Source organism: Bos mutus, chromosome 7 (genome assembly GCF_027580195.1).
Source record: "Bos mutus isolate GX-2022 chromosome 7, NWIPB_WYAK_1.1, whole genome shotgun sequence".
Taxonomy (NCBI): Eukaryota; Metazoa; Chordata; class Mammalia; order Artiodactyla; family Bovidae; genus Bos; species Bos mutus.
Genome location: NC_091623.1, coordinates 53,465,488 through 53,537,576, shown reverse-complemented (window position 1 = coordinate 53,537,576; position 72,089 = coordinate 53,465,488). Strand labels below are relative to the sequence as shown.

The window sequence follows — 72,089 nt, the reverse complement described above, 5'->3', positions numbered from 1 at the left end:
ATTTGTGACCATCTGTCACCCGCTGAGGTACAAGGCCATCATGAATCCCAAGCTCTGTGGGCTGCTGGCTCTGGTCTCTTTCTCTATTAGTGTTCTCAACACCCTGCTCCACACTCTGATGGCCCTGCAGCTGTCCTTTTGCACAGACCTGAAAATTCACTTTTTCTGTGAACAGGCTCATATTCTCAAACTCACCTGTTCGACATCCTTGTCAATAACATCCTTGTGTATTTAGTGGGATCAGCCTGTTGGGTATTATTCCTCTCTCTGGGATAATTGTCTCTAATTGTCTCTTATATTCGAATTGTCTCTTCTGTCCTGAAAATCCCATCAACTGGTGGAAAGTATAGGCATTTTTCTATCTGTGAGTCACGATTAATAGTTGTTTCCTTGTTTTACGAGACAGGCTTTGGAGTGTACCTTAGTTCTGTACACTAGAACTTAGGGCTTCCCTGGTGGCTCAGAGGTTAAAGTGTCTGCCTCCAATGCAGGAGACCCAGGATTGATCCCTGGGTTCAATCCCTGGGTTGGGAAGTGCCCTTGGAGAAGGAAATGGCAACCTACTCCAGTATTCTTGCCTGGAAAATCCCATGGTCGGAGGAGCCTGGTAGGCTACAGTCAATCGGGTCGCAAAGAGTCAGACACAACTGAGCAACTTCACTTTCACTTTCTTTAGTTCTGTAGCCACTCATTCCTCCAGAAAGAGTGCAATAGTATCTGTGGTGTACACTATGATCACTCCTATGATGAACCCCTTTGTCTGTAGCCTGAAGAACAAGGACATGATGGGGGCTTTGAAGAAATTCATCTCTAGAATATCATGTTTCCATTGATGTTCAGTTGCTTTGTACTTATATTCCTAGAATATAGAGCTTCCCTGGTGGTTCAGATGGTAAAGAATCTGCCTGCAGTGAAGGAGACCCAGGTTCAATCCCTGGGTCAGGAAGATTCCCCAGAGAAGAAAATGGCAACCCACTTCAGTATTCTTGCCTGGAGAATCCCATGGACAGAGGAGCCAGGTGGACTACAATCCATGGGGCTGCAAAGACTTCAGGGCTGCAAAGAGGTGGACACACGACTGACTGACTTTAACTTCCTAGAATATAAAAGAGAGATAAATAATGAACAGTCCAGAAAGTCTGACCAACTTCTTGAAATACTTAATACCAGAGATCAAATGGATAAGGATGAGAATTTTTTTTAATTAAAAACCTAGGGTTTCTCTTTTTAAAATTTTATTTGACTTTATTTTTAAATATTTATTTATTTGGCTGCTCCAGGTCTTAGTTGCAGCATGTGGGATCTAGTTCCTTGACCAGGGATAGAACCCAGGTCCCCTGCATTGGGAGTGCAGAGTCTTAGCCACTGGACCAGGAAAGTTCTCATTTTTATATTTTTGGGGGGTAAGAATTTTGGAATCAGACCACCTGAATTTGAATCCTACTTCTACTAAACAATAGCTCTGTGACCTTTGACAGTTTACTTGAACTTTCTAAGCTCAGCTTCCTCATCTGCAAAATTGGCATAATGATATTATAATATTTACAATTTTGGAAGATTTTAATTACTTCAGCTCTGTCAGTGAGAATGCCCACTTTCATCAATAATAAGGTAAAAGTCTTGACTCCAACAGGTCAAATGATAAAAACAGTTATCATCTTTTCTAACAGTGACTTCAAAGGTCAGGTAGGTCTAGGCACAAAAGCACAGGACTCCATTTCATTCTTTTTGCCTTCCTCTTAAGGCATCCCCTGATGGTCACCAATGGCTATAGCTGGGCAGAGACATTTCAGACACAACACGTGTGCATGCTCAGTTGCTTGGTCGTGTCCATCTTTGTGACCCTGTGGACTGTAGCCCACCAGGCTCCTCTGCCCATGGGATTTCCCAGGCAAGAATACTGGAGTGGGTTGTCATTCCCTTCTCCAGGGGATCAAACTCAGGGATCAAACCCACATCTCCTGCATCCATTGTATCTCCTACATTGCAGGCAGATTCTTTACTACTGAGCCACCAGGTAAGCCCTTTCAGATACAGTCAGTTCAGTTCAGTTGCTCAGTCATGTCCAACTCTTTGCGATACCATGAACCGCAGCACGCCAGGCCTCCCTGTCCATCACCACCTCCCAGAGTTCACCCAAACGCATGTCCATCGAGTCAATGATGCCATCCAACCATCTATCCTCTGTCGTCCCCTTCTCATCCCACCTTCAAACTTTCCCAGAATCAGGATCTTTTCCAATGAGTTAGTTCTTCGCATCAAATGGCCAAAGTACTGGTTTCATCTTCAACATCAGTTCTTCCAATGAATATTCAGTAATGATTTCTTTTAGGATTGACTGGTTTGATCTCCTTGCAGTCCAAGAGACTACTCTCAAGAGTCTTCTCTAACACCACAGTTCAAAAGCATCAATTCTTCGGCGCTCAGTTTTCTTTATAGTCCAACTCTCACATCCATATATGACTACTGTAAAAAACATAGCTTTAACTAGACAGACCTTTGTTGGCAAAGTAATGTCTCTGCTTTTTAATAAGCTGTCTAGGTTGGTCATAACTTTTCTTCCAAGGAGTAAGCGTCTTTTAATTTCTTGACTGCAGTCACCATCTGCAGTGATTTTGGACACCCCCCCCCTCAAATAAAATTAATTCTGTCACTGTTTCCACAGTTTCCCCATCTATTTGCCATGAAGTGATGGGATCGGATGCCATGATCTTAGTTTTCTGAATGTTGAGTTTTAAGCCTACCTTTTCACTCTCCTCTTTCACTTTGATCAAGAGGCTCTTTAGTTCTTCTTTGCTTTCTGCCATAAGGGTGGTGTCATCTGCATATCTGAGGTTATTGACATTTTCCCCGGCAGTCTTGATTCCAACTTGTGCTTCATCCAGTCCAGCGTTTCTCATGATGTACTCTGCATATAAGTTAAATAAGCAGGGTGACAATATACAGTCTTGACACACTCCTTTCCCGATTTGGAACCAGTCTACTGTTCTATGTCCAGTTCTAACTGTTGCTTCTTGACCTACATACAGATTTAATATTGTCAGACACAGTAACTAGAAATAAAACTCTCTCCCTCTCCTTTGGTCTTTTTGCAATGCAAAAAGAATCTTGCCCAGGAAATGCCCCAAAGACATTGTTTTTATTATCAGCCTGAACTGGGACATGTTCTGCATTAGTTTCCTATTGTCACTGTAATGGACTTCCCTGGTGGTTAGTTGATAAAGAATCTGCCTACAGTGCAGAAGATCTGGGTTCAGTCCCTGGGTTGGGAAGATCCCCTGGAGAAGGAAATGGCAACCCACTCCAGGATTCTTGCCTGAAGAATTCTGTGGACAGAAGAGCCTGATGGGCTCCAGTCCATGGGGTTGCAAAGAGTCAGACATAACTGAGCAACTTTCACTCACTCACTGTCATTGTAACACATATCACAAGCTTAGTATCTTAAAACAACACAAATGTTTTCTTTTGCAGTCTTGGAAGTCAAAAGCCTGAAATCAGCTTCACTGGGCAAAAGTCAAAGTGTTGGGCTCCTTCTGAAAGTTCTGAGAAAAGAATGAAATGCCGAATTTGCAGGGAGTTTTTGTTGTTTTTGTTTTTTGCCATTCATCATGGCTTGTAGGATCTTAGTTCCTTGACCAGGAATTGAACCCTGGTTAGGGCTGTGAGAATGCCAGGAATTCCCTAATCACTGGAATTCCCGGGAATTTCTCAGAGTTATTATTTAATACATAAAGAATTTCTCTTCAGGGTGATGAAAATGATCAGGAAATGGATAATGTTAGTGGTCACACAACATTGTGGATGTTCTTAATGCCATGGAATTGTACACTTTAAATGGCTGAAATAATATTTTTCTCTTTTAAAAGGAGAACCACTTTATTTTGAGTAGTAAACAAAATTCCATTTATAACATAATAAACAAATATTCCATCAGTTTCTTCACAGTTAGTCCAAAGAACAAAGCCCCTGACTTAATTATAATTTACATTTAACCTTAAATATTTTAAAATCCTGAGAGGGCGCGTGAACGGCTCCCTGCAGACTGGTCATGGCGCTCCACGTCCCCAAGGCCCTGGGCTTTGCCCAGATGCTCAAGGAGGGAGCGAAGCATTTTTCAGGATTAGAAGAGGCTGTGTACAGGAACATACAGGCTTGCAAGGAGCTGGCCCAAACAACTCGTACAGCATATGGACCAAATGGAATGAACAAAATGGTTATCAACCACCTGGAGAAATTGCTTGTGACAAACGATGCAGCGACTATTTTAAGAGAGCTAGAAGTACAGCATCCTGCTGCAAAAATGATTGTAATGGCCTCTCATATGCAAGAGCAAGAGGTTGGAGATGGCACAAACTTTGTTCTGGTTTTTGCTGGAGCTCTTCTGGAATTAGCTGAAGAGCTTCTCAGACTTGGCCTGTCAGTTTCAGAGGTCATAGAAGGTTATGAAATAGCCTGCAAAAAAGCTCATGAGATTCCTCCTGACTTGGTATGTTGCTCTGCAAAAAATCTACAGGATGTTGATGAAGTGTCGTCTCTACTTCATACCTCTGTAATGAGTAAACAATATGGTAATGAAGTGTTTCTGGCCAAGCTTATAGCTCAGGCATGTGTATCCATTTTTCCTGACTCTGGCCATTTCAATGTTGATAACATCAGAGTTTGTAAGATTCTGGGCTCTGGTGTGCATTCCTCTTCAGTACTGCATGGCATGGTTTTTAAGAAGGAGACTGAAGGTGATGTAACATCTGTCAAAGATGCAAAAATAGCAGTGTACTCTTGTCCTTTTGATGGCATGATAACAGAAACTAAGGGAACGGTGTTGATAAAGAGTGCTGAAGAACTGATGAATTTTAGTAAGGGAGAAGAAAATCTCATGGATGCACAAGTCAAAGCTATTGCTGATACTGGTGCAAATGTCATAGTAACAGGTGGCAGAGTGGCAGACATGGCTCTTCACTATGCAAACAAATACAATATCATGTTGGTGAGGCTGAACTCAAAATGGGATCTCAGAAGATTATGCAAAACAGTTGGTGCTATAGCTCTTCCTAGATTGAATCCTCCTGTCCTTGAAGAAATGGGGCATTGTGACAGTGTTTACCTGTCAGAGGTGGGAGATACACAAGTGGTTGTGTTTAAGCATGAAAAGGAAGATGGTGCCATTTCTACCATAGTGCTTCGAGGCTCTACAGACAACCTGATGGATGATATAGAGAGGGCAGTAGATGATGGTGTTAATACTTTCAAAGTTCTCACAAGGGATAAACGTCTTGTACCTGGAGGTGGAGCAACAGAAATTGAATTAGCCAAACAGATCACATCGTATGGAGAGACGTGCCCTGGACTTGAACAGTATGCCATTAAGAAGTTTGCAGAGGCATTTGAAGCTATTCCCCGGGCACTGGCAGAAAACTCTGGAGTTAAGGCCAATGAAGTAATCTCTAAACTCTATGCAGTACATCAAGAAGGAAATAAAAACATTGGATTAGATATTGAGGCTGAAGTTCCTGCTGTAAAGGACATGTTGGAAGCTGGTGTCCTAGATACTTACCTGGGAAAACACTGGGCTATTAAACTGGCTACTAATGCTGCCGTCACTGTTCTCAGAGTGGATCAGATCATCATGGCAAAACCAGCGGGTGGGCCCAAGCCTCCAAGTGGGAAGAAAGACTGGGATGAAGACCAAAATGACTGAATGGTTTCATTTTACTGTAGGTGAAGGTTGTATTTGTAGTAGTACTATAGGAATTGCCTGATGTTTTCATATTCTCCTTAAATTAAGAAGTGTTTTGTGTTTGTATCTTGTATCCTTAAATGGATGATGCAATAAACATATTACTATCGAAAAAAAAAATTTTTTTTAATCCATCCAGGTCAACTTTGGAATTTTAATCTTGCCCGATACTATGAAAGAGGGCAAAACTTGATTGACAGTCAAATTCCTACTTTTTTTCTGTTAGCCACTTTTGAGATGATAAATTTTATATCTATTCAAAGTGATTAAAATTTTGGAAGGTAATATGCAAAGATATTTTTATGACCTTAGAGAAGTTAAATATTTGAAAGAATAGCACAATCCAAAAGGGAAAGACTGAGAAATTCAAGCACTTTAAAAATAAGCTACTAAAACAAATGATTCAAAAAATGAAAATTTAGAATTGTTCTTTCAGTATAGTGAAGAAAAAAGCAGGGCAAGTAAACTTCCAGTGAAATATCTCCACATGTGACATTGCTCACCACATCAATATCAACGTGCTTTTATTACTCAGTACAGAAATAAACAACTTTTAATATAGTCCAGCTCTCTTAAAAACCAATCCTTCTCCCCTTATCCTCTGCAACCACCATTCTACTTTCTGTCTTTACAAAGTTGCCTATTCTAGATACCTCATAACTTAAATCATATAATATTTGTCCTTTTCGGCTTGGTTTATTTCACATAGCATAAAGCTTTTAAGGTTGTAATGTGTAATGCTGTAATGTGTCAGAATTTCATTCCTTCTTATATGGCTGAAGTGAATGAATGAATGAGTTTCACATCTACAATTATAAACCATAACCAATTATAACCTGATATTATTGATTACATGGATATGTCATTGGTTGCATCTAAAAAAAGAATACTGTTGTCCAATTAGAGAAAAATGGTGTGTCCACATTTGCACTGGGTGTGAAATACATATGAGCAGAAAAGGGTGGAACAGTGACTGGTGAATACCTGGCCTCATAGCATCAGGGACTCCACCACCCTAAATTCTTCCATATCTTCTTGGTCTCTAAGGATTTGCACTGGCCTGGCATCAGCATGATGATGAAATTGTTTGACTAATGAGGAGCTTTGGGTATTGGTCCTCCAAAGGTACAGAGACTAAAAATTGTCGGTGACAGCCTCACTCAACAGCACTTCCTCGATACTATCAGCACACATGTGCCTCCTCCTGGAAGTGACCCTCCTCCCCCTCTGCTCAGGAGCCTAGTGCTTCTCTCAGTCCGTCTCCTCTTATTAAAACTTCAGCTTTCATTACTCAACATCTAGGAGACGCATCATTGCGTCTCGACAAGAGTCTGTCATTACCTAGTAAAGTCATTCAGGTAAACCTTCATTCCTGTTTGGCAATCAAGAGAGGTGTTTTACCACAAGTTTAACCAGGGGAAATTGTGAGAAGAGGACATGCATAAAATTATTAGAACCAAGGCATCCATTTGCCTCTTGCCTGTCTTCTCTTTTCTTGACATGTTCCTTTGTATCTTTCCTGTAATCTTCAAACAGCTCTTATTCTGCCAGTCTCCTACTGTCTCTCCATTCTCAAAGACTTTTTGCCTTGTCAGCAGGAATGTGCTTGTTTACAAACATGGTAATTGTTTTCCATGTTTTCCACTTTGCTGGCATTTAACTTCCTTTCTGTAGCGATTCAGGGAAGAGGCTTGGGCAGTTTGACCGTATCTTGTACTTCTGGGTTTTTGACACAGCTTTGTATTATCTCTGTTGCCAGGCTGTGAGGTCTCTGGGGAAGGAGGTGATGATTCAGATAGACTCATCAGCCCTGATTACCTGCTTCTCCTAATAAAGTTACCAAATGTTATTATAAAAATAATCAGAACAACATAGTGTGATTTTATCTTTTAAGATAATTTACAATTTATTTATTTATTTTTGGCTGTGCTGAGTCTTCGTTGCTGAGAGGGCTTTTCTCTAGTTGCTGAGCACAGGGGCTATTCTCTAGTTGCAGTGTGCAGGCTTCTCACTGCAGTGACTTCTCTTGTTGCAGAGCACAGGCGCTAGGGCACATGGGCTTCAGTAGTTGTAGTGTGTGGGCTCAGCCATTGCGGCTCCCACGGTCTAGAGCACAAGCTCAATAGCTGTAGTGCATGGGCTTAGTTGCCTCGGGGCATCTGGGATCTTCCTGGATCAGGGATCGAACCATGTTTCTTAAATTGGCAAATGGATTCTTTACCACTGAGTCACCAGGGAAGCCGGATAGTGTAATTTTTAAAACGGCTATTCTTCAACTCTTTCCATAATTAACAAATGTTGACACGCTGCTTTTAGTAATTTCAGGTCTTTATTCAAAATAACGAAATAATGTGTGTTCCTCTATTCCATTACATCCTTTCTCAAATTGGGGTTTGCCTCTGGTGATACACCTGCTGCTGGACTAGGGGCCACGTCTTTCCCATCAGATTTATCAACAATATGGAACCAAGAAACCAAACCGATGTTTCAGAATTCCTTCTCATGAGCCTGACAGAAGACCCAGAACTGAAGATCACCTTCTTCAAACTCTTCCTGTCCATGTACCTGGTTACTGTCCTGGGAAACCTGCTCATCATCCTGGCTGTCATCTCTGACTCCCACCTCCACACCCCCATGTACTACTTCCTCTCCCATCTGTCCTTTACAGACATCTGTTTAAGCACAACCATGATCCCAAAGATCCTAGTGAACATCCAAGGACAGAATCAGAGCATCACTTACACAGGCTGCATCACCCAGATCTGCTTTGTTCTGACTTTTGTTTGTTGGGAAAATTTTCTCCTTTTAGTAATGGCCTATGACCGCTATGTGGCTATTTGTCACCCACTGAGGTACACAGTCATCATGAACCCTCGCCTCTGTCTTCAGCTGATTCTACTCTCCTTGTTCATCAGCATTGCGGACGCTCTGCTCCACAGTCTGATGGTGTTGCGACTGTCCTTCTGCACAGACCTGGAAATCCCCCTCTTCTTCTGTGAAGTTGTTCAGGTCATCAAACTTGCATGTTCTGACACTCTCATCAATAACATCCTGATATATTTTGTGGCTAGCTTATTTGCTGGTGTTCCTCTTTTTGGAATCATTTTCTCTTATATCCAAATTGTTTCCTCCATTTTGAAAATGTCATCATCAGGCAGAAAGTATAAAGCTTTTTCTACCTGTGGGTCTCACCTCTCAGTTGTTACCTTGTTCTATGGGACAGCTTTTGGGGTGTATATTAGTTCTGCAGTTACTGATTCTTCCAGGAAGACTGCAGTGGCTTCGTTGATGTACACTGTGGTCACTCCGATGATGAACCCCTTCATCTACAGCCTGAGGAACAAAGACATGAAGGGAGCTTTGAGGAAACTCATTGGTAGGGTATCTTCTTTTCTGTGATGTGTCATTGGGTATGGGATGAGTTCACTACAATGAATCAAAGTAAAAGGAATGCTAATGAGATAGAAAGCCTGCCTTTTTCACCACCAGGTTCTTAAATAAATAGATAATATGATAAGCTAAGTGCATTTTAACTTAGGGTTAATACCTGACTTTATTTTTTTTTTTAGCACTGATTTTTTAAAATTTATTTTGTATTGCAGTATAGTCGATTAACAATGTTATGAGAGCTTACAGCAAAGGGACTCAGCCATACATATACATGTATCCATTCAACCCCATACTTCCTTCCCATCCAGGCTGCCACTTAATGTTAAGGAGAGTTCCATGTGCTATACAGTAGGTCCTTGTTGGTTACCCATTTTAAATATAGCAGAGTGTACATGTCCATCCCAAACTCCATAACTATCCCTTTTCCCCATCCTTTCCCCAGCAACCGTAAGTTTGTTCTCTAATTGTAGCACTGTGGTTTTTGACAAATGATTTCTATTCTCTAAGATAAATTTCTCCAGTTAGGGTACATGGAAGCTGAATCTGAGGCAGATATTTTTGGTATGGTCATTTCATGGGAAATGTTCTCAGCACAAAGAAAGTGGGGGGAAATATTAATTTATCTTTATTATAGAAAGTGGGAAAGGACTTAAATCTGTGGTCATGCAGAGATGTATCCTGCCTGATTCTATGGACCGCACCATATGAATTGAACCTTAGATGTAAGCCTACTGTGAGGCATAGTGGCTGATCTTTTATACCCCAGTTCAGGAGTTCCTGAGACTGTACTGGTATATTGGACATGTGTGATCCAATATTTACATCCAGAATATTCAGCTTCATCAGTTGTAAAAAATTGTTATGGTTAGATTATCTCAGTAGTTTGAAATGACAGTGAGGTTTTGAACTTGATTTGTGGGGAAGTCTTTCTTTAAATAAGGGAAAGAAATACTGACTCTAACATGCCCAAACTATAAAGATAGTTATCTCTCATGACAAAGATTTTACAGGCAGAAAATGTACACAGGCAGAAAATGTACAGGAGCAGAAAAGTAGAGATTCATTCATTCCTCCATGAAGTGGCTTCATGCTAGGGTTGATTCCCCTCATGGGCCCAGATGCCTGCATCAGATGCAGGTATCATATCTAGACATGGTTCCAAGAGGAAAAAACCCGACTGTCCTTCCGGAGTCTGTTGTTGACCGAGGCTTTATTTATAATATATACTTACATGGCATCATCCACAAGATTGTGCGTGCGTGCTAAGTTGCTTCAGTTGTGTCCGACTCTTGTTGCTTCAGTCGTGTCCGACTCTTGGTGACCCTATGGACTGTAGCCACCGAGCTCCTCTGTCCATGGGATTCTCCAGGGAAGGATACTGGAGTGGATTTCCATGCCCTCTTCCAGGGCATCTTCCCAACCAGGGATCAAATTCAAATCTTCTGTTCTCCTGCATTGCAGGCAGATTCTTTGCTGCTGAGCCACTGGGGAAACCCCCACAAGATATTACCTTCTATCTTATCACTGAGACTATGATCATAAGTCACGTCCTTAACTAATTCCTGATATGGGGAAAGTAATTCCATTGTATGTATATAATACATTTTGTTTATCTATTCATCCTTTGATGGACACTTGGATGGACACTGCTCCTACCCCTTGGTTATTGTAAATCATGCTACTATGAATAAAGGTATGTAAATATATCAGATGTTTTATTAAATTTGTTTTTAGAATTGTTATTATTATCATTATTTTTGGCTGCACTGCTTGGCTTGTAGGATCTTTGTTCCCTGACCAGGGATCAAATCCAGGCCCCCACAGTCAAAGCTCAGAGTCCTAACCACTGGACCATCAGGGAATTCCCTAGAATTGTTATTTTTTAACTACACACTTTCCTGCCTCTCTTTGAAAATGCTATCTATACTCACGATTTAATCTTTCAAAAATTTAGTTTTAAAATGATCATACAGCAAAATGCCCTTCTTGTGTGCGGCTCTCTGTATTTTAAGACATACATTGATTCTTACAACCACCACCACAGTCAATATACAGAGCAGTTACATCATCTGCCAACAAACTGCCCTGGACCAGACTAGGCACTTGGTCCTCCGTGTTTGTGAACCTCTCTGAGCCACTGATCTGCTTTTTAGCCTTACCTTTTCTGTGCTTTTCATGATATCATATAAATGAAATCATACATCACCTCAACCTGTGCATGAATACTTTGAGTTGTTCTACTCAAAATTGCCCAAGACAAAATCAACTCACATGTACTTCCGTGGATATGCATAAGTAAACTGCGGTTAAATCATCATAATAGAAACACACCAGTAAAGAAGAATGAATAACTGAGATAGGCAGCAACTTGAATGATTCTCAGTAGCATTATGCTGAGTGAAAGAAGCCCCATGCAAAAATCAAACCTTTATTTAAAAAATCTTATCCTGGAGCAAATTGATGATCTGATTCTTGGTTTGGTAGGTTAAACATTTTAGGATCATATTCTTCCTGGTGTTTAAAATTTGAATTGTAGATTCATTTTACTTGCTAGGTTTTTTCCTCCCTCTCCTTCCATTTTTGTATTCATACATTATCACCTAACAGATTCACAGTTGCCCTTGGCAATTACCAGTCCTCTAGCCTTGAATTCAGACTGATAACTAATCCCTGATACTCAGTGATTTTGAGAACATCACCAAATTCAGCTACCAAACCACTGACTAACTTGATTCAGTTCTGCCCTGGGGGCTTCTTTTGAAACTTTCTGCTGTTCTAAGTCCAAAGTTGTAGTCCTAGAAAGAGTCCCCAACTCTTGTGTTCACTCCCATTTCTCAGTAACAAACCTCCACAAATGCCTTTGGTTTTTTAAATTCTGTATTTCTAAGTCTTTTGTATTTTCTATTATTTTATGTGTTCAAAGCAAATGAGATTAAGATAGTAAGGGATGACAGTATAAGGCTCTCCTGTCTCATGTCGGTTCTAAAATATCAAGAAACTTGTATGTTCACAAGTTCATACAATAGCAGTGAACAGTGAAAGGAGTTAATTGACAAATAGATGAAAATATTTTTTTAATTTTTTATTTTGTATTGGGGTGTAGCACATTAACAATATTGTGATAGGTTCGGGTGAACAGTGAAGAAACTCAGCCATACATATACATGCATCCATTCTCCCCCAAACTCCCCTCCTATCCAGGCTGCAGCGTAACACTGAGCAGAGTTCCCTGAGCTATACAGTAGGTCCTTGTTGGTTATCCATTTTAAATATGGCATTAGACACATGGAACTCTTGAATTCCTTAAAGATGAAAATTATTTTAATTGATATTAATGTGGAGTACCATGCCAACCTGTTAGATAATGGATAAAATATAATTAAATGTACTGAGATTATGCTTGACCACTGTTGTCTTGGGATGACATTGTAACCCCTTACAGCTTTATGAAAAGTTAAGAGATGAACATGAGGCAGTACAGATGCAGAAAAGTCCACTTGGTCTCATGGGGTCAGAAAAGCAACCATCTTTAATTTCTCCCACGTAGAGTCTTGATCTTAAGGATTTGCACTTTCCTGGGATCACAGTGACAATGAATCGTCTGGTTAATGAGGAGCTTTGGAAATTGAAATCTCCAGGGTTCAAGACTGTGATTTGCCTGTGACTACCTCAATCAACTATACCTTTTCTAGGAAAGTAGTAGCACACCTGAGACTCTTCCCATAAATGATCCCTCCTGCCCAGGAGCTGGTGACTCACTCAGACCTTCTGTTCTTCCTAAGGACAGCTGTTCTGTATGGTACATCAGAGATGTCAAGCATCTTTCCACTGTGATACCAGCAAGGTGGCCTAAATTCCTTTAGTGAATATTTGGTGTTTTGGTACAGGTTCATATAGGGGAAGCTGTGAAAACAGTATATACATCAGATGATTAGAACCCAGTCTCTCTGCCTAACATGACATCTTTACCCTTTTTAAATTATATTTTACACCAATATTTGTAAGCATATTTAATTTACTAATATGAAACTCTCTATATGACCTTGTACTTCTTTCTGATTAGAAATCTTCCTGTTCAGATACAGGGTGACTTTTAAAGAATTGTCCAGTATTTCTTTGTGCATCTGTCATTGTAGGGGAGGGGAGAAAACTTGATAAGCTTCATCTTATCTTTCCATTTTTGGTTCTTGACATATCTATGTATTATTTCTTTTCCCTGGCCCTGAGGTCACTGGGGATCCAGACAAAATTTTCAGTGGCCTCCCTCATCTGTTTCTCTTTATAAAATTACTAATTTTTTTGATTTGGCTGCACCAGGTCTTAGTTATGGCATATGGGATCTAGTTCCCTGACCAGGGATCAAACCCAGGCTCTCTACATTGGGAACACAGTGTCTTAGCTACTGAACCATCAGGGAAGTCCCCTAATGTTTCAAATAATCAGAACAGTACAGATAGTTTATAAAAGAACCATGTCTTTATCCTTTCTAGCATTAATTGCTCATGCTCTGAAATACCAACTTTGGATATTTTAAGGACAGAAAAATATGCATGCAGAAGGCATTACTTTTCCCCTCCCTTCATTAATCTCCTTCCCTTTCCAAGATGGTGTGGATCTCTTGTGATACTCCTGATGCTCATCTAGGGACCACAGGTTTCCATGTCTTTTTTAACCACATCTTTTTCATCAGATCATCAACAACATGGAATCCAGAAATCACACAGATGTTTCAGAATTCCTTCTCATGAGACTGACAGAGGACCCAGAACTGAAGACCATTTTCTTCAGCCTGTTCCTGTCCATGTACCTGGTCACTGTCCTGGGAAACCTGCTCATCATCCTGGCTGTCATCTCTGACTCCCACCTCCACACCCCCATGTACTTCTTCCTCTCCAATCTGTCCTTTACTGATATCTGTTTAAGCACAACCATGATCCCAAAGATTCTAGTGAATGTCCAAACACAGAATCAGAGCATCACTTACACAGGCTGTCTCACCCAGATCTGCTTTGCCCTGATTTTTGTTAGTTGTGAAAATTTTCTCCTTGGAGCAATGGCCTATGACCGCTATGTGGCCATTTGTCACCCCCTGAGATACACTGTCATCATGAACCCCCACCTCTGTGCTGTGCTGATTCTCATCTCATTATCTGTCAGCATCGTGGACGCCCTGCTCCACAGTCTGTTGGTGTTGCGACTGTCCTTCTGCACCGACTTGGAAATCTCTCTCTTCTTCTGTGAAGCTGTTCAGGTCATCAAGCTTGCCTGCTCTGACACCCTCATTAATAATATTGTCTTGTATTTTGCAGTTAGCATATTAGGTGGCATTCCTCTTTCTGGAATCCTTTTCTCTTATACTCAAATTGTTTCCTCTATTTTGAGAATGCCATCATCAAGCAGAAAGTATAAAGCTTTTTCTACCTGTGGGTCTCACCTCTCAGTTGTTTCCTTGTTCTATGGAACAGGTTTTGGACTGTATATTTGTTCTGCCATTTCTGAGTTCTCTGGGAAAACTGCAGTGACTTCATTGATGTACACTGTGGTCACTCCCATGATGAACCCCTTCATCTATAGCCTGAGAAACAGAGACGTGAAAGGAGCTTTGAGGAAACTCATTGGTAGTGTAGCTTCTTTTCTGTGATGTGTCATTGAACTTGAGATAAGGCTACTAGAATAAGGCCAAATTAGAAGATTACTGATGAGCTAGAATGCCTGACTCTTTCATCACCAGGTTCTTAAATGAATATATAACATGATGGCTAAGTGCATTTTAACTTAAGATTTAAAACCAACTTATGCTTTGTCTAGCTCTGTGATGTTTGACACAAAATTTCAGTTCTCTAAGATAAGGTTTTTGGTTAGGGCCAAGAGAAGCTGAGTCTGAGGCAGAGGTTTGTGTATAGTAATTTTGCTGGGGAATGTTCTCAGCATAAAGGATATCAGAGAAGGTGAAGGAAAGGATTTAAACAAGTTTGTGGTCATACAAAGATAGAGTCTGCCTGATTCCCTGGATAACAGCATATGAACTGAACTCTAGAGTTAAGGCTATTGTGACACATGCTGGCTGATCTTTCACACCCCAGTTCAGGAGTTCCTGGGGTTGTTCATTGGTAAATGGGACATGTGTAAGCGAATATTTGCATCCACAATATTCAGCTTCATCATCTGTAAAGTTGCCATGATTAGCTTATCTCAGTCATTTGAAAAGATTGTGAGGTATTTGAACTTGATTAGTGAGGAAGACTTTCTAATGGCAGGCTACAGTCCATAGGGTCGCAGAGTCGGACATGACTGAAGTGACTTAGCACACAGCACATACATCCTTGCTCTAATATGTTCAAATGGTAAAGATAGTTATCCTCATTATAGGAATTTCAGAGGCAGAAAATGTGCAGGCACGAGAGAGTAGAGATTCATTCATTCCTCCATGGAGAGGCTTCATGCTACGGCTGATTCCCCTCATGGATTCATACGGCTGCATCAGATGGAGGCATCATACCTAGAGGGATTCCCAGAAACCAAGACAACTGTCCTTCTCTGGGTCTGTTGTTAACTGAGGGTCTATTTTTAGTCGCTATTTCCATGGTGTCATATTACCTTCAGTTGGAAAAGTTGGTACTGAAGTTCTATAAATGAAATAATATGCCTACTGTTTTCTCATTTTGCTTTTTAAAATTGTGGTAAAATGTAAAACATAAGAATTGCAATTGTAATGTGTTTAAGGTGTGCCATTTTGTGTCATATTAACATTCACACTGCTGGGCAGTCATCACCACATTCTGTTTCCACCTATTTTATTTTTTGGCTGTGCCGGGCTTTGTTGCTGTGTGGGCTTTCTCTAGTTGCGGTGAGTGGAGGCTACTTTTCCTTGTGCTGATCATGCTTCTCATTGCAGTGGCTTTTCTCTCTCTCTGTCTCTCCCCCCACCCCGCACTGGCATGTTTTATTTATTTATTTATTTTTTAATTGAAGGATAATTGCTCTACAGAATTTTGTTGCTTTCTCTCAAATATCAGCAAGAATCAGCCATAGGTACACCCATGTCCCCCGCTCCTGAACTCCTCCCCACCCCCACCCCCAGCTCCCTCCAGAGCCCCTGTTTGTGTTCCCTGAGTCATGCAGCCAATTCCCACTAGCTATCTACATTACATATGGTGGTGTAAGTTTCCACGTTACTCTCTCCATACATCTCACCCTCTCCCTCCTCCCCATCCCCGTGTCCATGGGTCTGTTCTCTATGTCTGTTTCTTCACTGTTGACAGTGGCTTCTCTTGTTGCAGAGCACAGGCTCCAGGCACGTGGGCTTCGTAATTGTGGCATGCAGGCTTAGTTGTTCCACGGCATGTGGGATCTGCCCAGACCAGGAATGGAACCTGTGTCCCCTGCATTGGTAGGCAGATTCCTAACCACTGCACAACCAAAGAAGTCCTCCAACTATTTTTCATCACCTTTGACTCTCCCCATGCTTCAGTCCCTGGCAATCTCTGTTCCTTTTTCTGTCTCTATAAATGTTTCTAATTTGAAAATTCTTATAATATATGTCATACAATTCATACAATACATGTCCTTTTTTCTTTTTCAAGTTTTGATTGTGAAAAACTAAAAATACAGCAAAAATTGAAAGAATGATATAATTAAAAACCATTTATGGACTGCTTATATTCAACAGTTACTATTTCACAATATTTGTTTTATCAGTCTACATATACTAATTTTCTTCTTTCTTGTGGTGTTAAAATACACATTGTATTAAATTATACCATCCTAATTATTTTTAAGTTCACAATTAAAAGTGTTCAGTATAGGAAATTTTTCATCTTATAAATCTGAAATTCAGTTTCCTTTAAGCAGTAACTCTCCTTTACCTCATCTTCCTAGCCCCTGTAACCATTTTACTTTCGTTTTCTATGAATTTCAGTATTTCAGATACTTCTTATAAGTGAAATTTGTCTTTTTCTGACTGGCTTGTTTCACTTAGTATAATGTTCTCAAGCTCCATGCATGTTGTAGCATGTGGCAGGCTTTCCTCCCTTGCTAAGGATGAATAATATTCCATCATATGTATATAACACATTTTGTTTATCAATTCATCCTCTGGTGGACACTTGGGAAGCTCCCACCTCTTGGCTAATATATATAGTTCTCTTTATGAATAAAGATATATATATATATATATATATATATTTCATTTTAATTTCTAATGCACAGGTTCCTTTCTGTCTTTAAGAGTACTATCTGTGTGTGTGTGTATGTTTGTGTGTGTGTGTGTGCACACGCATGCATGTGTGTGTGTGTGCTCAGTCATGTCCTACTCTTTGTGACCCCAAGGACTGTAAACTGCCAGGCTCCTCTACCCATGGGATTTTCCAGGCAGGAAGGCTGGAGTGGGTATATATATTCAGTTGCTTATACCCGACTGAATACAGAGTTTCAGAGTTTCCTACTCCAGAGGATCTTCCTGACCCAAGGATCAAACCTGTGTCTCTTGCATCTCCTGCATTCTTTACCACTGCTCCACTATCTACTTAAACTTTACCACTGCTCCACTATCTATACTTATGTTTTAGTCTTTCCAAAATTTATTTTTAAAATATCATACAATTTAATGCATTTTTGTGTACTGTTCTTTGTTTTTTTAATTAATAACTTAATTTTTTATTTAGAAATTTTTTTTTGTGGAAAGCTTTTCACTGTTAGTTGAAGAGATCTTTAAAAAATATTTATTTATTTACTTGGCTGTGTCGGATGTTAGTTGCATCATGTGGAATCTTTTGTTGTGGCACACAGACTTTCCAGTTGTGGTACATGGACTTACGAGCTCTGAGGCATCTGGAATCATAGTTTCCCAAACAGGGATCAAGGCTTTGTCCCCTGCATTACAAGGTAGACTGGTCACTACCTAACCACTGGACCACAAGGGAAATGCCTATTTTTAATTTTTATTTTAAAAAATTATCCATTTATTTGGCTGGACCAGGTCTTAGTTGGGGCATGTGGGATCTAGTTCCCTGACCAGGGACCGAACCTGGGCCCCCTGCATTGGGAGTATGGAGTCTTAGCTACCGGACCACCAGGGAAGTCCCTGTACTGCTCTTTATATTTCAACTCATGTATCAATTCTTAGAACCACCACTGCACTCAGGATACAAGGCAGTTACATCATTCATGGATAACTGCCTTGTGTTGCACTGTAATCACACATTCCTTTGTCTTTGTGAATCACTATGAGCCACTGATAGCCACAGAACAGAACTGATCTGTTCTGCATCCTTACAGCTTTGTGTTTCTCATAATACCACATAAATGAAATCACATATCACCACACTGTTCATAAATACAATGGCTCTTTTCATAACTGGCCTAAACAAAAATATCCACGTGGACTTCTCCGGACAATGCATAAATAATGTGCTGTATTATAATAGCAGCAATAAAAAGGAGTTAGGTATTGATACTCTCAATAACTTGTATAATTCTCAAAGGTATGCCGAGTGAAAGAAGTCCCCTGTAAAAAGCAAACATTTATTTAAAAATTCTTATCCTGTACAGCCCTTATAGAAAACAGTATGGAGATTCCTTTAAAAACTAGGAGTGAATCGACCATATGACTCAGCAATCCCACAACTGGGCATATACCCTGAGAAAACCACAATTCTAAAAGGTACATGTACCCCAATGCTCATTGTAGCAATATTTACAATGGCCAGGACATGGAACCAACCTAGATGTCCATCAACTGATGAATGGATAAAGAAGTTGTGGTATATTTACATAGTGGAATAGTACTCAGCCATAAAGCAGAATGAATTTGAGTCAGCTGTAGAAAAGTGGATGAACCTGCTGCTGCTAAGTCGCGTCAGTCGTGTCCGACTCTGTGCGACCCCATAGACGGCAGCCCACCAGGCTCCCCCGTCCCTGGGATTCTCCAGGCAAGAACACTGGAGTGGGTTGCCATTTCCTTCTCCAATGCATGAAAGTGAAAAGTGAAAGTGAAGTCGCTCAGTTGTGTCCGACTCTTAGCGACCCCATGGACTGCAGCCCACCAGGCTCCGCCGTCCATGGGATTTTCCAGGCAAGAGTACTGGAGTGGGGTGCCATTGCCTTCTCCGGTGGATGAACCTAGAACCTGTCAAATAGAGTGAAGTAAGTCAGATAAAGAAATACAAATACCGTATATGAACACATATATACGGAATCTAGAAAAATGGTACTGATGAACCTAGTAGAGAACAAGCTTGTAGACACAGCGGGGGAAGGTGAGGGCGGGATGAATTTAGAAAGTAGCATTGACATATATACACTATTGTGTACAAAATAGTTAGGAGGAAGCTGCTAAACAACACAGGGAGCCCAGCCTGGCGCTCTGTGATGACCTAGAAGGGTGGGATGAGGGGAGGGGAGGGAGGGTCCGAGGGAAGGGATATATATAATTATGACTGATTCGCATTGTTGTATGGCAGAAAGCAACACAAAACTGTAAAGCCATTTTTCACCAATTAAAAAATAAAAAATTTAAAATCTCACCCTAGAGTGGATTGATGATCTGATTCTTGGTTTGATAGGTTGAGCTTTTTGGCATCAAGTTATTCCAGGCTATTTTGAAGTTTGAACTGTGGATTCATTTTTTTTTAACTTTATTTTATTTTTAAGCTTTACAATATTGTATTGGTTCTGCCATATATCGAAATGAATCCACCACAGGCATACATGTATTCCCCATCCTGAACCCTCCTCCCTCCTCCCTCCCCATACCATCCCTCTGGGTTGTCCATGTGGATTCATTTTAATTGCTATGTTTTTTCCCTTCCTCCGTTTCTCATGTTTTATCATGCAATAGCTTCACAGCTGCCCTTACCAAAAACTAGCCTTGAATTCACTCTAATAACTAATTTCTGCTGCCCACTGATTTTGAGAGTATAAAAAATCCAGCCATCAGACCATCAGGTAGCTCTATTTGGTTTTGCCTTTGAGGCTTCTTTTGAAATTTTCTACTGTTTTAAGTCTAGAGGTAAGGTCCCAGGCAGTGTCCAAGACTTCATGTTCACTCTAATTTCTCAATAACAAACCTCCACTGAGCCCTTGGCTTTTAACTTTTTATACCTCTATGTCTTTTATACTTTTCTATTATTTTATGTGTTTGAAGCAAAAGATGCTAAGATGGTAAGGAGTGACTTTACAATGCCGTCTTGTCTCCTGTTGGTTTTACTATATCATGACAGTTGTAGGTTAACAAAATTCATACAGTAGCAGTGAAAAATAGAGGGAAGAAATGGATAGGCACATGAAAACATTGATCTCCGTAAAGATGAAAAATATTTCAATTAATATTAATGTGGAATACCATCTCCAATTATTGGGTAAAATCTAAATATACTGAGATTAAATCTGCACACTAGCATTTTGCCATGACATTGGAACCTCTTACAATTCCATGAAAAAATTAAGAGATGGGTGTGAGCCTGCACAGACGCAGAAAAGTGAATGGTATCCACTTGGCCTCATAGAGTCAGAAAATCAGCCATCTTGAATTTCTCTCATGTAGTCTTCACCTTAAGATTTTGCACTGTCCTGGGATCACAGTGACAATGAATTGGCTGATTAATGAGGAACTTTGGAAATTGAATCTCCAGGGTTCAAGACAGTAATATGCTTGTGACCACCTCAGTCAGCAGTCTCTCTCAGGAAGGAAGAAGTGCAACTGAGACTCCTCTCGTAAAGGATTCCTCCTGCCCAGGATATGGTGACTCATTCAGATCTTTTGTTCTTCCTAAGAACAGCTCTTCTCTATGGTACCTCAGAGGTGTCAAGCCTCTTCCTATTGTGATCCCAGCTAGGTATCACAGGTGATATCCCTTTGCGAATGTTTGGAAATGCGGGCAAATATTTTGGTACAGGTTTATCCAGGAAAGGCTGTGAAGACAGTACCTACATCAGATAGAACCCAGTCTCTGCCTAACTTATGTCATCTTCACACTTTTTTTTTTCTTTTTTTGCATTTTGTACCAATACTTGTAAACATCTGTTTTACTAATACCATATTCTTTGCTGTGACCTTGAGCTTTTCTTCCTGAGTAGAAATCTGCTTGTTCTACAACAGGGTGACTTTTTTTAGATTTTTTTAAGCTGAAGTGCAATTTTATTTTTGTATTAATTTTTATTGGAGTATAGTTGTCTTACCATGTTGTGTTAGTTTCTGCCATTCGGCAAAGCAAATCAGTTATAGATATACCCATGAAAAAGTGACCCCCTCTTTTTTAGATTTTCTTTCCATTTAGGTCACCACAGAGCATTAAGTAGAGTTCTTTGTTCTATATAGTAGGTTCTTATTAGTTATCTATCTTATACATAGTGGTGTATATATGTCAATCCTTATCTCCAAATTAATCCCATTCCCTTTTCCCCCTTGGTGTCCATAGGTTTATCCCCTATATCAAATAAGGTGACTTTTTTTTTCTGACGTTTCTCTGTGTTCCTGTGATGGTATGGATGGGCAGAAAGGTTGGTAAGTTTACCTTAGCTTTCCTGTTTCTTGATATATCTTTATATTATTTCTGACACATGGTACTGAAGTTGCTGGTTACATAGAATCTTCACTGCCTCCCTAGCCCACTGTTTCTCTTTACAAAGTCACCAAATGTTTTTAATAATCAGAAGAACACAGCTAGTATAACTTAAAAAGACAACCAAGTCTTAAAACTTTCTAGAATTCATTGTTTGTACTCTGAAATCTCCACATCATTTTTTTTAAAGGAACCCAGGAATAAAAATGCATAAAGAAGGCATTCCTTTTTTGTTCCCTCAGTTTGTCTCCTTCCATTCCCCAAGTGGCATTTACCTCTTTCGATACCCCTGCTTCTTCTTCAAGGACTACATGTTTCATTGTATCCTGACCACATCTTTTTAAAAGAATATTTATTTGGCTGTGCTGGGTCTTAGTTGTGGCACTCAGAATCTTTTAGTTGTGGGATCTAGTTCCCTGACAAGGATTGAACCCAAGCCCCTTGCATTGGGAGTGTGGGGGGTTTTAGCCACTGGATCACCAGGGAAGTTTCCTGGTTATCACATATTTTTAATCAGACTCATCAACAGCATGGAACCCAGAAACCACACAGATGTTTCAGAATTCCATCTTATGAGACTGTCAGAGGACCCAGAATTGAAGACCATCTTCTTCAACCTGTTCCTGTCCGTGTACCTGGTCACTGTCCTGGGAAATCTGCTCATCGTCCTGGCTGTCATCTCTGACTCCCACCTCCACACCCCCATGTACTACTTCCTCTCCCATCTGTCCTTTACAGACATCTGTTTAAGCACAACCATGATCCCAAAGATCCTAGTGAACATCCAAGCACAGAGCCAGAGCATCACTTACACAGGCTGCATCACCCAGATCTGCTTTGCCCTGACTTTTGTTTTGTGGGAAAATTTTCTCCTTTTAGTAATGGCCTATGACCGCTATGTGGCTATTTGTCACCCACTGAGGTACACAGTCATCATGAACCCTTGCCTCTGTGTTCAGCTGATTCTACTCTCTTTGTTCACCAGCACTGCAGACGCCCTGCTCCATGGTCTGATGGTGTTACGACTGTCCTTTTGCACAGACCTGGAAATCCCCCTCTTCTTCTGTGAAGTTGTTCAGGTCATCAAACTCGCATGTTCTGACACCCTCATCAATAACATCCTGATATATTTAGCAGCTGGTGTATTTGGTGGCATTCCTCTTTTTGGAATCATTTTCTCTTATATTCAAATTGTTTCTTCCATTCTGAGAATGCCATCATCAAGCAGAAAGTATAAAGCTTTTTCCACTTGTGGGTCTCACCTCTCAGTCGTGTCCTTGTTCTATGGGACAGCTTTTGGGGTGTATATTAGTTCTGCAGTTACTGAATCTTCTAGGAAGATTGCAGTGGCTTCCATGATGTACACTGTGGTCACTCCCGTGATGAACCCCTTCATCTACAGCCTGAGGAACAAAGACATGAAGGGAGCCTTGGGGAAGCTCTTTAGAAGAATATCTTTGCTGTGATTGTATCACCTGATTTTGGCTGGGTACTCTAGAATGAATCAAAATTAAAATAATATGAATGAACTACTCTGCCTGACACTTTCATCACCAAGTTATTTTTTTTTTAATTTGATTGAAGTGTAGTTGATTTGCAATGTTGTGATACCAAATTCTTAAGTGAATAGATAACATGATGGCCAACTACATTTCAACTTAGCATTGAAAACCAACTTGTTTTTCTAGCTCTGTGGTTTCTTTATTTTTTTTTTTTTTTCAATTTAATTATTTGGCTGGGCAACGTCTTAGTTGTGGCATGCAAGGTCTTTAGCTGCAACATGTGAACTCTTAGTTGCAGAATGTGGGAGCCAGTTCCCTGACCAGGGATCAAACTTGGGTCCCTTGCCTTGGGAGCATGGAGTAACCACTGGACCACCAGGGAAGTCTCTAGATCTGTGATGTTTACCACAAATTACCTTTCTCTAAGGTTTTTTGTTACAGCAAACAGAAGCTGAATCTGAGGCAGATCTTCTCGGTATGATAATTTTGAGTGGAATGTTCTCAGCACAAGAGAAGTGGGAAAAGTTGGATAGGTCAAGGTTTAAAGAAGTCTGTAGTCATACAGAGGTAGAAACGTGGATTGCACCATGTGAACTGCACCCCAGAGTTAAGCCTGCTATGAGACATGGCTGCCGATCTTTCTTACCACAGTTCAGGAATTCTTAAGACTGGTCACTCACTGGTAAATCAGACACATGTGGGGCAACATTGACATTCACAACACTCAGCTTCATCATCTATAAAAAATTGTGATTAGATTATCACCGTGGTTTGAAATGATTGCATGATATTTGAAATTGGTTAATGAGGAATCCTTTCTAATAAGATAAAGATATCCTTCCTCTAATATGCTCAAACAATGAAGATAGTTATCCTCATTACAAGGATTTCAGAGGTACAAAATGCGCGGGAGTGGGAGAGCAGAGATTCATTCATTCCTCTGTGAAGTAGCTTCAACCCAGGACTGACTCCCCTCATGGACTCAGATGGCTGAATCAGATGCAGGCGTCATATCTAGACATGAATCCCAGAGGCCAGTACAATCGACTGTCCTTCTCTGGGTCTGTTGTTAATTGAGGGTCTATTAACAATAGATGTTTCCATTGCATCATCCATAAGATATTACCTTCAATTCTATCACTGAGAATAGGATCATATGCCACTGACTTAATCCAGTTCCGGATAAAGAACAAATGATTACTGTGAAAGCCTTATACTTATCATGTGTGTGGGCTCAGTCACTCAGTGGTGTCCAACTCTATAACCTGCCAGACTCCTCTGTCCATGGAATTTTCCAGGCAAGAAAACTGGTGCCAGTTGTTATCTCTTACTCCAGGCGATCTTCCCAACCCAGGGATCTAACCTTGAGTCTCCTGTGTCTCCTGCATTGGCAGGTGGATTCTTTACTACTGAGCCACCTGAGTGCAATTATTGCTGCAAAGTTAATCTCCATATAGGCGATAAATACTTAGACCAATGCCCTAGTAAAATTTAATAGTATTATCATGTTCCACAAATTTCCTCTAACCTTGAGTCTTATAATGTTATTGATCCCATATATTTCTCTACTTGCTTTAACAATTTGATGTTTTCTTTTATTGTTATATTTATCAGCCTTTTCCTTCTAGTCTGAGTAATATAATAAAATACATAATAAAAATAAATAATTATTAGTCAGGCAAGGCAAATGTTGGTAATTTTCCTCTGGCATCTTATTTGCTTTGAAACTTTCTTTCTCATTGACTTATTTACAAGAATGTACCTGAATTTTCATTTCTTTCCTTAGTCATCTTATATCATTGTATTTCTTACACATTTCTGGTGAAGTCCACACAGAAACACTGTGAAATAAAATCAATTGTATCATGAACATCTTAGCAATTGGGTGTAATCTTAGGCCTGTAGTGGAAAACTTTAATTTTTTTTTTTTTTGGCTGTGCTGGGTCTTTGTTGAGGGGTGCAGGCTGTTCATTGTAGTGTATGGGCTTTTCTCTAGTTGTGGTGCATGGGGGCTTCTCTAGTTGCAGTGGGGAGGTTTAGTTGCCCAAGACATGTGGAATCTATTTTCCCAACTAGGGATTGAACCTGAGTTCCCTGAATTGGGAGGTAGATCCAGGGAAGTCCCTCATGAAAAACTTTTTAATGTGTCTTTGTGAAGAGAGCTGTTCTATGGAGAACTACTTTCATTTGACAGAGAAGTGCTGAGAGTAAGACAAGGAAAAAGGGAAGTGGACAAGATTAGGTGGATCCGTTTCCCCAGAAGCACAAAAATGTATGGTCATCAGTCAGAATCACCTCTGTGGTGAGTTGGTGAAAACAGTGGAGCTGTCAAGGGAGAATCAAGGGTGTGGATGAAGAACCTTCTATTCACTGAGAAGTGAGAGGTGGTCTTATTTTAAGCACCAAATCTAGGGAACAGCTCCCCGGCTGGCACTCCTGTTCACTCTAGTGCAGAGGTTCCTCCATTGTTGTCATTAGAACAGCTGCAGAGATTAATTACCTGAGACCTTTGTTCATACTGAGGTATCCCTGACCTCCAACAAGAACCACTGATTTTGAACTTCAGAGGTGGGGGGTATGTGCATGCCTGCTAAATTTCTTCAGTCGTGTCCAACTCTTTGTTGGACAAATCCTATCCATATGATTCTCCAGGCAAGAATACTGGAGTGGGTTGCCATTCCCTTCTCCAGGGTATCTTCCCTACCCAGGGATTGAACCCGCATCTCCTGTGTCTTCTGCATTGCAAGCAGACTCTTTACCAGCCACCAGGAAAACCCCAGGGGGGCATGTGCTGGTCTGCAAAAGTAGTAACATAATAAAATGCATGTAACTGACCTGAAATTTAAATAAATAGTTTTTCTCATATTGCACTTTGGAGATTTCATTGTGCTTTGGGGTATGACAGTAACTGATTAATTTCCAATATTCTGTATATCTACATTATGTTTGATGACTACAAAATAGATATCCTTTACGAAACTGAGGGAAATTTTGTTTGCTTTTCTTGTTATATTTATCAGCCTTTTTCTTCTGATCTGAATAACATAATAAAATAAATAACTATTAGTTTTTGTAGCTAAGTTTCTGCCATTATGAGTAAATCTGAGGGTTTTTTTTTTTAATATTTCTTGGTAGAGTGAGAGAGGAGATCCATATCATCATCAACACTTTTCATTTATAGTAACAACTTACTGAGTGTAAAAATTATTTCATCAAGTGGCATACCTCTTATTAATATATGGTTCAGAGTCTTTTGATCTTCCTTTCTGTTAAATATCTAATTGTGATATATCTACTGAGTTGTTTATCCTTTTCTCACTCATTCATATGAGTTATTTACATATTCAAAACATTAGTGCTAGTCATACACATTGCAGATTTCTTCAAGTATATGACTTCTATTTGGATATCCTCTCAGTTTTGCTTCAGATGAATACAAGTACTTCGTTTTAATTATGTAGTTGTAATTTGTCAATACTTTCCATAATGGCCTGTACCCAATACGTCTTGTTTATGAAATCCATAGGTCTTGCATTTATGTATTTTAAATGTAAATATGTAATAGTTCGTTTATTTCCAACTGTTACCTCCCTATTATGATATTTCAATTTCAAATCTTCTCTATTCTCTTCATTTATGAAACTCACATTTCTATGAACATCTTAATTAGACCTCAAGTGATATAGATTACTAATCTGATAAAAAAGAAAATTGTTTGAATAGATTAGTACCATGTTCATTTTTCATTTGTTTTGTTTTTTGCTTTATATCTTATTTGTTTTTTGTTGTTTATATATCTTATTGTAATATAGTTGATTTACAATATTGTGTTAGTCTCAGGTGTATAGCAGAATAATTCAAGTTATACATATACATGTATTCATGATTAGATTTTTTTCTCATACAGGTTGCCACAGAGATTTGAGTAGACATGCCTGTGCTATACAGTAGGTCATTGTTGGTTGTCTGTCTTATATATAGCAGTAGTGTGTGTACATCCCTATCTCCTGATTTGTCCTTCACCCCCGTGTTTTCCCTTTGGTAACCATAAATTTGTTTTCAATATTGAAAGTCTGTTTGTAAAACTATTGTTAAGTCTGTTTCTGTTTTGCAAATAAGTTATTTTGTATCTTTTAAAGAATTATATTCCATATATGAGTGATACCATGATATTTGTCTTTGACTTACTTCACTTAGTGTGATAATCTCTAGATCCATCCAGGTTGCTACAAATTGCATTATTTTATTCTTTTTTATGACTGACTAATAGTCCTTTGTATATATGTACCAAGTCTTCTTTTTAAAAACAAATTTTTGGAGTATAGTTGATTTTTAATGTTGCATTGGTTTCAGGTATACAGAAAAGTGTATCAATTATACATATACATATGTTCATCCTTTTTTAATGATTTTTTTCCCATATAGACTGTTACAGAGTATTGAGTAGAGTTCCTTGGGTTATAAAGTAGGCTCTTGTTAGTTATCTATGAACCACATCTTCATCCACTTCTCAGTCAACGGACATTTCGGTTGCTTCCATGTCCTGGCTATTAGAAACAGTGCTGCAGTGAGCACTGTGGTGCATGTATTTTCCCAGATTACAGTTGCCTCCAGATATACGCCCAGGAGTGGGATTGCTGAATCATACAATAGTTCTGTTTTTAGTTTTTTAAGGAACCTCTATATGCAGTGTTTGTACCAATAGGCATTCCTACCAACAGTGTAAGAGGGTTCTCTTTTCTCCATACCCTATCCAGCAGCTATTGCTTGTAGATTTTTTTTGATAATGATGACCTTTTTTTTTTTGGCTAATAGCTTAAAAATTTTTTTTAATTTAATTTTTATTGGAGTACAGTTGCTTTACAATGTTGTGTTAGTTTCTGCTGTACATCAAATGAATCAGCTATACATATACATATATCCCTTCTTTTTTGGATTTCCTTTCCATTTAGGTCATCACAGAGCATGAATAGAGTTCCCTGAGCTATACAGTAGGTTCTCATTAGGTACCTATTCTATACATATTGTCAATAGTGGATATATGTCAATCCCTTCCCCTTTCCCACCCCACTGTGTCCATATGTTTGTTCTCTATGTCTGTGTCTTATTTCTGTCTTGCAAATAAGACCATCTATACCATTTTTCTAGATTCCACACATACGCATTAATATACAATACTTTTTTTTCTTTCTGACTTACTTCACTCTGTATGATAGTCTGTAGGTGCATCCATATCTCTACAAATGACTCAATTTCATTTCTTTTTATGGTTGAGTAATATTCCAGTGTATCCATGTACCACATCTTCTCTAGTCACTCATCTGTCAATGGACACTTAGACGGCTTCCATGTTCTGGCTATTGTATATAGTGCTGCAATGAACATTGGGCTGCACATGTCTTTTTAAAATATTTTTTAAATTTTATTTATATTTTTAATTGAAGGATAATTGCTTTACAGAATTTTGTTGTTTTCTGTCAAACAGTTTTCGCTGGGTATAAACCCAGTAGTAGGATTTCAGGGTCTTTTGGTAGTTCTATTTTTAGTTTTTTAAGGAACTTCCATACTGAACTTCATAGTGGCTGTATTAATTTACATTCCCACCACAGTGCATGTAGGTTTCCTTTTATCCACACCCTATCCAGCATTTATTGTTTGTAGATTATTTGATGATGGCCATTGAGGTGATATTTCATTGGGGTTTTGATTTGCATTTCCTTAATAATTAGTATTGTTAAGCATCTTTTCATGTGCTTTTTGGCCATTTGCTTGTCTTCCTTGGAGAAATGTCTATTTAGATCTTCTGCCCATTTTTTTTTGTGGAGAAGGCAATGAATGGCAACCCACTCCAGTACTCTTGCCTGGAAAATCCCATGGACGGAGGAGCCTGGTAGGCTGCAGTTCATGGGGTCACTAAGAGTCGGACACAACTGAGCGACTTCACTTTCACTTTTCACTTCCATGCATTGGAGAAGGAAATGGCAACCCACTCTAGTGTTCTTGCCTGGAGAATCCCAGGGACGGGGGTAACCCCAGTGGGCTGCCATCTATGGGGTCACACAGAGTCGGACATGACTGAAGCGACTTAATTATTGAATGTGAGGAAGTTCCTGATTTGTATAAGTAAGGGTGGTACTGGAAATCCTTGAACTTTTAGCTGGTGTCTGAAGTGAAGGCAATCTCATGAGGAGTGCTCCCTTAAGCTTTGTGGCTTGGCAAACTCTTTGCAGCAAGGCAGGGGGTGAAAAAAATCTAGCCAAGTTGAAGCCCCTCAAAGGTCTCTGAAAACTACCAGAGAGCTCTGGGGCTAGAATGATCCCTTAGAGTCGGCTGGAGTTGGGACAAAATCATACAGTCATTGGCTGTGGGCTGCCTGCTGGCTCTCTGTAGCTGAGGCAGATTGCTTTAGGAGTTGATTGCAGAGAGCTGAGTAACACCCAACATTGGAGAAATATGTCCCTCATTCCAACAGTAGATATTTTTTTTTTATTGTGGTAAAATAACATAACATAAAATAATATAAAATTTACTGTCTTCATGATTTCCAAGTAAACTTCACATGGTTTTGCAACCATCACCACCATCCATCTGCAGAACTTTTCATCTTCCCCATCTGAAACTCTGTCCCCACTAAACACTAACTCCCCATTTCTCCTCCCAAAGCCTCTGGTAACCAACGTTCTAATCTCCGTCTACATGTGTCTGACTACTTTAGGTACCTTATATAAGTGGAATCTTTCAATTTTTGTTCTTTGTATCTGGATACATAATATGATACATAATACATAAAATTTTGTTCTTTGTATCTGGATATGGTGGTTGGAATTGGAAGAATTATCAGAAAAGTTGGTAATTGACTTTGGTAGACACTCTTTCATCTGCTCCTTGGGAAACATACATGTGAGGTTTCCTAGGAAAGTTCCAGTTGAAACTCAGTATTAATCATATCTCATTTCAATTTCAAAATACCCTAGTTTGAACAGGAAATTAGTCATCCTATTTGCTCAAAAATATGGCCAAGACCATTAAGAAACAAAAATGCACTAAATATTTTGGTCCTTAAGGTAGAGTCTAGATCCTCAAATCAAGGCGTAGGCAAAAAAATCATAGGAAAAGTTTAGAAACAATAAATAAGAAGCAAGTGAGAGCTATGATTATTTTACAGTGCTAGAAATAAGACTCCCTGTGAACAGAGGTCCTGGATAATGTATAAAGAGAGTGAGAAGGGTATACTGATGTGCTTCACAAAGTCCAGGAGAGCTATGACTTGTGTGGGGAGTCCAAAATAACTTATTGTTTCCATTAAAGCTATTCTAAGAGGAAAAATGGGGCTTCCCTGGTGGCTCAGTGGTAAAGAATCCACCTACCAATGCAGGAGATGCCAGTTTGATCCCTGGGTCAGGAAGAAACCCTGGAGTAGGAAATGGCAACCCATTCCAGCATTCTTGCCTGGGAAATCCCATGGACAGAGGAACCTGGCAGGCTCCAGTCCACAGGGTCACAAAGAGTCAGACATGACTGAGCGACTAAATAACAACAATTTCAACAACAAGAGGAAAAATTGTGTAAACAGAAAGCAGAGTGCCAAATAGGTACAAATCACTATGGGACTGCAGATTCAGAATTTCTTGTTGCACATATTTGAATTTACTGCCTTTCCCAGTATTATGAACCAAAAGAAAAAAAAATGTTGACACAGGTATTAAAATTAGGCTATTCTGATGATAATCCCCCACAGGGCACTCTTGATGTCCTTGTTCCTTAGACTGTAGATGAAGGGGTTCAGCATAGGGGTGACCACAGTGTACATCACCGAGACCACTGCACTCTTCCTGTGGGAAGATGAGACAGTGGAGCTGAGATACACCCCAAGGGCTGCTCCATAAAATAAGCAAACAACTGACAGATGAGAACCACAGGTAGAGAAGGCTTTGTACTTCCCATCTGAAGATGAGACTTTTAGAATGGAGGATATAATTCGAATATAAGAGTAAAAGATCCCTGAGAGTGGAACTCCAGCCAAGATGGTACCAATGAAATAGATTAATATGTTACTGGTGGAGATGTCTGAACAGGCAAGGTTGAGAAGTTGAGAAAGTTCACAAAAGAAATGAGGGATTTCCACATCTGCACAGAAGGTAAGCTGTGACATCATCAAGTAGTGAAGTTGAGAGTTCAAAAGGCTGATGGAAAATGACACCAGGACCAACAAGCCACAGAGGTGGGGGTTCATGATGGCCAGGTAATGCAGAGGGTGACAAATGGCCACCAATCGATCATAAGCCATCACCGTCAGAAGGAGACTCTCCAAGCATGCAAAAAGAGAAAAGACAGTCACCTGAGCTAGGCATCCTGCATAAGGGATGGATTTGCTCTGTGTGTGGAGGTTCACTAGCATGTTGGGGACAGTGGTGGTGCTTATACCAATGTCAGCCAAGGACAGATTGGAGAGGAAGAAGTACATGGGGGTGTGGAGGTGAGAATCGGAGCTGACAGCCAGGATGAGGAGCAGGTTCCCAAGCACAGTGGCCAGGTACGTGGACAGGAAGAGTCCAAAGAGGAGGGGCTGCAGGTCTGGATCATCTGAGAGCCTCAGGAGGAAGAATTGTGAGACACGTGTACGATTGTGTGGTTCCATGAAGAAGGGACACCTTTTTAAAGAGAAGAGAATGTTGAATAAACAATACAAATATAGAGGCACAGACATAAGTGTCCAGAGTTTGGATTTGAACAATTCAAAATTCAGAAATAAAGTATGCATGCTTGAGGACCATACAGCACAATTCATTGAGCAGTATTTTTCAGTGTGAACACATCTTTACTAATGCTGAAGACATTCATTTTTTCCTTCATACATCTATTTTAGAGGCATGGGGCCAAAGAGTATTAGAGAAGAACATTTTGAGATCACAATCCATGAACACGGTCATATATCTGTCCCCTACCTTTGAGAGAAAAATATAGGATAAAAAGTATTCTTCTTTTTTAAAAGATTATTATAATTAAAGCACAAGAAATAGCAGTCAAAAGTACTATATCTTATTCAAATGCAGTACAAGAAATTCCCTTGATTTGCACTGTAGTCCCAGAAAGCTAAAAAGCACTGTCTCTGGATTCTAAATTAAAATCAAATGTTCACAATCAGATAGCATTTGTATAGGTTAAGTAATTTCAAGGGTTTTTTCATCTTTATTTATGTTTATTTATTTCATCTTTATGATATTCATCTTCCATGGAGGTAACTGCTTATTCAAATATGTGGGTTGTCTGGTCACTGTCTCTTTAAATATAACTCAAATATAAATATTTGACCTTGATGGACTCCACATTTTGATAAGTATATTTTTGTTAAAAGAGTAAAATCATATGGCATCCACGATCCTGAAGATAGCATTAATGTATGATGCAGCAATTATTAAATAATAATTAAATTTTAATACTTTGAAGTTTTTTTCATTTTTGTAGAGTTTTTCTCAGTGCTATATACTGTTGGAGAAAGATTTGAGGTTGAGTTTGCATTTTACTGTTTTTGTTTGTAAGGCTAGGAAAACTTCTTAATTGTGTCTTTACTCCTAAACATTTGTAAAGTGTTGCTGCTGCTGCTGCTGCTGCTGCTAAGTCGCTTCAGTCATGTCCGACTCTGTGTGACCCCATAGACGGCATCTCACCAGGCACCCCCGTCCCTGGGATTCTCCAGGCAAGAACACTGGAGTGGGTTGCCATTTCCTTCTCCAACTCATGAAAGTGAAAAGTGAAAGTAAAGTCACTCAGTTGGGTCCAACTCTTAGCGAACCCATGGACTGCAGCCCACCAGGCTCCTCCATCCATGGAATTTTCCAGGCAAGAGTACTGGAGTGGGGTGCCATTGCCTTCTCAGTGTAAAGTGTTGACTCCTCATCAAATCCAGTCCTCTTAAGAATAGTTGAAAAATTTAAGAACAAAGCCCAGTCTCAAACCCTAAATTGGTCTTCTTATGCCAGATTAAGAGCTGTTCAGGTAGTTCTTTTTTATTGAGGAATCAAGTTTCAATCAACATTGAACTCCCTGAAGGCAACTCAAGTCTTCATTTCTCCTGACAAGTCAAAATATGAATGTAATTGGGAAAAATCAAAACGGGAAAAAAAATAGTAATATCACAAACAGTTGGGTAGTTTGTACATCTGTAAAATAGGTACATTAATTGAACTGAACTTACAGGTTTGCTATAAGCAATTAAAGTACTCACACTTACAAGCAACTGGTCACCATAGTCTAGCCTAGTTAACATATAAAATTAGCTTTCACATGCCCTTTTAACTTCCCAACTTCTGTCAGTTATACTTCGAAGGCTTGTTTTAATATCCAGATAAGTTGAATTTAAAAATTGAAAAACCAAAAACTATGTATGTATCTTAATTTAATTGAACTTACAGTCATTATAATGTTGATGTAGCTATCACAAAAAGGAATCTGTGCCCTATTTGTCTATTAAAAGTCAAAAAAAAAAAAAAAAACTAGAGGGAATTTTGCTCTCCCTGCATGATCTTATTCCCTTGCACTTCAGTGTTTCCCCATGTTAAACACATCATGAGTTGGGTAAGCATGTTTTCTTTCAGTGTTTCCATAACATTCGTATTGATTTATGTATTCATAAGAAGTTTTCTTGAAAACTTTACTAGATACTACCTACCATAGATGAGTCCCTATTTACCACTTTATGAAATACTTCTATTTCAACACATAATATGATGTATGATATTACCTGAGGGATAAATTTTATTTTCCTTTTCAATTTTTTATTATGACACAGCTCAGAAAATTCTTGGGCCCCTATCTATATTACACAAATAAAAGTCCCAAAAGACATATGCATCTAAGACTATTGTTTGAGTTTTAAAAATTGAAGCATGTGCAATTTTCCTATTCCTATCTTCTTGTGTGATAAAAAAGATCACACAAAAGCAAGTGCATGCTCTGATTGTCAAGGTATAAAATTAGAAAGATCTCTGAAATCTCACTGGCGATAGGCTTTTCATGATAAAATCACAGGAAAATTCCCGTCTTGTACAGGGAATGACATTTCTGTAACTCAAATGTTTTAGATGGGCTGGAAAATGCATTCTTATTCACAGAAAACCCTATCATCCATAATAGTCATACAATAAAAGCGCCTGAAAACCACTTAGTCTATTTGTTAATTCACAGATAAATTCACCAAATCCCCAGCAGAAGAAACCCACAGTTCTACTTCCATTTGATCATCTGGGACTAAAGCAGGTTTCAGAAGAAAACAAGCAATCCACTCTGGTGGGACAGAGTCCTAGGACTGGAACTGGGAGGTGCTTGTCTGAGGCCCACACCTTTCATATACTAAATATGGAGTGTGTGTAAATCTCTGCAAAATATCTCTGCAAAGATATTCCTCACATTGAAATCAGGCCAATAACACCCATTTGTAGGACATGTAGGGTGTCAGGGAAGGGGAAATTACCCCTTCTACCCTTCTGGAGTTCTTGTGGCTGGATTAATAATAAAATCAACACAGGGCACGTTAACAGGAGAAAAAGGAATCGAATATTAATTTGTGCACTTGAAGGTCACATAAAAATGGAACCTAAGAAGTGGCCAAAGCAGGTAGCTTTTATCCTCTTTAGATAAAGAAACAAAATATTTGTAAGAAATTGACAGGACAAAGAAACTTAGGCTTTGAGTGCTTCATTAGTGAAGAATCTAAACAGTTTGAGCTTGAGGTAGTGTATTGAAGAAATAATGAGTTTTGTTTAAACAGATTTCTGGGCCCTAAATTCCCTATGTCTGACAATAAGGATGTCCTTCTTCCCCTAGATAAAGCTTCCCAGGTGGATAGGTGGTGAAGAATCCATCTGCCAAAGCAGAAGATGCAGGAGACATGGGTTTGATCCCTGAGTTGAGAAGACCCCCTGGTGAAAGAAACAGCAACTCACTCCGATATTCTTGCCTGGGAAATCTCTGATGGGCTACAGTCCGTGGAGTTACAGAGTCAGATGCGACTGAATTCACATCTCCCTCTAGATACAGGGAGTGCCCCTTTCATATGAGAGATTTTCCTCCTTCTCAGGGGGACAGAGGAGGATCAGAATTTCCTTCTTGCATTGGCTGCTTCAGAAGCAACTTCATTTCAAACTGATCAATAGATCATTGCAGTATGCTTTGTGGCAACCCATCCTGATCCCCAGTAGAGATATCTGAAGAGGTCAGCACAATAAATATTCTGTCATAGGTTTTGAATCAGAAGTTGAATTATTACTGGAGTAGTTGGATATTGATGAAACACAATCCTAATAAAATTTAATGATCTTATATTCTATTTTATATAGGAGAGGTAGAAGCCTATTGAAGGAAAGTTTCACGGCTCAAAATAGCCTGGAGTTAAAACTCCCCTACAGGTCCTCCCCACCATTCTATGCAAAACAAAGAACTCGCTCAGCTGAAGAAAAATATGGACATTAATTAAGGTTGATTACACCCAGCTCCCAGCTGGTTCAGCCTCTGATCTCCAAAATTCCATGCCCCAGCCGTTTAAGAGATAACTACTCCGAAAAACCTTGGAGAAGAGCAGGCTCCCTTAAGACAGTAACTTTCCACATATGTGCCTATATATACTTACTCTTTTCTTGGATAAGGGCCGCAGCTCACTAGTCTGACTGCTGCCCCTTCTCGCCTCATTAAAGGTGATCTGTTCTTGCAGCGTGCCAGTCTCGTTCTTTTTCTGAACCTCACCTTCTCTAACTCCCTTACCCTACATTTTTGGTGCCAAAACCCAGGAGTTTGAAGTTCCTTCTCGTTCTCCACAGCCAGCTCTTCGCAGCGTGGAAGACTGCCAAGCTCACTTTCCCACCCGGGCTTTCAAGACCTCCTCAAAAGGACGCCCTGTGCCTTCTTGAGCGGTACAAGTCCTGTGTAAGGGCTTTATTGGTTTTCCACATAACCCGAGGAATATTGGTCTCTCTCTCTTTCTCTCTCTTCCTCTTTTCTCTACACTTTCTTTTCCACAAGACCGACCAACTCCAGGACAGAGGCCTTTTGCCATTCTTGACCATGCTACATGCAACACTCCACTCAAGCTGGCCCCTAGATTAAGGTAAGATCCAGACGGTGTTCTAGAGGTGCCCTAGAACTCAGTCCTCTCAGGGTCCCAGCGACCCCCAGCCCAGGGCCACTCTGTAGGTGATGGTGGAGGATGCTCCACCTCGACATAGAGCTCTCTTCTCAACTCCTATTGTGACTACAGGTGATGACTCAAGCTCCCAAGAAGAGCCTCTGCTTGCCTTTCAATTATGGGGTCTGGCCAATTTGTCCCCAAAAATTCCCCTCTGGCCTATGTTCTCAAAAATCTCAGACCACTCTCACTCACTGAACTCAAAGCTAATCACTTAAAACAACTCTGTATACAGATCTGGCCTCAATACCAATTAGACAACCAAAACCTCTGGTCTGAGTTCGGGACTTTCGATTTCAGTATTTTATCAGATCTCACTAACTTCCTCAAAAGGAATGGCAAATGGTCGAAGCTCCCCTATATTCGAGCCTTCTGAGACCTTAGAAGCCGTCCTTCTCTCTGCAAAGATTGTTCTACCTATCAAATCCTCCTCTGCTCTCTCTCCCCCTCCATTACAAAAGAATCCAAATCTAAAGCCCCGAAAAGGCCCCCTAAACCCTCAGCCCCCAGTTTTGACCAGACAGATGAGCCTCCTCCCTACTGCCCTGGAGAAAAAGCTTCTGGAGACGAGACCCCATCCTCTAGCCCTTCCTCCTCCAAAACAGAAGGCGATGACTCCAGAACCCCCAAAGAGATTTCCAGCCCCCTCCATTGGCCAGGACCCGAAGCAAACACATTTCCTCTCAGAGAGGCAGTGGGACCGGAGGGCCCTACATGGGTTCATGTGTCTTTCTCAATTTCTGATATGAGCCAAATTGAAGAAAAATTTGGATCCTTTTCAAAAAATCCTACTAGATACAGAAAAAATTCCTCTGCCTTGCACAAACATATCATTTAACCTAAAATGATCTTTATTACATCCTAAATGCCACTTTAACCCCTGATGAAAAGAAACGGATATGACAGACAGCCCAGACTCATGCTGATCAGCTCCATAACCAAGATAAAACTAATCCGGTGGTTAATGATACAGTCCCTCTAACTGAGCCACGGTGGACATATCAAACATATGATGCCTGCATCATATGATCACCTGTTTACTAGAAAAAAAATATGAAAAAGTATTTTATTACTTATTACACATTCATATTAACTACGATAAGATTAGAGAAGTGACTCGAGAAAAATCCTGCCCTTTTTCTTTCACGGCTTACTAAGGCAGTCCAAAATCACACTAATCTAGATATTTCCACCCCCGCCGGACTTCTGTACCTACATGTCCAGTTCATAAGCCAGTCAGCCCCCAATATTCACCGAAAACTACGCCAGCTAGAAAAGGGCCCTGAGACCCCCCAAAGAGACCTTCTAGAAATAGCCTTCAAGGTGTTCAATAATAGAGAGAAAGAGGCTAAGAGAAAAAACAACTGTGAGAGAAAAGCTAAATATGCCTTTTTGGCAGCAACAATCAAGATCAGCCCAGGCCAAGTCATCCCAGACTGGAACTTAAGACTCCCTCCCAGACCCTGCTTCCGATGCAACCAGTCAGGACACTGGACAAAAACATGCCCGAACCCGCGCCCCCCCAACAAAAACATGCCCAACCTGTGGTCAGTGGGGACACTGAGAGGTAGACTGTCCCCAAGGACGCCCTGACACCCCTGGGGAGGTCCACACCTCCCAGACCTGGAGAGTGAAATGTCCACAGGGATGCCCTGGCACCCCTGGAGACATCCCCACTTCTCCCCAAACCCCAGCCCAACCCTACGAGAGTTGTTCCAATGACGGGGCCCTGGTTCCAGCCCCCTGGTCCGTGTCCTGAACACGAGCTCAGATCTTAGGGTAGATGGGGTAGTGGCCAAAAAAAGACCTACTTTATAGTAGACACTAGAGCCACTTTCTCTCTCTTAACTTCCTACTCTGGCCCAACTCAAGACTCAGAACTCACAATCAAGGGGGTGTCTGGCCTTAAGGCCAAAAATCAGCCCTCCATTACTGTCAATTTAAAAGATCCACCCTCATACACTCATTCCTCATAATGCCTCAGTGCCCAATGACAATCCTGGAGAGAGATTTGTTATCCAAATTGGAAGTCTTTATTACCATAGCCCCCCTCAATACAGTCTCTATATTCTGCATGCAGATGACACCTAGACCATTTCTATCCCTCACCCCTGACCTTCCCTTGGATCTACCCAGCTTAGACCCCCAAGTCTGGGACACTGATCACCCATCCATAGCCAAACATCATCCCCCAGTTCACATTACCCTAAAAGACCCCTCAACTATAATCACCCAACAACAGTAATCTCTCACCCTAGAGGCCCACAAGAGACTTAAGCCTATCATAGACCACCTTCTTCAAGCCTCTATCTTAATTCCTACCCATTCACCACACAACACCCCTATTCTGGCAGTAAAGAAGAGACCAAACTCTTGGAGACTGGTCCAGGATCTGCAAAAAATCAATGAGGCTATCACGCTGACATTCCCAGTAGTCCCTAAGCCTCACACCCTTCTGTCTGCCATACCCCCCGACTGCAACCCACTTCACGGTATTAGATCTCAAAGACGCCTTTTTCACCATCCCCCTCCACCCCCTCTCCCAACCCCTTTTTGCCTTCACCTGGCAAGACCTCAAGACTCATGTTTCCCAACAATTAACATGAACAGTTCTCCCCCAGGGGTTCAGAGACAGCCCCCACTTTTTTGGACAGGCTTTACAAAAGGACTTACAGACACTCGACCTAGCCCCGAGTCATCTCCTCCATTATGTAGATGACCTCCTCCTTTGTAACCCAACCCCAAAACTCTGCCTCCAACATACTGCCAAACTCCCCAGGGCCCTGGGATCCTGCGGTTATCAGGTGTCCCAATCCAAGGCCCAAGTAGTACAGACAAACGTCACCTACTTGGGGCTCTCCATATCCCACCAACAAAGAACTATTCCCCCAGATAGAACCCAGGCCTTGATTAACTGTCCGCTTAAAAAAAAATGAAAAGGGAATTCCTGTCTATCCTCAGTCTCCTAAACTTTTTCCGTATCTGGATCCCTAACTTCCCCCTCATTACAAAGCCACTTTGTGAGACAACTAAAGGATGTCTGGGTGAGCCCCTTTTTAACCTTTCCTTGCTGGCTAATCCAATTCGCCAGTTCACCCAAAGCCTCCTCTGAGTGCCAACTCTCCACCTGCCAGATCACACCATACCATTCTTTCTCTTTGCCCATTCCAACCAAGGACAGGCCCTGAGACTTCTATGTCAGCGGGCCGAAGACACCTGGGCTCCCATAGCCTATCTGTCAAAACAGATTGACATGGTGACCAAGGGGTGGCCTCCCTACATACAGGCCACAGCTGCAATCGCAGCCCTCGTACCCGAAGCAAATGAACTCTCTAGACATGCCCCTTTAACAGTCTGTTCTCCACACACCTTCTGAGACTTACTATCACATTGGGCTTTCCTCTCCCTTCCCCCTTCCAGGGTACAGGTCCTACATGCCTTTCTCCTCGACCCTTGGCTCTCATTCTGCCCCCGCTCTCCCCTTAAGCCCACCAGCCTATTACCCACGTCTGCTACAACAGACCCTCTCTTACATAGCTGCAACCACCCTCTTAATACCTGAAGCCCAAAAACTAACCCAAAATGCTCCTCTAAATGTATGCTCACTTCATTCCTTCAAAGATTTACTCTCTCATCGGGCTTTCCTTTCTCTGCCCCCTGCTCGACTACAAATCCTCCACACACACCTCCTCGGCCCATCCCTTTCTTTTATGCCTTGTAAACCTCTTAATCCTGCTAGCTTACTCCCTGCACCAGATCCAGAAACAAAACACCTATTTCATGACTGTGTTCAGACCTTAGTTACGACACTTAATCCCTTTAAACACATAACTGGTCAACCCCTTACTGACCCCAAAGTCCCATCCTGGTTCACAGATGACACTGCCCAAAAACAAGCCCCATTTGGGGCTCAATACTCCTTGGAAGAAAAGTTATGACCAACCTAGATAGCATATTGAAAAGCAGAGACATTACTTGGCCAACAAAGCTCCATTTAGTCAAGGCTATGGTTTTCCAGTGGTCATGTATGGATGCGAGAGTTGGACTGTGAAGAAAGCTGAGTGTCGAAGAATTGATGCTTTTGAACTGTGGTGTTGGAGAAGACTCTTGAGAGTCCCTTGGACTGCAAGGAGATCCAACCAGTCCATTCTAAAGGAGATCAGCCCTGGATGTTCTTTGGAAGGAATGATGCTAAAGCTGAAACTCCAGTACTTCATGTGAAGAGTTGACTCATTGGAAAAGACTCTGAAGCTGGGAGGGATTGCGGGCAGGAGGAAAGGGGGACGACAGAGGATGAGATGGCTGGATGGCATCACTGACTTGATGGACATGAATTTGAGTGAATTCCGGGAGATGGTGATGGACAGGGAGGCCTGGCATGCTGCGATTCATGGGGTCGCAGAGAGTCGGACACGACTGAGCGACTGAACTGAACTGAACTGAACGCTATAGTTCAGGGACAACCCAACAAAGTTATCCCCCCTCACCTCATCAAGTCAGCCACATTTCCAACTCACACATCCTCACAAGAGGCTGAACTGATAACTCTTACACAAGCCTTGACCCTAGCCAAAGACCAAAAGATAAACATTTACACTGACTCCAAATATGTCTATAACATATTACATTCTAACATTGTAATTTAGAGGGAGACGAAATTCCTCACTTAAGAAAACACACATATTCTCAATGATTCTTTTATTTCTAAACTCCTCCATGTGGCTCAACTCCCAAAACAAGCTGCTGTAATACATTGCCAGAGACATCAGCAACACAGTCCTATCTCCTTTTATAACAATATAGCAAATCATGAAACAAAACAACAAGCCACTTCTGTTAGTCCTGTCTTTACTATAGCCCAAATTGATGAGCCTAACATCCACACGTTACTTTCATATTTACATTTGCTTTTCCACCCCTCTGTAAAAGTACTTAAGGCTTTCCTTCAGAACTTTATTAAACTAAGGACAACGTGACTTATTTAAATAATTTGACCCAAACTTGTACCATTTGTCAGCAGACAAATCTTAACATTCACCCCTCTCCTTTCCCCACCCACCAAATTCACAGACATCTTCCTGCTGAAAGATAGATTTCACCCACATGCCACCAGTAAAAAGGGTTAAATTTTGCCTAGTCTTTGTAGATACATTTTCTAGACAGATTGAAACTTTCCTGACTACTAACAAAGGAGCCCCTACTGTGGCTCAGCTTATTCTTAGTGAAATCCTCCCAAGGTTTGGAATGCCTTCCTCCCTCCAGTTTGACAATGGGCCCAAGTTCACATCCCAAATCACCCAAAATATTGCACGAGCCCTTCAAGTTCCTTAGAGATTTCACATTCCTTATCATACCCGGTCTTCCCATAAGGTTGAGAGAGCCAACCGAGTCCTAAAAGAAACAATGACCAAATTAACGATCGAACTTCATCAAGACTGAAGTAAACTCCTCCCTTTAGCCCTCTTAAAGGTCCGGGCCTTACTGAAAAAAAAAAAAAAAAACCCTTAAATATCAGTCCATTTGAGGCCATGTATGGGAGGCCCATAATACCTTTAGATCTTCCCCCTCCCAAGACAGTCCCAAACTGCCTTCCCACCTTTTCCTTTACTTGCCCAGATACGAGATGCCCTTTGACAACATATAGATAACTTACTCCCTCGACCACACCCCAATCTTCCACACCCATCCCTTCAAATAGGAAACAAAGTCTATATGACAGTTCAGTCCCACTCAGATCTAACCCCAAAATGGCAAAGACCCTAAACGGTAATTCTGCTGACCCCTACCACTGTAACATTAAAAGAAATCACCCCTTGGATACACGTCACCCAGTTTAAAAAGGTTATGCAGCCCAATGATAAAAATGCTTGCCAGACTAATACTTATCAAGTCTCTCACACAGGCCCTACAACTCTAAAGTTCTCACAATTTCCACTGGCCCCACTGGTGATGGATGAGCCCGTCGGTTTCATGGCTACAATTATTCCTGGAACAACTTCTGACAGATATCTAGGTCTTGAGTCCTCAAACATCCACGCTCGAACACATTGAAGATTACACCTCCACCCTGTGACTACAAAAAACCTTCTATAACTTTTAACCCCTTCTCAGACCATTCATTTTTATCATCCTCCTATACCTACCTTTGGGCCTTTTTTGTTTAATCTTTTCCAGAGATTCCTCCAAGACCGAATTCAAGCCATTTCCTGAGACCAAGTCAAGACTGTTCTTTTGCTTGAGACCCTAACAGCTAAAATAAAAAATCAACACTACGAGCCTTAGACTTCCTTCCTCCCAGACCACAAACCCCTGACCCTCATTTATCAGCGCGAAGAAGCCCTAAACATTAACGGCGTCCACCTCTCTTTCTTTTTTCTATATATTCCTTAGGGTCTGGAGTGAAAGAAAGCTACAAGGCTCAAAATAGCCTGGGGTTAAAACTCCCCTCCAGGTCCTCCCCATCATTCTATGCAAAACAAAGAACTCTCTCACCCAAAGAAAAAAATGGACATTAAGGATGATTACGCCCAGCTCCCAGCTGGTCCACCCTTTGTCAGATCTCCAAAATTCCTTGCCCCAGCCTTTTAAAAGATAACTACTCCGAAAAACCTTGGAAAAGAACAGGCTCCCTTGAGACAGTAACTTACCACATACATGCATATATATACTTACTCTTTTCTTGGATAAGTGCAGCAGCTCACTAATCTGACTGCTGCCCCTTCTCACCTCGTTAAAGGTGATCTGTTCCTGTAAAGTGCCAGTCTCATTCTTTTTCTGAACCTCACCTTCTCTAACTCCCTTACCTTACACCTGTTATATCCCAAGAAATTCATTTGCAGAATGAATGGAAATCCAAAATGTGTCTTAGTCCACATGATAAGATTGACTTCCCTCCTTTCTTTCTTTTTAAATGTTTATTTATTTATTTATTCTTGGCTGTGCTAGGTCTTGGTTGCTGTGGACAGGCTTTCTTCAATTGGGATAGGCAGGGCCTACTGTCTATTGGGGAAGACAATTTCTCATTGTGGTGGCTTCTCTTGTGTCAGAGCATGGCTCTAGGGTACGTGGGACTCAGTGGCTGCAGCACATGGGCTCAGCAGTTGTGTCATGGGCACGTGGGATCCTCCCGGACCAGGGATCAAACGCGTGTCCCCTGCACTGGCAAGCAGACTCTGGTCCACTACATCACCAGGAAAGTCTTCTTTCTTTCTTTCATTCTCTCTCTCTCCCTCTCTCTCTTTTTAATTTTTGTGAGTGACTGTTTTTTTTTTTTTAATAATTGAGTGTTGTAGATTCTATTTAATGGAAACTGATGAGTCCCTTAGAAAGTGACACAGAGGCATACAAGCACTGTTTCATCTTTTGTCTAGTCCAGCAAAACATTGCTGGAAGGAATGAAAAAACAATCAGGAAAATGCCCAGTGCATGGAAGTTTTATTGCCCACACTGCTTCTGAGAACTAAAGAAGGGTCTATCAGTATCCAACTGAGATTTTTGTTCTTGTAGCCTATTCTGTGTAAGGAAGAAAAGGCTCTGAGGAACGGAAAATAGATAAGTCTCAGTTGTTTTCCTATAGGCAGTCAGAATCCACTAACATAAAAAAAAAAAAAAAAAGTAAAACGTTGTCTCTGGCTTCCCTGGTTGCTCACTGGTAAAGAATCTGCCTGCAACACTGGAGACATTTGATCCCTGAGTTGGGAAGATCCCCTGAAGGATGAAATGGCAACCCATTCCAGTATTCTTGCCTGGAGAATTCCATGGACAGTGGAGCCTGGTGGCTACAGTCCATAGGGTTGGAAAAGTCAGACAAGACTGAGCAACTAAATAATAACAAAAGGTTCTCTCAGGATCTAGGGAAAGCTAAACCTCAGATCACCCATTATTTTAGTTAAGTAACTGGTACTTAGCCTTAAGGATAATATTAATAATAAAACTAACTAAAATTTACTTTGCTTTAACTGTAATGCCTCCATCACACATCTAGGCATGTGTTAGAATACATTTTCTTTCATTCTTTGTCAACACAGTGTATCAACTGGATATCAACTTAGATGGCAACATTGAGGATCAGAGATGTTAAGGACTTGCTCAGTGTCATTCAGATAATAAATAGACAAGATTCAAACTCAGATGGTGGGTCTCTGAGGTGCATGCACTGAGCTTGTTTACTGTTTCCCCACACTTCAGAGAGTTTAAGCAGAGGATCAGAAGTCTCTTCCAAGCTTTCTAAAGTACACATTTCTTGTTTCCTGCCTCAGAATACAAACCAACGCCCTGACGCCACACTCCCTTAGAGATCAAGAAGGTATTAATTACAAGAATAAAAGAGCAAGTGGACAGGGAAGCAAAATCCAAGAACAGGGACAAGAGAGAGAACTGCCTTGAACTGCATGAACTCATTCTTCCTGGAATCCCCACCTCCACCTTCCTTCCGGTAGTTGTTAAGCAGGTACCACCACTGCTTTCCACTGTGTCTACCATGAACGCCTAAAGGGAAGAGCCCAGTAAGCAGGACGTCTCTGCCTGAGATGAAAAGGAAGAGAGTTTGCTTTTTGTTCTTTTTGTTTATAGTGGCTAGGAAAAGCATCTTAAAGATGTCTCCAATCCTAAAACATTTTAAAAAGTTGATTTCTCATCAAATCCAACCCTCTTAAGAACAACTGATAAATTTAGGACCAAAGTCAAGTATCAAACTCTAAGCTGACCTTCTTATGCCTGTTTAGGAGTTTTTCAAGTCAGCATTTCTTTATAGAGAGTTTGCATTTCTCCTACATTCAGTCCTGGAATCCAGGCTATATTAGCAGAGGAGGATATTTTGTAGGTGCCTTATGTATAGCATTTCACTGTCCTCATTCAAATCCGAATTTACCCCCTTTTCCACTCCATGGCCTGATAAATATTTCATAAAAATATTGTGTTCCTATCCTCAACTGTAAAGTGATGCTCATGCATGTTGTGGGAGAGGTAATGCAGATAAAAGGAAACAAGCAATAGAAAAATTTAGCTTGGCTCCTGGCAGTTGGAATCCAAAGTAAAGGTTTGTGATACTATGGTTCCTGATATCATTTTCTTCACTATCATCTGCATGATCCTCTGGAGTGCTTAAGCACAGTTTGCTGCTGCTGCTGCTGCTGCTAAGTCGCTTCAGTTGTGTCCGACTCTGTGCGACCCATAGACAGCAGCCCACCAGGCTTCCCGTCCCTGGGATTCTCCAGGCAAGAACACTGGAGTGGGTTGCCATTTCCTTCTCCAATACATGAAAGTGAAAAGTGAAAGTGAAGTCGCTCAGTCTTCACTTAAGCACAGTTTAGAGGGACCTATTTCTTTGTCAGTTAGAAAAGATGGGAATGGAAGGACAGTAAGTGTGGGATGAAATAGAATTTTAAATAAACAATATTGTAGAGCGATTGTCCTTTAATTAAAAAAATAGACATTAAAAAAAAGAATTTTAAACAAGAGTTCTATGATCCCCAACACTCACAACAAATCAACTTCATAAGCCTTTGACCTTATCTATGTAATGGTTCCCTCTCACTGGCTATCTCAACTGTCCCACTGCCTTGACAGTGATCAAACATGGCTCCCCCATCCTGCATTCAGTGTCTCCCACTGCACTTGGCACTCTCTGGGCTGTGCTATGTCTCTGCTGGACCAGGACTGAGGATTACAGATTGGCTGCCCCTCTCCTACCTGCTGTTGGATGAGGGCTGAAGCTGTGTCCTCAGGCCTGGCAGCAAGGCAGACTCAGGAATGGAACTTCTGGGGCAGACCACAACTCTGGGAAGCTGAGATACACAGGTATGGGACTCACTGGAATAGAGCTGGCTATTTGAAGGGCTGGGAAGCACAGGCTAATTATTTACAGTGGTGCAGCCTCGAGGTCTCCGTGCACATAACAGGTAATTAGACAAATTGGTCCATGGTCTTTCAAACTCTAAGGATTTGCTAATTTAATGGAAGATGAAAATTTCAAAAGTAAGTATTAGTAAGGATCTAGATCCTTCCTTTTTTCACAAGGAGACTGACCTCTCTCCTTATCTCTGATGTTCAAGTTGTTTATCAAAAATTTCAACATTTCCCTTTTAAATATATATATAATATTTCAGATTCTTTTTCATAATAGATTTTTATAAGACATTGAATATAGCTCCTATGCTATACAGTACGTTCTTGTTTATTTTACATACAATAGTGTGTATATGTTAATCCCAAACTTCCAACGTATCTCCCCTTCCTTACCCGTTTAGTAACCATCACTTTGTTTTCTGTGTCTGTGAGTCTGTTTCGGTTTATTCATTTGCATCATTTTTTTAGATCCTGCATATAAGTGATGCCATATGATACTTGTCTTTCTCTAACTAGCATATTTCACTTAGCATGATAAACTCTAGGTTCATCCATGTTACTGTGAATGGCATTATCGCATCCTTTTCTTTGACTGAGTAATATTCCATTGTACATATGTACCACATGTTCTTTATCCATTCATCTATTGATCAATATTTAGGTTGTTTCCATGTTTTAGCTAATGTAAATAGTGCTGCAATGAATATTGGAGTGGATGTATCTTTGGAACCATGATTTTCTCTGAATATAGGCCCAGAAGTAGAATAGCTGAATCACACATTAGCCCTATGTTTAGATTTTCTAAAAGAAATTTTTGGACTTCAATTGATTTCTAATACTGTGTTCATTTCTGCTGTACAGCAAAGTGAATCAGTTATACATAGGCATATATCCACTTTTGAAAAGATTTTTACCTATTTCCAAAGCAGGAATAGAGAAGCAAGTGGACACAGAGCGGGAGGGGAGGGAGGGACAAACCGGGAGGTTGGGATTGACATATACACTATCACATGTGAAATAGATAGCAAGTGGGAACCTGCTATAAAGCACAGGAAGCTCAGCTCAGTGTGATGACCTAGATGGGTGTGATGGGGGTGGTTGGGAGGGAGATCCAAGAGGGAGGCGATATATGTGTATAAATGTGGCTGATTTACTTCATTGTACAACAGAAACACAACATTGTAAAGCAATTATACCTCAATAAAATAAAATTGATTCCAAAATTTTATTGATATTTTCTTATACCATATTAAAAACAACCTTTAAAAATATTTATTTGGGGCTGTGCTGGATCTTCATTGCTGTGTGGGCTTTTCTCCTGCTGCAGCAAGCAGGAGCTACTCTCTAGCTGTAGTGTGCAGGCTTCCATTTCTGTGGCTTCTCTCACTGCAGAGCACAGGCTCAGCGCGCCTGGGCTTCAGTAGTAGTTGCAGTATGTGAGCTCTAGGGTCTGCTAGCTTCAATAACTGTGGCACACAGGTTTAATCATTGTGGTTCATGGCCCCTGGAGCACGCAGGCTTCAGTAGTTGCAGTTTGCAGGCTCTAGTTCATGGGCTCAGTAGTTGTGGCTCATGGGCTTTGTTGTTCTGAGGCACATGGAATCTTCCCAGAGCAGGGATCGAACCTGTGTCCCTTGCATTGACATGCGGATTCTCATCCACTGTGCCACTAGGGAAGTCCTCTACTTCTGTTTTGTAAGTAAGTTCACTTGTACCCATTTTTTTTTTTTTTTTTAGATTCTACATATAAGAGTTATCACATGATATTTGTCTTTCTGTGTCTGACTTACTTCACTCAGTATGACAAACTCTAGATCCATCCGTGTGATTGCAAATGGCTTTATATTGTTCTTTTTTATGGCTGAGTAACATTCCAATGTATATGTGTTCCACATCTTTATCCATTCCTCTGTTGATGGACAGTTAGGTTACTTTCATGTCCTGTAAGTTGTGTTTCCCTGGTAGCTCAGTCGGTAAAGAATCTGCCTGCAGTTCAGGAGACCTGGGTTTGATCCCTGGGTTGGGAAGGTCCCCTAGAGAAGGAAATGGCAACCCACTCCAGTATTCTTATCTGGAAAATTCTATAGACAGAGGAGCCTGGTGGGCTACAGTCCATGGGGTCCCAAGAGTCAGACAGAACTTAGCAACTAAACCACCACCACCATATCCTGACTGTTGTAAATAGTGCTGCAATGAATATTGGGGTGTTTATATCTTTTTGAATTATGGTTTATCAGGGAATATGCCCAGGAGTGAGATTGCTGGGTCTTATGGTAGTTCTATTTTTTTGTGTTTAAAGGACTCTTTATACTCTTCTCCATAGTGGCTGTATCAACTTACATTCCCACAAATAGTGCATGAGGGTTCCTTTATCTCCACACCCTCTATGGCATTTATTGTTCATAGATTTTGTTGATGATGGCCATTCTGACCTGTGTGAAGTGATAACTCATTGTAGTTTTGACTTGCTTCCTCTAATAATTAGTGATGATAAGCATCTTTTCATGTGTGTTTCAATCATTGAGCTGTTGTTATATTTTGGAAATTAATCCCTTGTCTGTAGCTTCATTTGCAAATATTTTCTCCCATTCTGAGGGTTGTCTTATTGTTTTGTTTATGACTTCCTTTGATATGAAAAATCTTTTGAATTTAATTAGATCCCACTTATTTACTTTTTTTATTTGCATTACTCCAGGAGGTGGATGAAAAAAGATCTTGCTACAATTTCTGTCAAAGGACGTTCTGCCTATATTTTCCCCTAAAGAATTTTATTCCTGCCTTACATTTAGGTCTTCAATCCGTTTTAGTTTATTCTTGGGTATGATGTTAGGAAGTGTCCTAATTTCATTCTTTTGCACGTAGCTGTCCAGTTTTCCCAGAACCACTCATTGAAGATACTCTCCTCCATTGTATATTCTTGCCTCCTTTGTCATAGATTAGGTGACCACAGAGGGTGCGGGTTTATCTCTGGGCTTTCTATCTTGTTCCCTTGCTTTATAGTTCAATTTTTGTGCCAGTAACATACCGTCTTGATTACTGTAGCTTTATAGTATAGTCTGAAGTCAGAGATCCCAATTCTTCCAGCTCCATTTTTCTTGCAGATTGCTTTAGCTATTTGGGGTCATTTGTGTTTCCATAAAAATTGCAAAATTATTTGTTCTATTTCTATGAAAATACCATTGATAATTTTATAAGAATTGCATTGAAACTATAGATTGCTTTGAGTAGTATAGTCATTTTCACAATATGGATTCAAGCCACACAACACAGCCAAAAAGATAGAGCAAAAAAAGAAGTGGGAAGGGGACACAAACAGACAAACAACACCTAAGATAAACAGCAGACAAAAACAAATAAGCAGCAGCAAAAGAGTTTTAAAAAAGAAAAAGAAAACAAATGGGCAGGCAAAGCCCAAGACAAATGGTAAAACAAAACTAAATAAACAAAAACAAAACCATATGACCCAGCAATGCCATTACTATGCATATACCCTGCTGCTGCTGCTGCTAAATCGCTTCAGTCCTGTCTGACTCTGTGAGACCCCATGGACTGCAGCCTGCCAAGCTCCTCTGTCCATGGGATTTTCCAGGCAAGAGTACTGGAGTGGGTTGCCATTTCCTTCTCCAGCATATACCCTGAGGAAACCAGAATTGAAAAAGACACATATACCCCAGTGTTCACTGCAACACTATTTACAACAGCTAGGACATGGAAGTAACCTAGAAGTCCATCAGCAGATGAATGAATAAGGAAGTTGTGGTACATACACACAATTGAATATCACTCAGCTATAAAAAAACACTGCATTTGAGTCAGTTCTAATGAGGTGGGTGAACCTAGGGCCTATTTTACAGAGTGAAGTAAGTCATAAAGAGAAAGACAAATATTGTATATTAACACATATATATGGAATCTAGAAGGATGGTACCAACGATCTTACATGCAAGGCAGCAAAGGAGATACAGACATAAAGAACAAACTTTTGGACTCAGTGGGAGAAAGAGAGAGTAGGATGATTTAAGAGAATAGCATTGAAACATATAAATTGCCATATGTAAAATGGTCAGTCGGAGTTTGGCGTATGATGCAGGGCATCCCAAGCTGGTGCTCTGTGACAACCTGGAAGGATGGGATGGGGAGGGAGGTGGGAGAGAGCTTCAGGATGGAAAGGGCACATGTATGCCTATGGCCAATTCATATTGATGTATGGCAAAAACCATCTCAATATTGTAAAGTAATTATTCTTCAGTTAAAATAAATAAATTTATTTTAAAAACAAGGAAGCAAAGAATATATTGATTAATTAACATAATTAATTAATAAAATTAATTAATAAAAACAAAGAAAATGAAAAAAAGAGAGAACAACAAAAGAACCCCAAAATGAAAACAAGGGAAAAAACAACAAAGAAAAGAAAAATAGAAAAATTAAAAATATTTTTAATTGTTTAAATTAAATAAAAACAAAACAATAAGAGAAACAACAGAACTAAACAAAATAATAATATTTTCCTGGCATCTCAGCTGTCAGTGTCTTAGCCCCCACCAGGAGCCACAGCCAACCTCTGCCTCCCCTGGAGGCACCTCTAAGTAGGTCTCTAACACCTCTAAGCAGGTCTCTGGACCCACTGTTGGGCAGCTCAGACTCTGACCTGGGCCAGCTCCCACATGTGCTTGCCCCCAGAGTCCACAGCTGCTACTGCTAAACAAGTCTCAGTTGCGAGAACACTCACAGTCTATTCAGACTTTTCATAGATGATCATAGGAATCTAATCTGCAATTGCAAGGAAAGATTTTTGTTCCTCTTCCCTAGTTGCCACACTCCTGGGGCTCAGCTGTTGTTTTAGCCCCACTTCTGTGTATTTTCTCCTGAGGCTGCCCTGGAGCTCAAATCTGCCTATGAGGACAGAGCATGGTGGTGGCAGCACAGCTGCCTAGGGTTGTAGGATCCCCAGCTACAAGTGCGTGGGGAAGCCGGCAGCCACGGGCATGAAAGATCGAGCCCTAGTAGGAGCCTTTCCTAGCACCTGGTGGCCGGCATGATAGAGTCCCCCAGCCCTGGTCAGAAAACATACCTTTTAATTCAATTTTTAAAAGATCAAGCCTCAGGAAAATTAATCTATAATTTTTCAAATTTAGACAGAGTAGAGAAATTACCAAGAAAAATCCATGAAATTCTGCTTTAAAAATCAGAATATGAAATTTTTCTTGGGGGAGCAGCAGATTACTATTAAAATAGAATATGGCAGACACTATTAAAATAGAACATTATTTCAGAATAATATTATCCTTATTAAGTAGTAAGGATATTATTCTTATTAAAATAGAATAATGTGTTGGTATTATTATTTTTTCCCAACTAAATTGAGATACAATTGACCAATAATGGGCTTCCCTGGTGGCTCAGATGATAAAGAATCTCCCTGCAATGCAGAAGACCTGGGTTCAATCCCCAGGTTGGGAAGATGCCCCGGAGAAGGAAATTGCAACCCACCCCACTATTCTTGATTCTTGTCTGGAGAATCCCATGGACAGAGGAGCCTGGTGGGCTATAGTCCATGGGGTCGCAAAAAGTGGTACACCACTAACATTTTCACCTACACTTTGACCAGTGACACTGTATAAGTTTAAGGTTCAGAATGTGATGATTTGATACAGTAAGAAACTTTCAGTTATAAAATACAGTTCTGTTAACTAAAGTCATAATGCCGTACATTAGATCCCTGGAACTTATCATCTTATAACTGAAAGCTTGTATGCTTTGACCAGCATCTCTCTATTTCTCCAACCCTGTAGCCTCTGGTAGCCACCATTCTACTCTCTGTTTCTGTGAATTAAGTTTTTTAGATTTGTAATTTTTATTATAACTAGTGTTACTGCTCCAAAAATATGTTGTTTTTGAAAGCTTTCAAAATAAAAAACAACATATTTTTGGAGCAGTAACACTAGTTATAATAAAAATTGCTGAAAATTAATGTATATTATGTTCATACAGTGATTACCTTGGGAAGGAAAATAAGATTGTGCCAACACATGATGTGAGTTATTCACATATATCTGCATTATTTCTTGCAATAAAAACACCTTGAATGAGGACCATTAAGTGGGTGAATTTGATACTATTGACTGGGTGGATACCAAGCCCTTCATATCCATTTTTTTTTTTTGCTCTATAGGTTTATTTTTATTATGGATTATCACTTGTAACAATTCAATATATATATAAATATAAAATTTTCAAATGCCATAGTTTGTCATTCAAATTCTTTTTCTTATAGGTTTCCATTACTTGTATTGATTTATATATGCATTGATCATTCATTGATCATTAATACACTTAATGATCATATATTTCATCATGTGTTCATGGCAAATGAATATTTATATCATGGACATTTCCTTCATTCCTTATCTACATGGTAAATTCCCAGCTTGAGTTTCATCTCATAAACACTTCCCTGAAATTTGCAGCTGTCATGCTAGGGATATTCTCTCTTTCTATTGTTGTCTTTCTTTGACTTGCTCCATCCCACTGCTTCCTTCGGAAGAATGAAACTTGCCAGGTGCCATTGTTTATGACAGAAAAAGAAAACCATAATAAGAAATGTCAGTATGAGAGTCCCATGTGCTGAATACTATGTTGGCTGCTCTTTTTCTGTTCATTTCTATTCTATTCATTGCAATATCCAGATACGGTTTTCTGATAGTTTTCATTGTACAATGAGAACCTGGAAGCTTCTCATACAGTTGAATTACTTTGAGCATTCTCAAAAAAAGTACTGGTCTTGGATTAAATTCAAAGTGTTTGAGTCTAAGTAATACAGTAAATAATAAAGGCTGTCTTGGCCACTTCTGTCTCCCCCAGGTAAGGGAAGACCGCTGCTTTACAGAAACAGTCCTGTTTGGATGCCTGATTATTTTGTATCATATTTTGTCTTATCTTCTAATCCTGTCTCTTCAAACGACCATAAACTGTTGCTACTGGATATTCTCTTAGGTTCAAAATATACATAGAATTACTTCTTTTATTCGTGCACTGTTTTTTTATTATTATTATTATTTTTTTAACTTTACAATATTGTATTGGTTTTGCCATATATCAACATGAATCCACCACAGGTATACACGTGTTCCCCGTCCTGAACCCTCCTCCCTCCTCCCTCCCCGTACCATCCCTCTGAGTCGTCCCAGTGCACCAGCCCCAAGCAACCAGTATCGTTCATCGAACCTGGACTGGTGACTTGTTTCATATATGATATTATTCATGCTTCAGTGCCATTCTCCCAAATCATCCCACCCTCTCCCTCTCCCACAGAGTCCACAAGACTGTTCTATACATCAGTGTCTCTTTTGCTGTCTCGTATACAGGGTTATTGTTACCATCTTTCTGAATTCCATATATATGCATTAGCATATTGTATTGGTGTTTTTCTTTCTGGCTTACTTCACTCTGTATAATAGGCTCCAGTTTCATCCACCTCATTAGAACTGATTCAAATGTATTCTTTTTTGGCTGAGTAATACTCCATTGTGTATATGTACCACAGCTTTCTTATCCATTCATCTGCTGATGGACATCTAGGTTGTTTCCATGTCCTGGCTATTATAAACAGTGCTGCGATGAACATTGGGGTACACGTGTCTCTTTCCCTTCTGGTTTCCTCAGTGTGTATGCCCAGCAGTGGGTCATAAGGCAGTTCTATTTCCAGTTTTTAAAGGAATCTCCACACTGTTCTCCATAGTGGCTGTACTAGTTTGCATTCCTACCAACAGTGTAAGAGGGTTCCCTTTTCTCTACACCCTCTCCAGCACTGTTTTAAAAATTATGACATCTATCAAATTCATCTGGAGAGTCTGTTAAAACTTAGATTTCTGGATGTTACCTCCAATGTTTATCAGCAGTGCATCTGGAGTGACACCTACAGTTAGCATTTCTAACAAGTTCCCAATTGATGCTGGCGCTTCTCATCTGGAGACCATTCATTTTCTTTTCTTTTCATGCCATTTTCCCTTCAGATTCATCAACAACATGGAGCCCAGAAATCAAACAGATATTTCAGAATTTTTTCTCCTGGGACTAATATAATCCAGAACTACAGCCCCTCCTCTTCTGTCTGTTCCTGTCCATGTACCTGATTACTGTCTTGGGAAACCTGCTCATCATCCTGGCGGTCATCTCTGACTCCCACCTCCCCCCCACCATGTACTTCTTTCTTTCCAACTTCTGCTTTATTGATGTCTGTATAAGCACTACCACAATCCCAAAGATGCTGGTCAACATCCAAGCACAGATACAGCACATTACTCATACAGGCTGCCTCACCCAGATTGGTTTTGTTCAGGTTTTTGGTGGTATGGAGAATGTTCTCCTTGCAGCAATGGCCTATGATCGCCATGTGGCCATTTGTTACCCCTTGAGGTACACAGTTATCATGAACCCCCAACTCTGTGTTCTGCTGATTCTACGTTCACTGTTCATTAGCACTATGGTTGACTTACTCCATTGTCTGATGTTATTGAGACTGTCCTTCTGCAAGGACCTCTCTCTTCTTCTGTGAATTTGCTCAGGTCATCAAACTGGCTTGTTCTGATACCCTCATCAATAACATCCTGATATATTCTGTAGCTAGCCTGTTTGGTGGTATTCCTCTTTTAGGGATCATTTTCTCTTACACTTAAATTGTCTCCTCTGTTTTGAGAATGCCTTCAGCAGGAGCAAAGCTTAAAGCTTTTTCCACCTGTGGGGCTCACCTCTCAGTTGTGTTCTTATTCTATGGTGCAGTTTTGGAGTTCACGTTAGTTCTGTGGTTACTGACTCATCTAGGAAGACAGAAGCAGTGGGTTCAGTTATGTACATTGTGGTTCCTCAAATGATGATTCCTTTTACCTACAGCCTGAGAAATAGTGACATGAAGTGAGCCTTAAGAAAACTCATCGGTGATGTACCTTCTTTTTTATGATTGTGCCATATATACTTTGGACTTGTGTTTCTGTGTTGAAGCAGAGGGATAGAAATCTTGGGTGAGCCATAGCACCTGATTCCTTCATCACCAAATTCTTCTGAAATAGCCAGACAACAGAATGGCCAGATTAATTTTAATTTAGGATTGAAACTTTCTGTCTTGCTTATTATATTTGACACATGATTTAAATTCTTTAAATTTAATTTTTTTGCTCAGGTTCTATAGAAGCAGAGCCCGAGACAAGGGTTCTAGTTTTAATGATATTTTGGGGGGAGGTCATTCTCATAAGAAGTCATATTCCAGAAGCTATGTAGGATAAGGGCATATTGAAGCAGGGCTGTGGTCACTTCTGAAGACCAGCTTCCATTTGATCAATGTTACAACCATATCAGTTGTACCCCAGACTCATGATAATTCAGTTCAGTTCAGTTGCTCAGTCATGTCCGACTCTTTGTGACCCTATGAACCGCAACATGCTAGGCCTCCCTGTCCATCACCACCTCCCAGAGTTTACCCAAACCCATGTCCATTGAGTCAGTGATGCCATCTAACCATCTCCTGTCATCCCCTTCTCCTCCTGCCCTCAATCTTTCCCAGCATCAGGGTCTTTTCAAATGAGTCAGCTCTTCGCATCAGGTGGCCAAAGTATTGAAGTTTCAGCTTCAACATCAGTCCCTCCAATGAACACCCAGGTCTGATCTCCTTTAGGATAGACTGGTTGGATCTCCTTGCAGTCCAAGGGATTCTCAAGAGTCTTCTCCAACACCACAGTTCAAAAGCATCAATTCTTCAGTGCTCAGCTTTCTTTATAGTCCAACTCTCACATCCATACATGACTACTGGAAAAACCATAGCCTTGACTAGATGGACGTTTGTTGGCAAAGTAATGTCTCTGTTTTTTTTTTAATTTTTGTATATTTTTAATTTAAATTTATTTATTTTAATTAGAGGCTAATTACTTCTGCTTTTTACTATGCTGTCTAGGTTGGTCATAACTTTCCTTCCAAGGAGCAAGTGTCTTTCAATTTCATGGCTGCAGTCACCATCTGCAGTGATTTTGGAGCCCAGAAAAATAAAGTCAGCCACTGTTTCCACTGTTTCCCCATCCATTTGCCATGAAGTGATGGGACCAGATGCCATGATCTTAGTTTTCTGAACGTTGAGCTTTAAGCCAACTTTTTCACTCTCCTCTTTCACTTTCATCAGTGCAGTAAGAAATGTGACCTTTAAGTCACTGACTTCATAATGAATTAGATTGGTCACTGGTAAACCATAACTTTCTGAAGACATTAGGTATCTACCACACTCAATTTCATTACCTATGAAATTAGCAAAATTAAAGGATATCAGTAGTTTGAGATGACTGAGAGATATTTGAACTTCATTAGTGAGGAAACCTTCAGTTCCAATAAGGAAAAGAATCTCTAACTCTAATATACCCAAACAATAAAGAGAGTTATCTTTCACTTCAAGGACTTCAGAGGAAAGAGATATATAAAAAGAGGGAGGGATTCATTCAATCATTCACGTTTTGTCTTGTCCTGGGACTAGTTCTCCTCAGTGGTGGCACCAGATGAAGATGTCATATATGCACATGATTTTCAAAGACGGACCCATAACTGTCCTTCTTTGAATCAGATGATTATAGCATTTTCCATGAAGCCAACTAGAAGACATTTTTATAACGGATTGAATAGTGATCCTCAAGACAATTTGGTCACATTCTAAATAAAAGCGTGAATGTTGCTAATTTGGAATTAGAATCTTTGTAGAGGAACTATTGTGCCAAATATTGTGGGCAGGTCCTAAATGTAATCACATGAATCCTTATAAGCTAGACAGAAATGGAAATGGCACAGAAAAGAAGGAGGAGGAAATGTAATCATTGCAACAGGAATTGAATTTTTGCAGCCAGTATTTGATTTTCAGTATTTGATATTTTTCTTCAGCTTTATTGAGATATAACTGTCATGTAAAATTATATAATATTAAGGTGTATATCATGTTGATTTGATACAGGCTCTTGGTTCTGTTGTTTTGGTCAATGTGTGTTTTTATGCCAGTATAATTCTGGTTTGATTACTTTAACTTTGTAATACAGTTTGAAGTCAGGAAGTGAATGCCTCCCTGAAGCATTGTTCTCTCTCAAGAATGCTTTGGAAATTAACCAAATGAATTATTTTTTCCAAATGAATTCTTTTTAAGTGCAGAGTTTGCTAGCGTTAAGTTCATTCACACTGTTGTATTTTCATCACCACTATCCATCCATAGAACTGTTCATCTCACAAAACTGAAATGTGTACCTATTGACAATAACACACTACCCCTTCTTGTCCCCAGGCCCTGGCAACCTCATTCTAATTTGTGTGACTTTGAATTTGACTTCTCTAGGTACCTCATGTAAGTAGAATCATACATTATTTTTCCTTTTGTGACTGACTTATTTCCCTTGGTATAATGTCCTCAAAATTCATTCATGCTGTAGTATGCATTAGAATTTCCATTCTTTTTAAGACTGAATAATGTCCCTGGTGGTTCAGACAGTAAAGAATCCACCTGCAATGCAAGAGACCTGGGTTCTATTCCTGGGTTGGGAAGATCCCCTGGAGAAGGGCATGGCAATATACTCCAATATTCTTCCCTGGAGAATCGCCATGGACAGAAGAGCCTGGTGGGCTACAGTCCATGGGGTCACAAAGAGTTGGACACAACTGAGCAGTTAAGCACAACACAGCACAATGTGCTTCTTTGATGTGCTTTCTTGATGATCCATAGCCTGGCTTGGAGAATTTTTAGCATTACTTTACTAGCGTGTGAGATGAGTGCAATTGTGCGGCATTCTTTGGCATTGCCTTTCTTTGGGATTGGAAGGAAAACTGACCTTTTCTGGTCCTGTGGCCACTGCTGAGTTTTCCAAATTTGCTGGCATATTGAGTGCAGCACTTTCACTGCATCATCTTTCAGGATTTGAAACAGCTCAACTGGAATTCCATCACCTCCACTAGCTTTGTTCAGAGTGATGCTTCCTAAGACCCACCTGACTTCGCATTCCAGGATGTCTGGCTCTAGTCCAGTGATCACACCATTGTTCTTATCTGGGTCATGAAGATCTTCTTTGTATAGTTCTGTGTATTTTTGCCACCTCTTAATACTTCTGCTTCTGTTAGGTCCATACCATTTCTGTCCTTTATTGTGTTTTCTTTGCATGAAATGTTCCCTTGGTATCTCTAATTTTCTTGAAGAGATCTCTAGTCTTTCCCATTCTATTGTTTTCCTCTATTTCTTTGCTTTGATCACTGAGGAAAGCTTTCTTATCTCTCCTTGCTATTCTTTGGAACTCTGCATTCAGATGCTAATCCTACTTTTAATATTTGACCTAGAGCCAGACATCCTGGAATGTGAAGTCAAGTGGGCCTTAGAAAGCATCTCTATGAACAAAGCTAGTGCAGGTAATGGAATTCCAGTTGAGCTATTCCAAATCCTGAAAGATGATGCTGTGAAAGTGCTGCACTCAATATGCCAGCAAATTTGGAAAACTCAGCAGTGGCCACAGGACTGGAAAAGGTCAGTTTTCATTCCAATCCCAAAGAAAGGCAATGCCAAAGAATGCCGCACAATTGCACTCATCTCACATGCTAGTAAAGTAATGCTCAAAATTCTCCAAGCCAGGCTTCAGCAATACGTGAACCGTGAACTTCCTGATGTTCAAGCTGGTTTTAGAAAAGGCAGAGGAACCAGAGATCAAATTGCCAACATCCACTGGATCATCAAAAAAGCAAGAGAGTTCCAGAAAAGCATCTATTTCTGCTTTATTGACTATGCCAAAGCCTTTGACTGTGTGGATCACAATAAACTGTGGAAAATTCTGAATGAGATGGGAATACCAGACCACCTGATCTGCCTCTTGAGAAATTTGTATGCAGGTCAGGAAGCAACAGTTAGAACTGGACATGGAACAATAGACTGGTTCCAAATAGGAAAAGGAGTTCGTCAAGGCTGTATATTGTCACTCTGTTTATTTAACTTATATGCAGAGTACATCATGAGAAACACTGGACTGGAAGAAGCACAAGCTGGAATCAAGATTGCTGGGAGAAATATCAATGACCTCAGATATGCAGATGACACCACCCTTATGGCAGAAAGTGAAGAGGAACTCAAAAGCCTCTTGATGAAAGTGAAAGTGGAGAGTGAAAAAGTTGGCTTAAAGCTCAACATTCAGAAAACGAAGATCATGGCATCCGGTCCCATCACTTCATGGGAAATAGATGGGGAAACAGTGCCAGACTTTATTTTTCTGGGCTCCAAAATCACTACAGATGGTGACTGCAGCCATGAAATTAAAAGGCGCTTACTCCTTGGAAGGAAGTTATGACCAACCTAGACAGCATATTCAAAAGCAGAGACATTACTTTGCCAACAAAGGTTCATCTAGTCAAGGCTATGGTTTTTCCTGTGGTCATGTATGGATGTGAGAGTTGGACTGTGAAGAAGGCTGAGCACTGAAGAATTGATGCTTTTGAACTGTGGTATTGGAGAAGACTCTTGAGTGTCCCTTTTACTGCAAGGAGATCCAACCAGTCCATTCTAAAGGAGATCAGCCCTGGGATTTCTTTGGAAGGAATGATGCTAGAGCTGAAACTCCAGTACTTTGGCCACCTCATGCGAAGAGTTGACTCATTGGAAAGACTCTGATGCTGGGAGGGATTGGGGCCAGGAGGAGAAGGGGACGACAGAGGATGAGATGGCTGGATGGCATCACTGACTCAATGGACGTGAGTCTCAGTGAACTCCAGGAGTTGGTGATGGAGAGGGAGGCCTGGCGTGCTGCGATTTATGGTGTCGGAAAGAGTTGGACACGACTGAGTGACTGATCTGATCTGATCTGATATGTTTATTTGTCCTCAATAACTCAAACCATGTTTTTTTGAATGAAAGTGGCATTTTTTGGCACCTGTTCTTGATTTTCAAGGGAATGTTTTGGCAGAAATAGATTCATAGATACAGAGAACAAACTGGTGGTTTTCAGAAAGGAAGGGATATGGGATTGGGCAAAAAAGATGAAAGGGATTAAGCAGTACAAACTTCCAGTTGTAAAATATGTCACAGGGATGTCATATACAGCATGGAGAAAACAGTCAATAATATTGTAATAACTTGTGACAGATAATAACTAAGACTTATCACAGTGATCATTTCATAAGGTACAAAAATATTGAATCACTAAGTTTTGGAAACTAATGCTGCATTGTATGTCAGTTATAATCAAATAAAACAATAGTAAAGGAAATGTTTTGAATATTTGACCATGAAGTATTTCATTTACTGCTGATTATCTGAAATACCCTTTTTTGAGTTAAGGCCATTTCTTCTATATTTGTTTCACTATTTTTTTATCATCATGGAGGGAAATTTCATTCAAATGCTTTTTCTCCATTTATAGAAAATAATTCTATGTCTTTCTCTTTATAAGTGTGTCAAATCATATTCAAGAATTCTAATACACATATTTTTTCACTTATTCATTCATTCCTTCATCAAATGTTAATTTAGAACACACTGTTGCCAGACCATTTATCATGCTGATGTAGAACAGGGCACAAACAGGTGGAAGTCCCAGTGCTCAGAGAGTGTTCATCCATGAGGGGAGGTGAAATTAATAAAAGAAAGCCTCACTAAAACATAATCAGGAGTCCATAAAGGGGAGCTCTCACGCAATACCACTCATGGGGCATTACCCAAAGGTCTGTCAATTACAGACCCTAGCAGAATAATCATCAGCAGTGAAGAATCAGCAATCACTGACCCCCAAAGAAAAGATGTACCTTGGATCTCCCACAAGGAACTGACCACCCCCATCAACTCAGCCAATGAGATGCTTTCATCACCTGGAAATTTTGCTTTTCTCCAGTGGAATTTTCATTCAAGACAACTGCTCCCAATGTCTTCCTTTTTGTCTGTAAAACAAAATTTTGTCCTTTGTTTGTTGGTCTTGGCCTGTTGCTTTTGCTATAATGTACTTGCCATAATTGCAATGCTATGCTATTCACAAACAAACTACTTTTTGCTAGTAAATAACTCTTTTAAGCTCAAAAGAGGAAACAGGTGACATACAAGAGATATTGTGGAGGACAATGTGATGTATTGATCTTTTAGGAAGATCAATATCTTCCTATGTATCATCTTTTAGGAAGGAAGTAATCATTGCTCCAGTGGCAGAGTATGCTGCTGGCAAACAGCCCTTCACTGGCAACTCCCTTTGGGGCAAACTTCAGAAGAAAGCCACTGCACCCAAAGTCATTCCCTTTTCCAGGGTTGCATCTAATAACTGACTAGTACAGTTATTAAAGGTGTTTAAAGTCCTTCCTCTCTTGCATCAACTTGGAATAGCTCTGAAGGGACAGTCCAGGCTTAAGCTTCCTTTAGGGTCTCTGGAGCCTGACTCTCGGACTCCATTGCACCGACTCACTTTCTCTGCCCACTCTTATTTTCTTACCTTCTCTTCCACAAGGATATATCTAGGAGCACTCCCTCCAAACTCCTGCATGCTAATCCCTTCTCTGTGTCTACCTCTCAGTAACCTAATTCAATGCCATAAGAAAAATATCAACTGACAGATGGTGAAAGATGCTATGGAGAATAGACACTTGGAAGGAAAGTTATGATAAACCTAGACAGCTTACTAAAAAGTAGAGATATCATTTTGCTGACAAAGGAGCATATAGTCAAAGCTATGGTCTTCCCAGTAGTCTTGTACGGGTGTGAGAATTGGACCATAAAGAAGGTTGAGTGCCAAAGAATTGATGCTTTCAAATTGTGGAGTTGGAGAAGACTCTTGAGAGTCCCTTGGACTGCTAGGAGATCAAACCCATCAATCCTAAAGGAAATCAATGCTAAATATTCATTGGAAGGACCAATGCTGAACCTGAAGCACCAATACTTTGGCCACCTGATCGAAAGAGCCAACTCATTGGAAAAGACCCTGGTGCTGGGAAAGACTAAAGGCAAAAGGAAAAGGGTGGTGGGACAGATGATGAGATGGTTAGATAGCATCACTGACTGGACATGAATTTGAGCAAACTCCAGAAGGTGGTGAAGGACAGGCAAGCCTGGTGTGCTGCAATCCATGGGGTTGCAAAGAGTCGGACACAACTTAGTGACTGCACAACAACGAGTAATGGTAAAAAGACAAGAATAAGTAAATGTGTGCAATTTTACACAGAAGGGCAAGAAGACTTGCTGAGAACTTCACATTCTAATACAGGCTTGAAAGAGGCATGGGAGAAAACAACATGTCTTTGTGGAGCAAAAATCAACCTGTGTTCCTGGAGGAAAACTGGATTTTTCAGAATGCACTACCCATTTTTATTCTTTGTTAGATTTAATTTGAAAAAAATCTGTTAGTAATTTTGCAGGAGTAAGAATGCCTTGTGATTTTCCATTCTTCTAAACTTGTGTGCTTCAGGCATCCAGGTTGTTTTGTCCTTATGAAATGAGATAGAGGTTATCCTTTTCTCTATTTTCTAAAATCATACCTTTATTCTATTTTATTTTATTTTTCTGTTGTGTGCAGTCCTTCTCGAGTTGCAGTGAGCAGGGGCTAGTTTTTGTCGCAGTGCATGGGCTGCTCATTGCCGTAGCTTCTCTCATTGCGGAGCGCAAGCTCCAGGTGCACAGGCTTCAGTAGTTGCAGCACGTAGGCTCAGGAGTTGTGGCTCCTGGGCTCAGTTCTCTGTGACACGTGCAATCTTTCCGGACCAGGGATCGAATTCTATGTCCTCTGCATTGGCAAGGGGGATTCTTATCCAATGGACCACCAGGACAGTCCTTACCTTTATTCTTAATATTACCTCTTCCTTGATTGCTTAGAAGACCTTGCCTCAATTCTGTTTACTTAAGGTTGTATTTCCTCATTAGTTACGCTATTGCACAATTTAATTTGCACAGTGCTTCCTCATAATCAGTTTCCATTTTTATTCTCATAATTGATATCTAGTTTCATATGTGGTTGGAAAAGATGCTTGGTATAGTTTTTACCTTCTTAAATTTGTTGAGACATCTTTTGTGACCTGGCTGGTGATATATACTGGAGAATGTTCTATGTGCCCTTGAAATATAATACACATTATATCACTACGTATAAAATAGACAAACAATATAGACCCATTATATGGCACAGGGAACTAACTCCACACAATAATCTGTAATAACTTGTATGGGGAAAGATGTGATAAAGAATGGATATATATGTATATGTATAAATAAATCAGTTTGCAATATGTCTGAAACTAACACATTGTAAAACAACTATATCCCAATATAAAATAAAAAAAATTTTTTTAAGAATCTGTATTCTGTTGTTTTTGGATAGAATATCTTATAGATACATGTTGATTACCACTAGTCTAATATGTCATTTAAGGCCACTATTTCCTAATTGATTTTTCTGTGTGGATAATCTGTTTGCTGACGTATGTGAAGTGTTAAAGTCATCTACTATTATTGTTTTATTGTGAAATTCTGCCTTTATCTGTTATAGTTTGCTTTATATATTTAGATTCTTAAGTATTAGATACATATATGTTAATGAGTATTATATCCTCTTCTTTCTTGATTTTCTGTCTTTATAATGTCCTTATTTGTCTTTTATTATAGACTTACTTTAATCTACTTTGTCTGGTGTGAATATTGCTATACTAGCTTTCTTTTCAATTCTATTTTTATGGATATCTTTTCCATTCCCTCACTTTCAGTCTGTGTTCTTTAGCTCTGAAGTGAGTCTCTTGTAAGCAACATATAGGTGGATCTTGTTATTTTATCCAATAAGCCGCCCTATATCTTTTGATTGGTGTATTTAGCTCATTGACATTTAAAGCTATTGATAGGTATGTTGCTATTGTTTAGTAGCTAAGTCATGTCTGAGTCTTTTATAACCCCATGGATGGTAGCCTCCAGGCTCCTCCATTCAAGGGATTTCTCAGGCAAGAATACTGGAGTGGGTTGCCATTTCTTCTCCAGGGGATGTTCCTAAGCTACTTGGGAACCCCTTTGATAGGTATGTACTTATTGCCATTTTGTTACTTGCTTTCTGGTTGTTTTTGTAGTTCTCTGTTCTTTTCATATTCCCTAAGTTTCTTCCCTTTTGGTGTGATGTTTTCATTTAGTGATATGCTTGTGTTCCTGTCTCTCTATTTTTTGGTATCAATAATCCAGCCACCAAGCCATCACGTAGCTTGGTTCAGTTCTCTCTGGGAGGCTTCTTTTGAAACTTTCTGTTGCTCTAAGCTCATAGTCATGGTTTCAAACACTGTCCATAACTCTTATGTTCACTCTCATTTCTCAATAACAAATCTCCACTTCTGCTTTAGTTTCTAAAATTTTATATCTCTTGTTTTTCTGTTATTTTATGTGTTTGAAGGAAGTGAGGTTAAAGTAGTAAGGGATGAAGTTACAACAATATCTTGTTTCCTGTTGGTTTTACTATATCCAGAAAATTGTATGTTAACACATTTCATACAGTAGCAGTGAACAATAGAGGAAATAAATTGATGTGTGCATGTTAAGTTGCTTCACTCATGTCTGATTCTGCTTGACCCTATGGACTGTAGTTTGCAGACTCCTCTGTCCATGGGATTCCCCAAGCAAGAATACTGGAATGGGTTGCCATGCCCTCCTCCAGGGGGTCTTTATGACCCAGGGATTGAACCCATGTCTCTTATGTCTCCTGTATTGGCAGGCAGGTTCACAAGCACATGAAAATATTGAATTCTTTAAAGATGAAAGATAGTTTAATTAATATTAATATGGGATACCAACCCCACTTATTAGATAATGGGTAAAATCTAACTAAATGAACTGAGAGTATGCTTTCACACTAGTGTTTTGCCTTGATCCTGTAACCTCTTACATTTCTATGAAAAACTTAGAAATGGACACGAGCAGAAAAGTAGACAGTGTACACTTGGCCTCACAGAGTCAAGAAAGCAGCCATCCTGAATTTTCCCATGTAGAATCTTCTTAAGTATTTGCACTCCCCTGGGATCACAGCAACATTAAATTGCTTGGTTAACAAGGAGCTTTGGAAATTGAATCTCTAGGGTTCAAGACTGCAATCTATCTGCTACCGCTTCTATCCACAGTTCTTTCCTTGGATATAAGCAGCACACAGACTCCTACCATAGATGACCCTTCCTGCCCAGGAGCTGGTGACTCACTCAGACCCTTTTCTTCCTAAGGACAGATCCTTGGTTTGGTATATCACAGATGTCAGACATCATTTCACTGCGATGCCAGCCAGGTAACCTAATGATCCTTAGTGAATGTTTGGAAATGAGGACAGGTATTTGGGTACAACTTTATCCTGAAAAAGCTATAAAAAGAGTACATACCCCAGATTTCCCTGGTAGCTCTGACAGTAAAGTGTCTGCTACAATGCCGGAGACCCGGGTTCAATCCCTGGGTTGGTAAGATCCCCTGGAGAAGGAAATGGAAGCCCACTCCAGTACTATTGCCTGGAAAACCCCATGGACAGAGGAGCCTGGTAGGCTATAGTCCATGGGGTCACAGAGAGTCGAACATGACAAGCAACTCCATTTTCCACTTTCCACCCCAGATGATTAGAACCAAGTCACTTTTCATAACTTATGTCATCTTCAAACTTCTTTTTTATTTTGCATCAATAATTAAGCATCTCTGATTTATGAATACCAATAAATATTTTTAAAAACCAACCAAGGTGTTGGTAACCTTTTCTAGAACTGTTTATGCTCTGCTGTCATCAGCTTTGGGTATTTTTATTGTTACTCAGTCACTTAGTCATGTCTAACTCTGCAACCCCATGGACTGCATCATGACAGTTTCCTCTGTCCTCCACTGTCTCCTGAAGTTTGCTCAAATTCATGTCCACTGAGTCAGTGGTGCTATCTAACCATCTCATCCTCTGCCACCCTCTTCTCCTTTAGCCTTCAATCTTTCCCAGCATCAGGTTCTTTTCCAATAAGTCAGCTCTTTGCATCATGTGGCCAAAGCATTGGAGCTTCAGCATCAGTCCTTCCAATGAATATTCAGGATTGATTTCCTTTAGGATTTTTTTTTTTACATAACACATAAATATGCATGCAGAAGGCTTTCCCTCCCCTCCCCACTCCTTTAGTTTCTTTCCATTCCCAAGATGGTTTATGCTTCTTGTAACACTACTGCTGCTTCCCTAGTGACTACACATTTTATTGTCTTGTTACCACATCTTATTCATCAGATTCATCAGCATCATGGAACCCAGAAACCAAACAGCTGTTTCTGAATTTCTTCTCATGAGACTGACAGAGAATGAAAAACTGAAGACCATCTTATTCAACCTATTCCTGTCCATGTACCTGGTCACTGTCCTGGGAAACCTGCTCATCATCCTGGCTGTCATCTTTGACTCCCACCTCCACACCCCCATGTACTTCTTTCTCTCCCATCTGTCCTTTACAGACATTGGTTTAAGCACAACCATCATCCCAAAGGTCCTGGTAAACATGCAAGCACAGAGTCAAAGAATCACTTACACGGGTTGCCTCACTCAGATCTGTTTTGTCTTGATTTTGGTTTGTTGGGAAAGTTTTCTCCTTGGAGCAATGGCCTATGACCACTATGTGGCTATTTGTCACCCACTGAGGTACACAGTCATCGTGAACCCCCACCTCTGTGTTATGCTGACTCTACTCTCCTTGTTCATTAGCATTGGGAATGCCCTGCTCCACACTCTGATGGTGCTGCCACTATCCTTCTGCAAGGAACTGGAAATCTCCCTCTTCTTCTGTGAAGTTGTTCAGGTCATCAAGCTTGCCTGCTCTGATACTCTCATTAATAATGCTCTTCTTTATTTTGCAATTAGCCTATTAGGTGGCATTCCTGTTTTCGGAATCATTTTCTCTTATACTAAAATAATCTCCTCTATTTTGAGACAGTCATCAGTGGGTGGAAAGTATAAAACTTTTTCTACCTGTGGGTCTCACCTCTCAGTTGTGTCCTTATTCTATGGGACAGGTTTTGGAGTGTACATTTGTTCTGCAATTCCTGACTCTCCCAGGAAGACTGCAGTGGCTTCATTGATGTACACCATGGTCACTCCCACGATGAACCCCTTCATCTACAGCCTGAGGAACAAAGACATGAAGGGAGCTTTGAGGAAACTCTTCAGTAGAGTACCTACTATTCTATGATTGTGTCATTTTCTAGGTCTCTGATGTTTGACATAAACTTCCCATTCTCTAATATAAGGTTTTGGTTAGAGCCAGTAGAAGCTGAATCTGAGGCAGAGGTTCATGGTATAGTAATTTTGTGGGGAATGTTCCCAGCACGAGGGAAGTGGGGAAAGGTGTGTAGGTCAAGGGAAGAATTTAAACAAGTCTGTGTACATGAAGAAATAGATTCTGCCTGCTTCCTTGGATGACACCATGTAAATTGTACCCCAGAGTAAAGCATATTTACAAGACATCGTGGTTGATCTTTCACACCTCAGTTCAGGGATCTTTAAGACCAGTCACTGGTAAATTGGACATATGTTAGGCAACATTAGCATCCATAACACTTGACTTCATTATCCATAAAATTTTGTGATTAGATTATCTCAGCAGTTTGAAATGATTGTGGAATATTTGAAGTTGATCAGTGAGGAAAATTTTCTTGCTAATAAAGAAATCCTGACTCTTAATATGCTCAAACAATAAAGATAATTATCTTTCATCACAAGGATTTCAGAGGCAGGAAATGTGCAGGAACAGGAAATTAGAGATTCATTCATTCCTCCATGAAGAGGCTTCATATTAGGTTGATGCCCCTCATGGACTCAGATGGCTGAAATAGATTCAGGCATATCTAGACATGATTACTGGAGACAAACAAAACTGACTGTCCTTCAATGAGTCTGTTGTTAATTGAAGTTCTATTTATAATAGATATTTCCATGGCATCACCCATAAGGTATTACCTTCAATCTTATCACTGAGAAATGGATCATATGCCACCTACTTAATCCAATTCCTGATATTTGAAATTGATTATTCTTGAGCCTTATGCTTGCCATTTGTAGTTTAATTACTGCTGGAAAGTTAATCTCTATAAGAACAATAAACACTTAGGACAATGCCTCAATAAAATTTAAGTAGTGTTATTGTGTTTCATAAGTTTCCTATACCCTTGAGTCCTTGTATTTTTTCCATTGTTTCAGCAATTTGATTTTTAAAAATTTTTACCTTTTATTGTGGACCACTTTTAAAGTCTTTACTGAATTCATTACAATATTGCTTCTGTTTTATGTTTTGGGTTTTTTGGCCACAATGCATTTGGGATCTTATCCCCCCCAAGCAGTATTGAATCCCCATCACCTGCAAAAGTCTTAACCACTGGAATTCCAGGGAAGTCTTTGATTTGTTTTCTTTTATTCTTATATTTATCAGGTTTTCCCTGATAAATATTTGAGTAATATAATAAAATAAATCATTGTTTTGTAGGCAGGGAAAATGTTTTTAATCTTCCTCTGGCATCTTATTTGCTATGAAATTTTTCATTGGCTTATTCCTAAGAATGTATCTGTTTTCACTTTTCTTTTAGTCATCTTTTTTATTTTTAGTTTTTTATTTTAATTAATTTATTTTTTTAAGTGAAGGATAATTGCTTTATAGAATTTTGTTGTTTTCTGTCAAATATCAATAAGAATCAGTCATAGGTATATATATGTCCCCTCCCTCTCAAACCTTCCTCCCATCTCCCTCCCCATCCCACACCTCTAAATTATTACAGAGCCCCTGTTTGAGTTATTGCTGTGTTTCTTACACATTTTGGTAGAGTCAACACAGAGGAACATCATTGAATAAATTTAACTGTGTCATGGATGTCTTAGTGTATTGCGTTTAGTCTTAGGGCTCTCATGGAAAACTTCTTCATGTGTCTCTAAGAGGAAAGTTATTCTATGAAGAACTACTTTCCTTTGACAAAGAGATGTTGAGAGTAAGACAAGAGAGAAGAAAAGGGAAGTAGAGAAGATCAGTGAGATCACCTTCCCAGAAGGACGAAAATTTGAGGCCATCAGTCAGAACCACATTGGGTGAGGTGGTAGAAACAGTGGAACTGTCGAGGGAGAGTGCAGGGAGTGGTGAGGAACTTTTTTTGTGTGTGTGTGAGGAACTTTAACAAAGTGAAGAACCTTGTTCACTGTAGATTGTGGTTAGTTGCGTCTGATTCTTTGTAACTCTTCGGATTGTAGTGTGCCAGTCTCCTCTGTCCTTGGGATTTTTCATGCAAGAATACTGGAGTGGGTTGCCATTCCTCCTCCAGAGGAATCTTCCCGACCCAGGGATCAAGCCTGTGTTTCCTCAATCTCCTGCATTGCAGGCAGATATCTTTACCCACTGAGCCACTGGGGAAGCCAGAGGGGTCGTTTTACTTTCAGCACCACAACTGGGAAACAGCTCCCTGCTTGGCCCTCTTGTTAACTCCAGAGCTTCCTTCATTGAGGTTCACAAAACAGCTGCAGATTTGAATAACGTTAGACCTTAGTTCATACTGAGAGTTCCCTGATCTTTAGCAAGAACTGTGGATTTCGAGCCTCAGGGGAATGGGGCATGTGAAGGATGAGAGAATTTTTAATAAACATTTTGTGAGACTATGATGACCTGAGATGCATAACTTTCATATGAGGACATGGGGAAATATAATTACATTTAGAATTGGAAATACAGAAGGATCTTTCCTCAGTTTTACTCATTAAAGTAGCATATGCAAAGTGGTGCTTAAAGTCTATGTGTAGTTCTGTGAGAATGGTAACATAATAGCCATGCATGTACCTACCCTATCCTGAAATTAAATAAATAAAACAATCCCTTAATTATAGAATGCAATTTTTCTCCCACCTACATCACACTCTCCCCTCCCAATGACAAACAAAATCTTGACTTTTTAATTGTTTTTCTTTCATTTGATCTTCTGTTAGGTTGACTCCTGTGAATTTGCCATTATTTGATCATGTTTGCACCATAAAACTGACAATAGGATGAAATATCACTGTCTGATCACCTCTGTATGTATTCCTTTGCAATTTATAACTTGATGACTCATTAAAATTTAATTGTTATGCTTTAACCTTTTATCTTGATTTTTTCTCATTATTGCACTTGGGAGATTTCAATGTTATCTTGGAGTGTATCAGTAAATAATTAATTTGCAATATTCTGTATATTTACATTGTGTTTGGAGACTTCAAAATAGATATTTTTTATCATATTGATGGAAATTTTGTTTGTAGCTAATTTTATGCTGTTATGAGTAAATCTGAGTATTCTTTTCTATTTCTCATGGTAGCATGAGGGGATCCATATCGTCATCAACACGTTTTCATTTATAGTAACAATGTAAAAATTACTTCATCAACAGACATACCTCTTATTATTACATAACTGAGAGGCTTTTGATGCATTTATTTTCTTTCAAATATCTAATTGTGATAGACCTACTGAGTTGTTCATAATTTTCTCATTAATTCATATGAGCTTTTTTTTTTACATAATCAAGATATTAGTGTTAGTTATACAAAATCAACCCTGACTATTCATTGGAAGGACTGATGCTAAAGCTGAAGCTCCAATGCTTTGGCCACCTGATGCAAAGAGCCAACTCATTGGAAAAGATCTCTGACGCTGGTAAAGATTGAAAGCAAAAGGAGAAAAGTGAGGCAGAGGATGAGATTGTTAGATAGCATCACCAACTCAATGGACGTGAATTTGGGCAAACTCCAGGAGATAGTGGAAGACAGAGGAGCCTGGCGTGCTGCAGTTCTTGGGGTCACAAAGGGTTGAACACAACTTAGTAGCTGAACAACAAAAACCATACCAACTGCAAAATTATTTCTTAAGTGTATGACTTCTTTTTGGATATCTTATACAGTTTTATTTTGTATGAACACAAGTGCATTGTTTAGTTGCATAGTTAATAGCTGTTAATACTTTACATAATGGCATCAGTTAACAGGTCTTATTTATGAAAACAACAGGGTTTCCCTGGTAGTACAGCTGGTAAAGAATCTGCCTGCAATGCAGGAGACCCCTGTTCGATTCATGGGTCAGTAAGATCCCCTGGAGAAGGGATAGGCTACCCATTCCAGTATTCTTAGGCTTCCCTGGTGGCTCAGCTGGTAAAGAATCCACCTGCAATGCAGGAGACCTGGGTTTGAATGAAAACAATAGTACTTCAGTCTGAAGAATTCCCAGTCTTGGCTTTTACATTTGAAATATGAATTTAGTTTTCCCTTTGATGTTAAGCAGGATCCAAATTCATTTTTATGTACCTGTATAAACTTCCCATTTATGTATAGATTTCTTTATGGATTCTATCTTCTGGTCAATAGGTCTTCTATTTATCCCTGAGCCAATATAAAACATTTTAATTATTCTAGCTCACTAGACTAATAAAAATAAATTTATTGTGGTAACAGAGAAGCTTCAGACTCTGTTGATTACAATCACAAGGTACATTGTGTCATAACTTGAATGCTTCTCTGATAACTTATGATGCAGTGTAAAAACATTGGTAATCAAGGGCCAGAATTTCAATGAATTGCCCATTATAATGAGGTCAGAATATTCAATCTACTACTTTGGGGAAAGTGATACTGAAATTCTATAAAGGGAATGGAAAATGCCTATAACATGCTCAGTCTATTTTTAAAATTTTAGTAAAATATATAACATGAAATTTCCAATCTTAATGATTTTTAAGTGTGCAGTTTTGTGGCATAATTGCATTCATCATGTTATGCTGTCATCACCAAGATTTGTTTCCACGTGTTTTTCATCGCCTCAAACTCTCCCCCAACCTCAGTCCCTGGCAAATTGTAGTCTAATTTCTGTTTCTATAAATGTTTCTACTCTAGTCATTGCAT

At 40.0% G+C, this 72,089-nt stretch overlaps 5 protein-coding genes, 1 non-coding gene and 2 pseudogenes across 6 annotated transcripts; 7 read left to right on the top strand and 1 right to left on the bottom strand.

The window, feature by feature from the left end:
* Positions 1-833, top strand: part of LOC102268662 (olfactory receptor 7G3-like) — a 1,190-nt pseudogene extending 357 nt beyond the window's left edge.
* Positions 834-4,017: 3,184 nt separating this feature from the next.
* LOC102267269 (T-complex protein 1 subunit theta) lies at positions 4,018-5,854 on the top strand. Its single transcript, XR_011464767.1, has one exon. It is a non-coding gene; the product is annotated as a T-complex protein 1 subunit theta (transcript).
* A 2,340-nt stretch (positions 5,855-8,194) lies between these two features.
* On the top strand, positions 8,195-9,133 carry LOC102268941 (olfactory receptor 7G1). Its single transcript, XM_014482340.2, has one exon. It carries the CDS (start codon positions 8,195-8,197, stop codon positions 9,131-9,133), a length of 939 nt encoding a protein of 312 aa, XP_014337826.1.
* A 4,693-nt stretch (positions 9,134-13,826) lies between these two features.
* On the top strand, positions 13,827-14,765 carry LOC106701561 (olfactory receptor 7G2-like). Its single transcript, XM_014482969.2, has one exon. It carries the CDS (start codon positions 13,827-13,829, stop codon positions 14,763-14,765), a length of 939 nt encoding a protein of 312 aa, XP_014338455.2.
* Positions 14,766-22,214: 7,449 nt separating this feature from the next.
* Positions 22,215-23,150, top strand: LOC102267841 (olfactory receptor 7G1). Its single transcript, XM_014482970.2, has one exon. It carries the CDS (start codon positions 22,215-22,217, stop codon positions 23,148-23,150), a length of 936 nt encoding a protein of 311 aa, XP_014338456.2.
* A 7,744-nt stretch (positions 23,151-30,894) lies between these two features.
* Positions 30,895-33,683, bottom strand: LOC102268120 (olfactory receptor 7E178). Its single transcript, XM_005909856.2, has 2 exons — positions 33,667-33,683; positions 30,895-31,846 (listed from the first exon to the last, which is right to left on the bottom strand). The coding sequence occupies exon 2, from the start codon at positions 31,822-31,824 to the stop codon at positions 30,895-30,897; it is 930 nt and encodes a 309-aa protein (XP_005909918.1). The 5' UTR covers positions 31,825-31,846; positions 33,667-33,683.
* Positions 33,684-54,237: 20,554 nt separating this feature from the next.
* LOC102268403 (olfactory receptor 7G2-like) lies at positions 54,238-55,168 on the top strand (annotated as a pseudogene).
* Positions 55,169-66,438: 11,270 nt separating this feature from the next.
* On the top strand, positions 66,439-67,377 carry LOC102266994 (olfactory receptor 7G1). Its single transcript, XM_005909853.2, has one exon. It carries the CDS (start codon positions 66,439-66,441, stop codon positions 67,375-67,377), a length of 939 nt encoding a protein of 312 aa, XP_005909915.2.
* The last annotated feature ends 4,712 nt before the right edge of the window (positions 67,378-72,089 follow it).

Coding starts and splice junctions, on each gene's coding strand:
- LOC102268941 (XM_014482340.2), top strand. CDS start 8,195: ATGGAACCAAGAAACCAAACCGATGTTTCAGAATTCCTTCTCATGAGC.
- LOC106701561 (XM_014482969.2), top strand. CDS start 13,827: ATGGAATCCAGAAATCACACAGATGTTTCAGAATTCCTTCTCATGAGA.
- LOC102267841 (XM_014482970.2), top strand. CDS start 22,215: ATGGAACCCAGAAACCACACAGATGTTTCAGAATTCCATCTTATGAGA.
- LOC102268120 (XM_005909856.2), bottom strand. CDS start 31,824: ATGGAACCACACAATCGTACACGTGTCTCACAATTCTTCCTCCTGAGG.
- LOC102266994 (XM_005909853.2), top strand. CDS start 66,439: ATGGAACCCAGAAACCAAACAGCTGTTTCTGAATTTCTTCTCATGAGA.